The following is a 72,089-nucleotide window of genomic DNA, read 5'->3' as shown; positions in this document are numbered from 1 at the left end:
AATGTTAATGTATGAATGATTAAGGCATTCCTATGACACTGCTTTGTCTACTGTTTTAATGGAGCTATTAACCCATTAATTTCAAGAACTACACTGATAAAAGTGCTCATTGTGGGGAAAATACATTCTAGATAATGGGAATGATGTGATAATATTTTGTCAGAAGAAACCGATAACACACACGCTCATATCCATCTATTAAAAGCATTGCAGTAGCAGATGTCATTTAGCTTACAATGCAGTTGGTGTGTGGGTATACTATTAGTCATACAGCATATGTGAGTCTGACCACATCATATTCTGCACCAGTGGCACAGTTCCAGTTCTATTTGATCATGTGTTTATGTCAACGGCAATCTCTCAGTTGAAAGTCTGCTGAGTAATGTTACAATGGAGGTTTTCACTGAAAAGAGGCACTGTTCATCAACATTGCTGGACAGTATTTCAGTGATATCAACAACAACTTGCATTTATATAGTGCCTTTAACACAGTAAAACATCCTAAGGCACTTCACGTGAACGTTATCAAACAAAATTTGACACCGAGCCACATAAAGAGATATTAGGGCAGGTGATCAAAAGCTTGGTCAAAGAGGTAGGTTTTAAGGAGCATCTTAAAGGAGGAGAGAGAGGTAAAGAGGTGGAGAGGTTTAGGGACATCATTCCAGAGCTTAGGGTCTAGGCAGCTGAAGGCCAGCAAGTCTTACCCCATACGCACTACACCAACGTGGCATTTCCTATACCAGTCATACTCTTGAACCCTCAGTATAAGAAACATAAGAAATAGGAGCAGGAGTAGGCCATACAGCCCCGCGAGCCTGTTCCGCCATTCAATAAGATCATGGCGGATCTTTGACCTCAACTCCACTTTCCCGCTTGATCCCCATATCCCTTGATTCCCCTAGAGTCCAAAAATCTATCGATCTCAGCCTTGAATATACTCAACAACTGAGCATCCACAGCCCACTGGGGTAGAGAATTCCAAAGATTCACGACCCTCTGAGTGAAGAAATTCCTCCTCATCTCAGTCCTAAATGGCCGACCCCTTATCCTGAGTCTATGCCCCCTTATTCTAGACTCTCCAGCCAGGGGGAACAGCCTCTCAGCATCTACCCTGTCAAGCCCTCTTAGAATCTTATATGTTTCAATGAGGTCACCTCTCATCCTTCTAAACTCCAGAGAGTATAGGCCAAGTAGAGAGTATAATATGAGAATGCCAAGTTAGGAGGAGCTTTATATTGTGGGTTCACGCCTGTGAGGAACCTGGGTAGAGATTGTCCCCAATTTTATTTCACCTACGACCCTCACAGTCAAACTTTCATCCCATCAAACTGGGCTGGTTTCAAACCCAGGCCCCAAAGGTGAAAGGGCAGTCTGCCAGACAACAGTGGCACCAATTTTTCACAAGTCACTTTAAGAACACATTCTTGTTAGATCAATCTCACCATGTTGCCGCCCTTTCCATTTTTGGGTTTACCAGTTTACAGCTTTAGGAAACATCACATGTCACGTCACCTGAAGCTCCACATCTAACCGGATAAAAGTAGATACTGGAGCATTACATAGTGAGATCCAATAATTCACGCAACAATGACATCAACATCAAAGACGAATATAACACCCGTCCTTTATAAAGGACTAAATACCAATAGCACTACCTGGGTCAGTAAGTACTTTGGCGATGTGTCTTTAATGCAGAAGAGTGCTTACAGCACAGCAAAAGTACAATAAAGCCAGACTGAAACGGTGTCCTCCAAAACTGACATCAGAGGGAAACGGTGTTGTGCTGATTCTGTTTGTTCTCTGTTTGCAATCGTGGTGTCATATTTGACCCTGAGCTGAACTTCCGACCCCAAGATCTTTACTGATCTTGACTATAAACTTGCAGTGCCATCAAAGATGGAGAATGTAGTGAACTTTGCCCATCTTTCTAAATGCACAGGCATGTTCCTGGACTTCCAAGATAACGTGTATAGCCATTTGAAAGTGTTGACCATGTCACCCATCACATATGGACGAACTTCCTTTTATATGGCGCCTTTCACAATCTCAGGACATCCCAAAGCGCTTTACAGACAATGCAGTACTTTTTGGAGTGTAGTCACTGTTGTAATGTAGGGAAATGCATCAGTCAATTTGCACACAGCAAGATCCCACAAACAACAATGAGATAAATGACCGCCTTATCTTTTTTTTTTTAAGTAATACTGTTGGCTAGGGCACCTTTTCAAAAAGTGACATGGGATCCTTTACATCCACTTGAGAGGGCAGATGGGGCCTCAGTTTAATGGTTCATCCGAAAAATGGCACCTCCAAACGTGCAGCACTCCCTCTACTTCACTGAAGATTATGTGATCAAGCCTCTGGAGAAGGGCTTGAACCCACGACTTTCTGACTCACAGGTAAAAGTGCTACCAGTGAGCCACGCTGACACCTTAAACAGTTACCTTAACAGCCGCTGATCAGGCTATTCCGGTCATGAAGTGGTTTCCAGTTCTAGCTGCAGGCCCACGCCCATCTCTGTGACGACTTCCTTAAGGAACCATCGTCTCCGCATACATTGTCTTGAAGCATTTTCTGGTATGACAGTCTGGTTCTGTACAGAAAGACATAGGGGCAGATCCTAAATAAGTGCAGAAGACATGTGCCTGTCTGCCATGATTCTTCTGATCCTCCTTCACCTCAAAACCTACAAACACAGAACAATGCCATTTAGCCAGCACTGTAAAAAAAAAAAATCCCTGAATAAAGAAGCTGAGGGAGCAGAAAGTGTGCAGCTTTAAGAAGCTCACTGGAAGGGTCAGAGTGCCCCATTCGCACCACTCCCAATTTTCCGTTGACCTCCTCATCTGATTCGTGCTGCTGTCAAATAAGACTGAGAGAGAGATCCGGTACTGGAATTTCCAAAATCTACCCCAGCATTTTCAGAATGCTTTCACCAAGATGAATTAGTGCTCCTGCAGAGCATCCTATAAAAACAAGCAATGAGCTTATATTTTGAGCAGCCAGGCATAGATGTGAGACAACAAAAACACATTTGGAACAGACATCCTCATCATTAAGTTGATGAGATAACAGTTTGATGAATTTAATAGACAGACAGCTGAACTGAACATTTAACACTAAATCTTGCTAATCGCTCTCACTGTGATAAAGGCATGTTGGCATCAGCCAAGTGGATTAGCAATAAACAAACTTACTCTGCTATAGAACAAAGGAAATTTCATTCAGGACATCCCAAAGGCACAACTGGCTGAAGCATTTTTAATATTGATTTATTCTAACTATTTAAAACCATATAAAACCAAAGACAAACAGAATCTCAATTTTGACACGCCAGTGCCCTCTAGTTCCACATTCACAGTCCAAGGTAAGTAGTATTCTTACATCTGCATCATCTATGTTTCAGACAGAAATGGTCTGTTGTGGGAAGATACGCAGAAAATGGAAAAGGAGACTTAGAAAAAAAAACGCAAAATACAAATTAAAAAATGCGCTTTCCCCATAGCCCTGCAAATTTTTCCTTTTCAAGAATACAGATTTCCCTGTATTAAAACATTTCTATTTAATAACTGCTGTTCATTTTCATACTGATTCTGGCCAAGTGCCCAAACGACAGCAGCTTTCTCCCCCTTAGAAGCAGAGATTATTTGGACTTTGGTGATTTAAAGTTTCTTAATGACCACTTACTAACATCCTTCAGAAAGAAAGAATTTGCATTTATATAGTGCCTTTCACTACTTCAGGACGTCCCAAAGCGCTTTACAGCCAATCAGGTACTTTTGAAGTGCAGTCACTGTTATAATGTAGGAAGCACGGCAGCCAATTTTCAGACAGCAAGGTCCCACACACAGAAGTGTGATAATGACCAGATAATGTTTTAGTGATGTTGGTTGAGGGATAAATATTAGCCGGGACACGGGGAGAGCTCCCCTGCTCTTCTTCGAATAGTGCCATGGGATCTTTTACATCCATCTGAGAGGGCAGGTGGGGCCTCGGTTTTACGTCTCATCCGAAAGATGGCACCTCTGACAGTGCAGCACTCCCTCGGTATTGCACTGAAGTGTCAGCCTGGATTTTATGCTCATAATCATGACGGGAATGCCTCCATTTTAAAATTCACTTCCTTGTTTTCAAATCCCTCTATGGCCTCGCCCCTCCCTATCTCTGTAATCTCCTCCAGCCTTACAACCCCCCGAGATCTCTGCACTCCTCCAATTCTTGCCTCTTGCGCGTCCCCGATTTTAATCGCTCCACCATTAGCGGCCGTGCCTTCAGCTGCCTAGGCCCTAAGCTCTGGAATTCCCTCTCTAAACCTCTCCGCCTCTCTACCTCTCTCTCCTCCTTTAAGACGCTCCTTAAAACCTACCTCTTTGAACAAGCTTTTGGTCATCTGTCCTAATACCTCCTTATGTGGCTCGGTGTGAAATTTTGTTTGATAACACTGCTGTGAAGCACCTTGGGACGTTTTACTACATTAAAGGTGCTATATAAATGCAAGTTGTTGCATCTGTTGTTGTTGTTCTGCTTGTACCCCTTTCTCGTCTACATCAATCTTTTCTACAGCACCTATTCACTGTTTTACCAATATTGCCAATCCATCTCCTTTCTTATCTTTTCTAACCCTCTTAAATATATTGTATCCCGATATGTTAATTTCCTATTTTTCTTCAGTTTGCAGCCCGGTTTCTGTTAATGCTATTAAGTCTAGTCTGTGGAACTCCCTTCCCCAGTGAACGGTGGAGGCAGGGTCATTGAATATTTTTAAGGCTGAGTTAGATAGATTCCTGATTAACAAGTGAGTCAAAGGTAGACGGGAAAGTAGGGTTGAGGTCACAATCAGATCAGCCATGATCTTATCAAATGGCAGAGCAGGCTCGAGGGGCCGAATGGCCTACTCCAGCTCTTAATTCGTATGTTCATATCTTGTTTTGCTAAGACATTAAACTGAGGGCCTGCCAGCCCTCTCAGATGGACGTAAAATATCCCATGGCACTATTTCGAAGAGGAGCAGGGGAGTTCTCCCCATTATCCGGGCCAATGTTTCTCCCTCAACCAACACCACAAAGAACAGATTATCTGGTCATTATCACATTGCTGTTTGTGGGACCTTGCTGAGTGCAAAATGCCTGCCGCGTTTCCTACATTACAACAGTGACTACACTTCAAAAGTACTTCATTGGTTGTAAAATGCTTTGGGATGTCCTGAGGTCATGAAAGGCACTATATAAATGCAATACTTTCTTTCTTGTAAAATAATTGTTCCCAGTTCCTCTAGTTTATTTCCCACACTCTGCCTACTGCAATCCACGCAATTTAACCTTTAAAAAATTCTTTTTTAACACTATCAAGATTTTTTGCCTAAGTTACCCCTTTCTTTACTTCCGTCTTTTCCCTGGTAATAACTAGTCCATTTGATTTTATTCCTCGGCTCCATATCTGTCTTGCTAAATTGTTTTCTGCATGAATGTTATCCTCATTTATTTCTCCCTTCACTATTTTCTCATCCTCATTGCTTTTATTTCCCCAGCCTCTCCCCCCTTCCCAGTTTAAATACTTTGTCACTTCCCCCTATTTAACCATTTTGCCAGTACGTTAGCATCCCACCACCCCCAACCCCCCACCCCTCGTTCAGATGTAATCCATCCTTCTGGAATAATTCCCATCTGTCCCGGAACTGGTGCCAGTGCCTAACAAAGTGGAATCCCTCTTCCTGACGCCAACCTTTAGCCATGCATTGATTAACCTCATCTTCCTGTCCTTCCCTATTCTAGTGCATGGCTGCGGAAGTAATCCTGAGATTACCACCCACGTAGTCCTGTTCCAAAACTTGTTTCCATATTTCCTAAATTAATTTCAGGCAATTCTTTATCTATATCATTGGTTCCCACTTAGAACACGACAACTGGTTGCGCAATCTTTTCCAGTCTATGTGATATGTCCCTTACCTGGGAGACATCAAAGCATCTGGGACTGTCATCCGGACTGCAAAATATTGGGGGTAATTTTGACTTTGGGTGATAGTGTAAAACAGGTGATATCAGATCAGCCGCCCATTATACATCTCTCCCGATTTTTATTTCCATTGAAGTCAAAATTCCCCCTATTGTGTCAGCCCCTCTAACCATTGAATCCCCTATTACTACTGCATTTCTAGCTGTGTTGCTTTCTTGAGCCATCTCTTATTTGTTGTTGCCATTGAGATTTATTTCAAGGTCCTGCCCAGTGTCCTCATTTTCCCCACAGGGAGCTAGAGCTTAAATCTGAGAGCCTAAATTGGTCAGGGCGTTCCTTAAATGATAAACAAATGCCATCCTGTGGCAGTATGATGTAATTACAAGTTTGTTAACTTTGCAAGATTACAATCTAAACGCAAGAAAGACTTGCATTTATATAGCTCTTTTTACGACCTCAGGACGTCCCAAAGCGCTTTACAGCCAAAGAAGTACTTTTGAAGTGTAGTCACTGTTGTAATGTAGGAAAAGCGGCGGCCAATTTACGCACAGCAAGCTCCCAAATACAGCAATGTATTGTGCAGGGGCAGACTCGGTCACCTGAAGAGGGGGCAGCATTGCGGGTACTGGTTGAGAGGGGGGCAACGGGTGAGATGTGGGAGCGCTTTGAGTGGTATCCCCACTTCCATGTCCTCTTTCACGGCCCAGGCCCACGTCACTCCTTCCACCCTGCTGGACGGCAGTTTGGAGGACTTGTGTGAGGCCTTGGAAGGCCACCTGTAAAGTATCTGTCAGCCTGTTGCTCACCCTGAATCCAAACGGCCGTTGTCAGGGCCTGAATGGACTCATTGTTGAGCCGTGCTTGACGCTCAAGGGAGGCTAGCCTGTCCTCCACCGCAGACATTCCCGCACCTACCTGCGACACTATCTCAGAGATGCCTTCACATCCCTGCGACACTATCTCAGAGATACCCTCCTGTACCTGTGCCACCATTCCCCTCATGCAGGAGTTGGACTCCTCCATCCTCTGCGCGATTGTGGAGAGTGCGCGTGGCACCTGTTCCAGTACCTCGACAATATGCTGCTGCCCCTCGATGACTCTCCTTTTCATGGCTGGCCCCCAGGGTTCAGCATCTGGGTCCAGCTGAGCAGAGCCTGGAGAAGAGTGCTCCCACCGACGCGGACCTTCCACGGCTGCCCCTGGCACCAGGGTCTGCTCGTGCTCACATGTGTGTGGTGACTCACCATGTGCAAGCCCAACTAAGTGAGGATGGGTGTATGTATCTGCGCTGGTGGATGCATGGCTCAGATCTTCTGGCAGGTCCTCTGAGGAATCACCCTCCACGGTCACAGCGCTCGCAGATGGCCCTGCAAGAGAACAGAAAGCAATATTAGGCATGTGGACAGATTTTGAGGTGCTGCAGATGCCAAGTGATGCTAAGATCATTCGCTATCATGAGTGCTGAGTGTTAGCTTTCTGTCACCGGCCGTTTGTGCAATCCCAGCCTCGGCATCCGCCACGGACAGGCACTCCAGCGTGCGACTGATGTCCAATGCCTGCTGCTCCGCATCCGTTAGGACCACCTGGTATGGCGGGCCCCCTCCAGTCCGTGCCCTCTCCCGGGCGTTCTGGCATCTCTTCTCCTATTAAGGCAAAACACAGAGGCCGTGATTGAGTGATGGTTGCATGGTGAGCCGCTGCATGCATTGGTGTTGGTGGGGTTGAGCGTGAGGGAGATGCGTGGGAGGGTGCGTGTGCAACATAGCCATGATATTGTATGAGGATTGGGTTGCGTGGTCGTGTTCGAATGGGGACAGGGGCGGTGAGTACGTGCAGGCAAGGTGAGGATGATAGTTGAGTGGATGTGAGGAGTGATGCGAGAGTGTTGTGGTGGCAGTGCAGAAGGGGTTGTGCGGTGGTGGAGATGATGTGGAATACGGAGTGTGGGAGAATGCGTAAGTATACTCACTTTGCCTAACCTGGTTAGATCATTAAATCTCTTCCTGCACTGGACCCAGGTTCGTGCCACATCGCTGCAGCTGGTGACCTCCTCGGCCACCTCCAGCCAGGCCTTCTTCGTGGTGGAGGGAGGGCACTTCCTCCCATCAGACGGGAAATATATTTCCCTCCTCCTCCTCACCCCATCCAGCAGAAGCTGGAGTGAGGAGCCTGAAAATCTTGGGGCAGCCTTCCCTCTGGCGTGCTCCATGGTTTAGCATTGATTGTTTGCTGCAGGAGGAGCATTGGTGGACTGCCCCTTTAAATAGGGCTCCTTCAGCTGACAGACCTTACTGCTCATGCGCAGTCCGTCTGCCGCGCAGCTTACCAGCGGGAAACCCAGAAGCAAAGGTAAGTGGCTCCAATTAGCCTGTAATTGCGTGTAGAGCACACTGATTTCACCGGGCGCGTTACCCACGCGCCCAGTTGACCCCCCCGCTGAGAACCCGCCGCCCTGCTAATATCGAGCCCTAGTACTTGATCTGTACAAACCAGCTGTGGTTACAGACCCTCCCACTTCTCCTTCCTTAATCACCTCAGCTAAGTGGGATATTAAAGCCATGGAGAGCATACAGCATAGATTCACCAGGATTCACAAGGGTACGGAAGTGAAGTGGTTATGTTACTGGACTAATAACCCAGAGGCCTGGACTAAATGTGGAGCTCAAATCCCACCATGGCATTTTGAGAATTTGAATTCAGTTAGAACAAAATCTGGAAATAAAAATGTATCAGTAAAAATGACCATGCAGCTGTCAGTTTGTTGTTTAAAAAACATAACTGATTCACTAATGTCCTTTAGGGGAGGAAACCTGCCATCTTTACCTGGTCTGACCTATATGTGACTCCAATCCCACAACAACGTGGTTGATTCCTAACTGTCCTCTGAAGTGGTCTAGCAAGCCATTCAGTTGTATCAGGACGACAAATGCTGGCCTTGCCAGTGATACCGACACCCTGAGCAAAATGAACAAAAAAGAACAATGCCAGGGATCGGAAACTATAATTATGAGGAGAGACTGGAGATACTGGGACCATTTTCACTGGAACAGAGAAGGCTCAGAGGAGATTCAATCAAGGTTTTTAAAATTATTAAGAGTTTTGATAAGAGTGAATAGGGAAAGACTATTTCTTGTGGTTAGGAAGTCAGTGATGAGGGGGGTCATCAAAATATAATTGTCAAGAGAGTGAGGAAAGAGGTTAGGAGAAATGTCTTTATGCAGCGGGTTATTGGACTATGGAATGCATTGCCATAGGGAGTGATTCAGACAGAGACCATTGCATCTATTAAAGGAAAATTGGACAAATATTTGAAGCAGAGGAAGATACATTGCTATCGGGAGGGAGCGGGGCAGTGGGATTATTTTTGGATTACTCTAGCAAAGAATCAAATGGTCTCCTTCTGTGCTGTAAACATTTATGGTTCTAAGTGACTCATGTGAGGTAGCAGACAGTTCAAAAGTTTATACATTGGAACATTTTTCATCCTTTTTGGGGACAAACGCATCTATAACTGACTCTCAGAAACCAATGGCTTATTTAAATTGTTTTCTAACTCGTTTGCGTACAACAGATAATGGGAGAAAGTATTATCCAATTGGTTCTAAAATTTCCAGCTCCACCTCCCAAATGATCTGAATGGTTGATACCGATAACCTCCAATCCTGGTGAAAAAAAGCTGATTAGAGCACTGTCTGTCAACATAAGAAGCTGATAGAAGGCCTGTTCGAGACATTGTTGATTGTTGAACGGATCCCATTTGTATCTGGGTTCAGAGGCCCTTCAGGAGACACCTAGCACCAGCATCCAAACCCAGCCTTCTGGAAACATTTTCAAAGTGCAACCAGTCCCAGGGCCCTGCAGAGAGGATTTAGGAAAACACCTTTTGTTTATTGCTACACAGGATGTCATGTATTCACCAACTGGCAGCCTTTAGCCCTGTAATGTAGCCTATTTTCCCTACGGCAAGGTTGTACCTTTGCTAGGGAGGGCTGCCTCTGGCCATTGTATTGAAGAACAACTGCTTTACCCACTTTGCCATAATTCCTGGTGCTATGGGCATTGATCTACCATTTATTTGATTCCTCAGTAAAAATATACTGGCACCTATGACCCAATTATTAGAGGTGCAAAGTACGCCCAACCAAGCCTGTATAGCCATATTTAGAATCGTAGAATGTCTGAGGCTGAATCGGACCGTTCGTAACCTTGGCATCCTATTTGACACTGAGATGAGCTTCTGACCACATATCCGCTCCATCACCAAGACTGCCTACTTCCACCTCCGTAACATCGCCCGTGTTCACCCCGTGCCTCAGCTCATCTGCTGCTGAAACCCTCATCCATGCCTTAGATACCTCCAGACTGGACTATTCCAATGCTCTTCTGGCTGGCCTCACATCTTCCACCCTCCATAAACATGAATTCATCCAAATGCCTATATCCTAACTCGCACCAAGTCCCGTTCACCCATTACCCCGGTGTTCACTGACCTGCGTTGGCTCCCGGTCGGGGTACACCTCGATTTTAAAATTCTCATCCTTGTTTTCAAATCCCTCCATGGCCTCACCACTCCCTAGCTCTGTAATCTCCTCCAGCCCTACAATCCTCCGAGAACCCTGCGCTCCTCCAATTCTTGCCTCTATGGAGCGTATCCCCGATTTTAATCGCTCCACCAGTGCCTTCAGCTACCTAGGTCCTAAGCTCTGAAATTCCCTCCCTAAACCTCTCTGCCTCTCTCTCCTCCTTTAAGACGCTCTTTAAAACCTACCCCTTTGACCAAGCTTTTGGTCATCTGTCCTAATACCTCCTTATGTGGCATGGTGTCAAATTTTGTTTGATAACGCTCCTGTGAAGCGCCTTGGGACGTTTTACTCATTTAAGATGCTATATAAATGTAAGTTGTTGTCATTGTTGTTATAACACAGAAAAGGGCCATTCAGCCCATCATGCTCCATTCCTTCCCCCCTCACCGTGGAGATTTTTGACATTTTATTTTTGCATTATCCAGCATTTTGCAGTTTGCAAAGAATACGGGCTTTGAATTTTTTTTAATCTAAAAAGGAAAAGAAGTTTTCTCAATTCGATTGTAAACCATTTGCCACTTAGAAATTAATTATTTCTCTCTACATTTTAAAACTTCTTTCTCCCAGTAGCAGCAGTTAAAAAAGCTCAATTTAAACTAATTTAATTACTTTATTTTTTTTAAGCCCTGTCTGGGTTAAAGTTGTCTCATTTCCCCCTTCAGCCTTTTTGGATGCGGAGATAAGTCCAGTAAGAAGCAAGATGAGTGCGTATGGGCCTTATCTTGAGTACATAACAATAGCTAAACATCAAAACCATGCTCCAGAACCCATACTGTCGTAAGCAATGGCACAGGGAATGATCATTGTATAAACACACATATGAGTTCTGATGAAAAGTCATCGACCTGAAACGTTGGGGTAGAGTTTCCGCTTTGGGCTCAATCGGGAAATTGCGCCCAAAATGCTCTCAAAATTGGGCTGGTTAGGTTACAGTTCAAGTTTCTGCTAAAATTCATAACCACGAATGTAAAATCTTCCATGAACCAGTGTAATTGAGCAGCGTAATAGAACGTAATTGTTTCTTTTTTTCCATTAAAAAATATTCCTTGATGTATTAACAGTGGTAACATAGGAACGGAAGTAGGCCATTTAGCCCCTCGAGCCTGCTCCGCCATTCAATGAGATCATGGCTGATCTGTGACCGAATTCCATATACCTGCCTTAGTCCCATATCCCTTAATACCTTTGGTTAACAAAAATCTATCAATCCCAGATTTAAATTAACAATTGTGCTAACATCAACTGTCGTTTGCAGAAGAGAGTTCCAAACTTCTACCACCCTTTGCATGTAGAAATGTTTCCTAACTTCACTCCTGAAAGTCCTGGCTCTAATTTTTGGGCTATGTCCCCTAGTCCTAGACTCCCCAACCAGCAGAAATAGGTAGATAGAGAGAAACTATCAGTTCAACTTAATATCTTGAAACCTTGGACCAAATCACCCCTTAATATTCTAAATTCCAGGGAATACAACCCTAGTTTATGTAATCTCTCCTCGTAATTTAACCCTTGGAGTCCAGGTAAATCGACGCTGCCCTCCCTGCAAGGCCAATATATCCTTCCTAAGGTGCGGTGTCCAGAACTGAACACAGTAATCCAGGTGTGGTCTAACCAGGGCTTTGTATAGCAGTAGCATAACTTCTACCCCCTTGTATTCTAGTCCTCTAGATATAAAGACCAACATTCCATTAGCCATTGTCCAGGAAAGATTAAGGGGATTAGTATCTTTGAAAGTAGATTAATCACCAGGCCCAGATGAAATGTATCCCAGGCTGTTGAGATAAGCAAGGAAGGAAATAGCGGAGGCTCTGACCATCATTTTCCAATCATCCCTGGCTACAGGCATGGTGCCAGAGGATTGGAGGACTGCTAATGTTGTACAGTTGTTTAAAAATGGAGAAAAGGATAGATCGAGTAATTACAGGCCAGTCAGCCTTAGCTCGGTGGTGGGCAAATTATTGGAAACAATTCTGAGGGACAGGATAAATCGTCAGTTAGAAAGGCACAGATTTACAAAGGACAGTCAGCATGGATTTGTTAAGGAAAGGTCGTGTCTGACTAACTTGATTGAATTTTTTGAGGAGGTAACAAGGAGAGTCGATGAGGGTAGCGCATTTGATGTAGTCTACATGGATTTTAGCAAGGCTTTTGACAAGGACCCACCTGGCAGACTGGTTAGAAAAGTAAAAGTCCAAGGGAAAGTGGCAAGTTGGATCCAAAATTGGCTCAGTGGCTGGAAGCAAAGGGTAATGGTCGATGGGTGTTTGTGTGACTGGAAGGCTGCTTCCAGTGGGGTTCCACAGGGCTCAGTACTAGGTCCCTTGCTTTTTGTGGTATAAATGTAAGGGGCATGATTAAGAAGTTTGCAGATGATATGAAAATTGGCCGTGTGGTTGATAGTGAGGAGGAAAGCTGTAAACTGCAGGAAGATATCAATGGACTGGTCAGGTGGGCAGAAAAGTGGCAAATGGAATTTAATCCGGAGAAGTGTGAGGTAATGCATTTGGGGAGGGCAAACAAGGCAAGGGAATACACAATAAATGGGAGGATACTGAGAGATGTAGAGGAACAGAGGGACCTTGGAGTACATGTCCACAGAACCCTGATGGTAGCAGGACAGGTAGATAGGTTGTTAAAAAGGCATACGGGATAATTTCCTTTATTAGCCAAGACATAGAATATAAGAGCAGGGAGGCTATTCTAGAACTGTAAATAAAACTAGTTAGACCACAGCTAGCGTACTGCGCACAGTTCTGGTCATCACATTACAGGAAAGATGTAATTGCACTAGAGAGGGTATAGAGGAGATTTACGAGAATGTTGCCAGGACTGGAGAATTTTAGCTATGAGGAAAGATTGGATAGGCTGGGGTTGTTTTCATTGGAACAGAGGAGGCTGAGGGGTGATTTAATTGAGGTGTATAAAATTATGAGGGGCCTAGAGTGGATAGGAAGGACCTATTTCCCTTAGCACAGGGGTCAGTGACCAGGAGGCATGCAGCTGAGGAGAAATCTTTTCACCCAGAGGGTGGTAGGGGTCTGGATCTCACTGCCTGAAAGGGTGGTAGAGGCAGAAACCCTCAACTCATTTAAAAAGTGCTTGGATGTGCACTTGAAGCGTAACCTACGGGGCTACAGACCAAGTGCTGGAAAGTGGGATTAAGCTGGATAGCTCTTTTTCGGCTGGCAAAGACACGATGGGCCGAATGGCCTCCTTCTGTGCCATAACTTTCTATGATTTTATGATTTTAATGATCTATGTGCATGGACCCCTAAATCTCTTTGGACCTCCAGTTTTGAGCTTTTCACCATTTAGAAAGTACTCCGATCTATCCTTTATAGGTCCAAAGTGGATGACCTCACACTTGCCCACATTGAAATCCATTTGCCACAGTTTTTCCCATTCACTTAATCTATTAATATCGCTCTGTACTTTTATGCTTCCATCTACACTGCTTACAATGCTGTCTATCTTTGTGTCATCGGCAAACTTGGATATGTGGCCCTCTATTCCGTCATCTAAGTCGTTAATAAATACAGTGAATAGTTGAGGCCCCAACACAGATGGGGCATCACTAGTTCACATCCTGCCAATTTGAATACCTGCCCATTATCCCTACTCTCTGTCTCCTGCCGCTCAGTCAATTTCCTAACCAGGTCAATAATTTGTTCTCAATTCCATGAGCTTCAACTTTAGCTAGCCAGGTGCAGTTTTATTAATACAGTTGAAAATGGGTTTATCAGCAAAAAGAAGCACTTTTACTACAAGCGTCCAGGCCTCCACCTGTGAGTAATCTGATTTATAATCACTGAAAATGACTTTAAAAACTATATTGAACCATTTAATAGTTTCATTAGTGTACACTAGTCAGTTTCTTAATAAATATTTTTTGGATGGAAAAAAAACTTTTAAAACACGTCTACTGGTGCCTGTGCGCCTAAGAAAACGAGCGCAATTTGAAAAGCCTTCCCGAACCAGCGCGATCGGCGGAATCTCGCACTTTTGCCGAGGGCGGGGCCTGTTCCGGACAAATTGAATCTTCAACCAGTGTAAAAGATTGCGGAAAACACGAACGTAAGTGGTTTGGGGCGTAACTCTCGTTTAAAATTCCCCGATCTTTTGCGTCGGTTCGGCCGATTACACCCGGATTGCGCTGATATTACTGGCGTAAAACAAGCAGGAACTGGACCCCATCAACTCTTTTTTTTTATTATCTCTCTCCACAGGTGCTGCCTGACTTGCTGAGTGTTTCCAGCATTTTCTATTTATGAAAACATCTCACTGGAATCACACATTAACAAAACTTCGATTACAATTTGTGTTTAAAAAGCATTTATTTTCTGTGCAAATGCACTGAATATGGTTTCTGCGTGGTAACCTAAAACCTTGCGCTATCATTGAAAGAAAAGCACACCTCATCTTGCCTGTCTCATTCCTGGAGTGGCTGTTTTGAACTCCGATTGCGCTTTTTTTTTTGTCCTCCCAGCCGTTCCGTTTTGATCGCACCGCCTTTTCCTCGGTGGTTGCTCCGGGCGGAGAAAGTGAGCGGCGGACCGACCTCTGGAGAACGGTGGTTGCCGGCGAGAAGTGAAGCGGGTAAGTGAGGTGAGGTGAGACCGGCGACCAGCGACCAGGTGGTTCGCAGGATGCGGCCGGGCCCGTCAGGTTACCCCGGTAACCGCAGCTCGCTCCTCCTGGCGGGGAGAGGCAGCTGTGCGCATGTGCGGGAGGCACTGGCCGGCTCACAAAGGCCAACAAGGCCCATAGAATCTTACCGCTCAGGAGGAGGCCGTTTGGCCCATCGTGCCTGTGCCTGCTCTTCGTAAGAGCTGTCCAATTAGTCCCATGCCCCCTGCTCTTTCCCCATAACCCTGCAAATTTGTTCTCCTTCCAAGTATTTATCCAAGTTACTGTTGAATCTGCTTCTATCGCCTTTTCAGGCAGTGCATTCCAGATCATAACAACTCGCTGCGTAAAATGATGTTTCCTCATGTCCGCCTCTGGTTCTTTTGCCAATTACCTTGGTTCAACCCTGGAGCACGGAGGACATTAGTAGCTTCCCCTGCCCCCCGAGATCGACTGACTCGGGACAGCCTCGAGAATGGTGGACCCAGGCTTCCTGCTTCTAATTCATCTGTGTGGATATTAGGGGAAAGGCAAGGAAGACATGTATGATGCTCCATATAGTTGAATAGCCTGCTGGTTTGGGACTGAATGGATGGATTACCCAGGTTTTTCTAAATATCCATTCATTGGGGTGTGAGCATCGCTAGCAAGGCTGGCATTTATTACCCATACCAAGTTGCCTTTGAGAAGGTGGTGGTTAGCCTTTTTGAACCGCTGCAGTCCCTATGGTGAAGGTGCTCCCACAATGATGTTAGGTAGGGGATTCCAGGATATTGACCTAGTGATGATGAAGAAACGGTGATATATGTCCAAGATAAGATGGTGTGTGACTTGCAGGTGATCGTGTTTCCATGATCTTGTGGCTCTTGTACTTCTGGGTGGTACAAGTCACGGAGCTGGGAAGTGTTGTTGATGTAACCTTGGTGAGTTGCTGCAGTGTATCCTGTAGATTGGACATACTTCTGCAACAATGTGCTGTTGGTGGGTATTGAGTGGAGTGGCAGTTGTGCTAATCAAGTGGATGGCCCCTCCCTGGATGGTGTTAAGTTCTTGCAACAGCACCCATCCAAGTGAATGGTGAGTATTCCATCACATTTTTAAATGATGGAGAGGCTTTGAGGAGTCAGGATATGAGCCACTTAATGCAGACTACCCAGCCTCTGGCCTGCTCTTGTAGACATGGTGTTGATATGGCTGATCCTGTTAAGCTTCTGGTCAATGGTGACCTCCCTGGATGTTGATGGTGGGGGAGTCAGTGATGAATGAGTCATCAATTTAACATTGTTACTGAGAGGAGCGATTTAGGAGAAATTATTTATTCAGTGAATTGTTGGAGCATGCAGTGCTTTGTCAGGCTAGTTGAAGGAGAGACCACTCAATCTATAGAACAGACTCCTTAGGGAGACGGTGGAAGCAGTTAGTATTGATTCATTCAAATGCAAATTAGATAGATTCTTTCAAAAAATAACACTTTACAGTATATGAGTAATTTGAGGCATGACTTGGTAAGTAGCATGCTTGGGGAGGATCAGGTGACTTTGGACCTACGGTTTCCAAAGCTCTCCATCGCTGGCGTTTTCCTCGTACTAGATTGATTCCTGGGATGAGAGGACTGTTCTCTGAGGAGAGATTGAGTAGAATGGGCCTATTCTCTCGAATTTAGAAGAATGAGAGGTGATCTCGTTGAAACATATAAGATTCTAAGAGGGCTCGATAGGGTAGGTGCTGAGAGGATGTTTCTCCTGGCTGGAGAGTCTAGAACTAAGGGGCATAGTCTTAGGATAAGAAGTTGGCCATTTAGGACTGGGATGAGGAAGAATTTCTTCACTCAGAGCGTCGTGAATATTTCAAATTCCCTACCCCAGAGGGCTGTGGATGCTCAGTCGTTGAGTATATTCAAGACTGAGATTGATAGATTTTTGGGCTGTAAGGGAATCAAGGGATATGGGGATTGGGTGGGAAAGTGGAGTTGAGGTCAAACATCAGCCACAATCTTATTGAATGGTGGAGCAGGCCCGTATGGTCTACTTGTGCTCCTGATTCTTATGTTCTTATGTCTGGGTCTGTTGTCGAGTAATTGATAGAAATTGAATGCTATGATTAGTCAATAACTCCATTATTGCTGTATCATGCAACTACCAGGGTGGTAGAAGGTGAACTAGATGGACCTTGGTCTGTAACACATGTCTTGTCTCGCTACGGTGCCTCAGACTTTATGGAGCTTGAAATATCCCTCATCACATTTTTCTAACATACACTCACAGGGACTCTGGAAAAAGACTAAGAATCTCAATAACCAATTAATGCACCATTGAAGGTTAAGTAATGTGTTATCTAATCTATTGATTTATTCTTGCCTCTGTATAATTTTACTTATAATAAACTTGCTTAGTAGTTTCCAGCCTGTGTTACATAATCTATTTGAGTGGTGTTTCCGACGATTCTGAGGTCAGGAATGTATGGTAATATACTGTGCTGCTTTTGGGTGTATATCCTAATGGTATATGGGTTTACTGCTCATCCCAAATACTTTTATGATCACGGTCAAGTTTCAGTTCGTAAGAAATGAGGGCTTGCCTGTAGAAACCAACTATTGTGGGGAATACAAATAAATATATTGGGAAAGTAGTCTGAACTGTGACCAATTTGACTTCCCTAGGGTAAAAATGAAGCAGTCATTTTAAGATTTTGCCCCCTTGTTCTGGATTCCCCCACCAGAGGAAATAATTCTTCTGTATCTACCCTATCAAATCCCTTAATCATTTTAAAGACTATATCATCCCCTCAACTTTTAAACTCAAGAAAATACAAGCCAAGTTTATGCAACCTGTCCTGATAATTTAGGCCTTCAAGCCTGGTGGTATTCTGGTGAATCTGCGCTAGCCCCTCAAGGCTAATGTATATACTTCCTGAGGTGCAGTGCCGAAAACTGAACGCAATGTTTCAGATGGGGTCCGCCCAAGGCTCTGTACAACTGAAGCAGAACTTCCTCCCCTTTGTATTCCAGCCCCCTTGAGGCTGGAGTCATACCTAGCACAAAGGAAGATGTGGAGATCAGGAAGACCTGACGAAGGAGGAAAGCTCCGAAAGATTGTGATTTCAAATAAAGCTGTTGGACTATAACCTGGTGTTGTAAGACTCCTTACAAAGGAAGATGGTAGTGGTTGTTGGAGGCCAATCATCTCAGCCCCAGGACATTGCTGCAGGAGTTCCTCAGGGCAGTGTCCTAGGCCCAACCATCTTCAGCTGCTTCATCAATGACCTTCCCTCCATCATAAGGTCAGAAATGGGGATGCTTGCTGATGATTGCACAGTGTTCAGTTCCATTCGCATCCCCTCAAATAATGAAGCAGTCCGAGCCCGCATGCAGCAAGACCTGGACAACATCCAGGCTTGGGCTCATAAGTGGCAAGTAACATTCGTGCCAGATAAGTGCCAGGCAATGACCATCTCCAACAAGAGAGTCTAACCACCTCCCCATGATATTCAACGGCATTACCATCGCCGAATCGCCCACCATCAACATCCTGGGGTCACCATTGACCAGAAACTTAACTGGACCAGCCACATGAATGCTGTGGCTGCAAGAGCAGGTCAGAGACTGGGTATTCTGCGGTGAGTGACTCACCTCCTGACTCCCCAAAGCCTTTCCACCATCTACAAGGCACAAGTCAGGAGTGTGATGGAATACTCTCCACTTGCCTGGATGAGTGCAGCTCCAACAACACTCAAAAAGCTTGACACCATCCAGGACAAAGCAGCCTGCTTGATTGGCACCTCATCCACCACCCTAAACATTCACTCCCTTCATCAACTGCATACAGTGGCTGCAGTGTGTACCATCCACAGGATGCACTGCAGCAACTCGCCAAGGCTTCTTCGACAGCTCCTCCCAAACCTGTGACCTCTACCACCTAGAAGGACAAGAGCAGCAGGCACATGGGAACAACACCACCTGCACGTTCCCCTCCAAGTCACACACCATCCCGACTTGGAAATATATCGCCGTTCCTTTATCGTTGCTGGGTCAAAATCCTGGAACTCCCTTCCTAACAGCACTGTGGGAGAACCGTCACCACACGGACTGCAGCGATTCAAGAAGGCTGCTCACCACCACCTTCTCAAGGGCAATTAGGGATGGGCAATAAATGCCGGCCTCCCAGAAACACCCACATCCCATGAACGAATATATAAAAAAAAGATAAAGGCAGAATTCCATCAGCCATTTTGATTATTTTTTGTAGTACTAGTGTTTAGTGATTTGTGTACATGGACATTCAAATCGCTTTGCTCCTCCACGGTTCCTAGTTTCTAATTGTTGCTGAGCTGATATTGGAACTTGTTCAATCTGTTTAGCTGGTAAATTTACTTTCTGTATCACAGGACAATTTTTATTTTGACAAAACGCAGTCATAATTCACTGACATTTGAATTTTGTTCCTATTGCCAGAACACTGCTCTATCCCTATCAATGGCATATCGTATGCATGATCATAGGAGGGAGCTGAATGAAGTTCACTAGTTACAGTAATGAATACAAGATGCTTCAGTAACAGCAGCTAAAGCTGTACACTGGGCTTCTTCACCCTGTCGAGGCTCAGTAACTGCAACAGACTAGTTTTTTTTTCCCTTGGGATTCCTCTTCCAACAGAATGCAGAGACATTATGCACACTTGCTGTTCAAACAGATGAGAAACCATTGGAAAAAGCAAAGGATGGTTTTACAGTTTTTTGTTTGAATCATAGAAAATTTACGGCATAGAAGGAGACCGTTCAGCTCATCGTGTCCGCGCCAGCCGAAAATGAGCCAATCCAACCTGATCACACTTTCCAGCACTTCTTCCCTAGCCTTGTAGGTCACGGCACTTCAGGTGCATATCCAGGTACTTTTTAAATGAGTTGAGGGCTTCTGCCTCTACCACCCTTACAGGCAGTGAGTTCCAGACACCCACCACTCTCTGGATGAAAACACTTTTCCCTCAGCTCCCCTCTAACCCTTCTACCAATCACTTTAAATCTGTGGCCCTTGGTTATTGACCTCTCTGCTAAGGGAAGTAGGTCCTCTCTATCTAGGCCCCTCATAATTTTGTACACCTCAATTAAATCACCCCTCAGCCTCCTCTGTTCCAAAGAGAACAACCCCAACCTATCCAATCTTTCCTCATAGCTAAAATTCTCCTGTCCTGGCAATGTCCTCGTAAATCTCCTCTGTACCCTCTCTAGTGCAATTACATCCTTCCTGTAATGTGGTGACTAGAACTGTACACCGTACACGAGCTGTGGCCTAACCAGTGTTTTATACAGTTCCAGCATAACCTCCCTGCTCTTGTATTCTATGCCTCGGCTAATAAAGGAAAGTTTTCCATATGCCTTCTTAGCCACCTTATCTACCTGTCCTGCTAACTTCAGGGATCTGTGGACGTGCACTCCAAGGTCCCTCACTTCCTCTACACATCTCAGTATCCACCCATTTATTGTGCATTCCTTTGCTTTGTTTGCCCTCCCCAAATGCATTACTTCACACTTCTTTCAGATTGAACTCCATTTGCCACTTTTCTGCCCACCTGACCATTCCATTGATATCTTCCTGCAGTCTACAGCTTTCCTCCTCACTATCAACCATACGGCTAATTTTTGTATCATCTGCAAACTTCTTAATCATGCCCTCACATTTAAGTCCAAATCATTAATATATATCACCAAAAAGCAAGAGACCTAGTACTGAGCCCAGCGGAACCCCACTGGAAACAGTTTTCCAGTCACAAAAACACCCGTCGACCATTACCCTTTGCTTCCAGCCACTGAGTCAATTTTGGATCCAACTTGCCACTCTCCCTTGGATCCCATGGGCTTGTACTTTTTTGACCGGTCTGCCATGTGGGACCTTGTCAAAAACCTTGCTAAAATCCTTGTAGACTACATCAAATGCACTACCCTCATCAACCCTCCTTGTTACCTCCTCAAAAAATTCAATCAAGTTAGTCAGACACAACCTTCCTTTAACAAATCCATGCTGACTGTCCTTGATTATTTCGTGCCTTTCTAAATGATGGTTTATCCTGTCCCTCAGAATTGATTCCAATAATTTGCCCATCACTGAGGTTAGACTGACTGGCCTGTAATTACTCGGTCTATCCCTCGCTCCCTTTTTAAACAATGGTACAACGTTAGCAGTCCTCCAATCCTCTGGCACCGCACCTATGTCTAGTGAGGCTTGGAAAATGATGGTCAGAGCCTCCGCTATTTCCTCACTGGCTTCTTTTAATAGACTGGGATACATTTCATCCGGGCCTGGTGATTTATCCACTTTCAAAGATGATAATCACCTTAATACTTCCTTTCTCACTAAGTTTATCCCATCCAATATTTCACACTCCTCCTTAACTACAATGTCTGCATCGTCCCTCTCTTTTGTGAAGACAGACGCAAAATATTCATTCAGAACCATACCAACATCTTCAGCCTCCACATATAGGTTACCTTTTTGGTCTCTAATAGGCCCTACTCTTTCCTTAGTTATCCTTTTGCTCTTCAGGGGTACTGAAGTTAAGGCTCTGTTCAATCAAATTACTGTGCCCATGATTTTCTGCATGTTGGTGTCCCAAGTCTCTTCAGTGTTGTCAGAAGCTGCCAAGTGGAGGCCAGTAACTCTCTCCCACAGAGATGGAGGAAATGAAACTAACAGGGCGAGCCAGCCCTGGATATTCGTGGGCAGCTCCTAATAGCTCCTTCATGGTGGTATTGGCGCCATTTTGCTGCCCACCATTTTGGCCTCAGGCTATGGTGTACACCATGGAAGTATTAAAATAAAAACTTCATTGTTTTCATTGTTACAATGAAAGGTTCTTTGTAGACTTTTCTGATGCTTCTGGAGATGACAATCAAACTTATCAGTAGCTCGTGTAATGTTGTATCTGTTCCTTCGGAATGGCAATTATGAATAGGACAGCCCAGGTACACTGTATTTTCTTTTCGTAAATTAAACTGTCAAAGCAATTTTCTGTGAATGTTCTGTAAACTTTCTGTTTATTATAATGCCCTTGAGTGCTAGCTTCGAGATAATTCTGTATTTGTCTTTCATAGTGGATTACTGTAACTAATACTACTGCTTCTGTGGCTGATGTGCTATAGTAAGTGCAGTTGGTACGGTACAGTTTATTGAGACATTGTTACTGTTAATGGTGCTGTGCATTTTGTCCAGTGGAAGAGCAGGTTGTGCTATGCATTTGTTTAAATCAATTCTGGACTTTGCTTGATAGACCTGCAAATAATTAGCTTGTTTTGATTCTTCCAGAGTGCCACAATAATAGACTGTACTGTTTATTACGTTAGACGCATGCAAGAGACTGAAGTGTATTAGTTGTCTTCCAGTGTACAGTTGTCAGCTCTCAAGGTCATCCAAACCGAGGAAGGTTAATCTTCTGTAACATTTGTTTGAAGATGGACTATTTTGTGCACTGTCAACGACTTCATTTTCGTATCTTCACACACTTCCCTTGGAGAACAATGTGAAGCAGTGGAAGGACTCACAGGCTGATTAACAGTCTGACTGGCCGCGATATGAACGTTCCTTCCATGGCCTTAACCACCTTTATACCAGCCGATAGGGTGGTTAGTCCTATACAGCGGGAGGGTTTTATGGGCTCCCACAACCCATTCGATGAAGGAGGGGCCACCCACACCTTTGTACTGTAGGCTTGGTGAATGGATTTACTCTACAGAAACCATTTCCTTGTGTGTATTACAGGAGTAGTTGGATGTTAATGGTAGTAGCAAATCTACCAGTAGCTTCCCGTTAAATTATAAATGTAGGTGATCTTGGAAACTTCCAAAGCATCAAAGCGACTTACTCTTCTACCTTTTTTCAGTACTGGAGACAAACTGAGCCTCACTCTTCACGAACATGGCTGCAGTCATCTGCCGGAAGCTTCCCAGAAGGGTCTGCAATGGGCGAATGTTTTCAAAAACGACTGGGTGCACTAAAGGGACAAAACCTGCACGAAAGGACGAGGATGTTAATAACAAGCGAGACGAAAGGGTTGGCAGGACTGTCCTCTGCATGCCTACCGAAGTCTCAGCTCTGTTAGACTATCAAGTATATTCCAACCCGGCAGCATACAGCAGCACTAAAAGACGGGCACGGCCGAGTGTTTCCAATGAGACTGATGATTACGGTGACGATGCTCCCTCACTTTTATTGGAACATGTTCCACCCAATTTGGGAATCAAACAAGTGCGCAACACCTACATGGTGACCTGTTCTCGGCGGCTGTCCAGTACCAGAAACACTCTGCTCGATCTGGTTTATAATAAGTCCAACGGGGAGCAACGAAGCGGCGCCCGGTGGTCTGCTGCGTCAAAGCAAAAGTTAGAGTTGGATACCGTAGAGGTCTACGATACGAAAGAAGACCCTCGGGGCTTTCAGAAACTAGGCGATGCCTACCGGGCTCTTTGTTTCTACGGCTCCAAGCAGAGCGAGCCGCTCTCTGTGGAAGAAGGGCACAAGATTCTGCGCAATGTTTCATTCCTGAAAAGCAGCCTGACCCCAGAGAAGCTCTCGGATTATTTTTGTCAGCTCAGCCGGCTGCCAGCCGACCAGCACGCCGTGGTGAAGGCCGATTCCCATTTTGCCATGCTCTGCCGGTACAGCGTGGACAACTGCAGGGCGTTTACTTTGCCGCAGCTCATTGGGATTTTTACGGCCGTCGTGCGCCTGCGGATTCTGTCTTCCCACGTGTTCCTGAACGTTTACGAGGCGGAATTCTGCCGCCGCGTGTGGGATATGGAGTTTGACCAGCTGTTGTTAGTTGCCGACTTGTGGCGCTATCTTGGGCGCAGCGTGCCGCAGTACATGGAGATTGTTTTGAGCTACGTTGGCTTGCGATGGAAGGACCTTACCTTGCCCCAGCTGGTTCAGCTCCTCTACGTCATCGGGGAAAGTCGACGAGCGCCTCCAGAGCTGATGCAAAAACTCGAAATGCTGGTTTCCGCGCACCTGGACCAGATGAACATGGAGGAAGTTGGAGCCGCCTGCCTGGGTTTCTTTAAGTCCAAAAATGGGTTTTCTGAGCATCTGATGAAAAGAATTGGAGACAAGGTTGCTGCAAGAATGGAAGATGTTAGCAATTATAGCTTGGTGAACGTGATGAAAATGTTCCGTTATACCCACGTGGACCACTTGCCTTTCTTAAAGCGACTAGGAGAGGTGGCGCCGGAAAGGATTCCTAATATCGGCACTCAGGGAGTCATGCATATAGTGCTGGCGTGCGCCTCATTGCGTTACCGAGATGAGCGTCTCTTGGATGCCGTCTCTGCCAAGGTCCCTTCAAAGGTGCAGTACTGTAGGAGCAAAGACGTGGCCAAATACCTCTGGTCTTTTTCGGCTTTGAACTACGAGCCTGCAAACGGCGAGGAGTTTTTCTCCAGCTTAACAGAGCAGCTGCACCGTAAAATGCACGAGTTTCAGCGATTCCCCGAGCACTTGCTCACCGCCTTGCTAGCGTTGGTGTTTATGGAGCGCTTCCCTCACGATCTCATCGATGTCGCTTTGAGTCCGCAGTTCGTAAAGCTAGCAACCGAAAGTAGTCCATTCGAACTGAAGAAAGATCTTTTCACACTTGACGGAACGGTGGCGATTGAGTGCCCCGATTATGAAGGCCATCGCCTCCCGCTGCAGTTGTGTCAAGAAGTTACGGAAATGCTCTGGAATTTTGCCAGGCAGGACATTTGTGTGAAGCCAGAGATGGTCGAAGCAGCCACTTTGCTGCAGATCATGCTGGGTGGCCCTCAGTTTGTCAAAAATCACCTGATTTTGCCGCACACCCGATCAGCCGACCTCGAGGTGCACTTTGACCGCACTGGAAAGCCGCTGCCTTTCAACACTGAAGTGTCAAATGAAAAGGTGCAGAAACTTGAATTCAAGTTCGGTGGGGTCCAAGTCACGGACGAGTTAATCTTGCAAATCGCGAAATGCAAAACTGGTGGGTCCATTTTAAAAAGTGAGTCCGACAGCTTGCCTGTGGGAGAACGTGTTGAAAATGTGCACCAAACCGAAGTTGACATTAAAGATAGGGGCCATACAGGGTTGAATCTAAAGGTATTTCGAAATGAAGTGGCCCTAACAGACAGTCTCTTAAACTCATTAACTAACTCCAAGATTCCAGTTAAAAAAACTGTTAACCAACCCATGCAGCTCTCGGAGATCCGAAAACTCGCCATTCAGGTATCCAACCGCAATCATTACTGCTACAGTTCCCCTATCCTCTTGGGCTTGCACAGTATGAAAAGGAGGCAGCTAGTTCAAGCTGGCTATGTGGTCGTAGAGCTGCCCTACTGGGAGTGGTTTCCGTTACTCAAACGAACTCGCTCCGAGAAACTCTCCTATCTGCATCAGAAGCTCTACAGCTCACTGGATTGAAAAGAGAGGGCATCTTCCGGAAAGTGAATTCTGACAAGTGGATGATATATTTTTCAGACCAGAATTAATACATTCTGAAGCTAAGCACAGTTTCTGAGTTTAATTCAATTAAAAAAGAATTTGGACCACTTGTTTTATGTCAAACTCACTGCACTGTTTTATGATGAAATGTTTGATTTCTGGGAATCTACTGGTGCCAGAAGCTCTGTACTGATGGGGACAATTGGATGTGGCTAGTCTGCTAATTATGTTATAGACATAAATAATTAGCTGTTTGGGGTTTTCTATGAAAACCAAGTTTTAAAACTTTTTGTTTAGTTTTCTTTTCCCCTTCCTGGTTCAATTGTTTTGTTACCCCAATGGCGCTGATGCTTGTTGGGGTACCCTGCACGAATACTGGTACATTGCTTAAGTATCCATTCGTCCTATGCAAAATTTAGACTTTTGAATGCTGGTAGGCTACCCTCCCATGGTGAAATCCTGTTCTCGCCTAGCGTCCACAAACACCAACACAAACACACGCACGTGACCCTGTGAGCCACTGGATAGCAATCAGGAGCAGGAACCCCGGTTGCTTTCTTTTCTCTCCCCAGCTAAGGGGCAGTGAGGTGAATTGTACCCTCCTGTTGTTGCCGGACTGCAATTATTAATCTGGCGGTACATTTACCCACTTAATTCTCAAAATTGTTATCTCCAGAATTAAATCAGCACACTTGAAGAAGGCAGCATCATGAAGATAGCCTTGTGCAAGAAACAGATAGACAGTATATTGTCTTTGATGCCAACAATCTTTGTAAATCAAGACTAATAAAAGGCAAATTGTGAGGATTTTGTATGCGCCCTTTTAAATCATCGACACCTGAATTGATGAGGCGTTCTTTTGAAAGTGCGCTGAGAATCTAAAAATCAATGTTGCGGCTTTGTGCGTGGCTGTAGTGCAATACCTAATGTTAGTAAAAATTGTCAATGGGTTTTATCTTCATTCTGTGTCTTTTGTTAAATTGTGCTATCACTGCTAAATTGTGCTAAATCTCTAAGATTGCAGCAAGTGAATAAGATGGAACATTTTAAGACTTCAGTAAGTTTTCGTTATAATTTGAAAGCCAGGAAAATTGGGCATCGGCTGACACAATGTGCTAGAACTGTCATTTTCACCTCTTGGGTCTGGGTTTGAGCCCAGCCTGCAATGATGGGATGAAGTCCCCTTGTTCTGCTGTGAGTTTCCTACATGAAATCAGTTTATGCCCGGACTCAACCAGTCACCTATTGGACATGGTACAAAATTGGGAATCTGGCTCTAAACTAGGAAATGAATGATGTCCTTCATGGAAGGGAATCTGCCACCCCTACCTGGTCGGGACTAAAGTGACTCCAGTCCCACATTGCATGATTGGCTCTTAATGCCGTCAGGGCAACTAAGCATGAGCAATAAATATTGCCTTGCTGGTGTCACACTCATTCCAAGAACAATTTTTTTTTAAATGTACACTAATACGATAGGAGATGCTCTTCTGAGGCAAATTGGATCAATGTAGATTTGTAGGATGAGTACTGCAGCATGTCCCTACAGATTTCCTGCACACTGACCTTATTATAGTTAGGTGCCGTTCAGCACTCCCAGGTTATTTATTTGCAAGTAAAGCCTCCTGTGATCAGGTAAATATCTGTAATAAAAAATTTTTATCACAAAGTTTGGTAAAGGGGATTGTATCATATGAAAGCAACCTTTATCAGACGATTAACCATTATACTCGAGCACATAGTAATCACACTGTATCCCACTGGAGCAAAAGAAAAAAGGAACTGCACATTGTTTAGTGCCCTTGGAATTGATATAATATAGTGGGGAAAACTCCCTGAAATGTGCTGTCATAAGATTCGATCTGATTTGGAGTAGTCTGTATATTTTACACTCTAACTATAATCTTCTATCTGTAATCTTCCTTACTGCATTACTGATATAAAAATGCAGGGTTTTGTATGGCGGAGAGATTAACAAGTTGGGAGATTCTGAACCATGCTTTGCAATGTTTTCCTGAGGTACTGAAATCTCACCAGTAACCAGCAGGAACTGTAACATATTTAAAGTTTTTCTGTTTTTTTTTAAATGTACAACAGTGTGTTCTATGTATATTAAAACATGCTCTAAATGGATGTGCTAGGATTGTGCTCAAGGGGCCAATCATCTTTTCAGATGCCTGAGGGGGAAATTGTGGCTCCATATCCAAGGAGAAAGGAGAATTTTTCTGTGTCGGTACATGCCAACCTAGAAAAGTAGCAAAAACTGATAAGTGGCTTCAAAAAGATAATTGGCAAAAAAGCCAGAGGTTAGATGATGAGAATTTTTTCACACAGCGAATTATGATAATCTGGAAAGCACTGCCTGAAGGGGTAATGGAACCAGATTCAGTAGTAACTTTCAAAAGGGAATTAGATAAATTAAATGCTTGAAGGAGAGAAAATTGCAGGGCTATCGGGAAAGAGCAGGGAAGAGGGACTAATTGGATAGCTCTTTCAAAGAGCTGGCACAGGCACGATGGGCCGAATTGCCTCCCATGCTATGAGATTCTTTGAAAAAGGCTAACACCACCCCCTCCGCCCCCAGAAAAATGACAACTCAACATTCCTAGTTATGAAGTGTGAAAAGAAGTAGTTACAGGGGCTTATAATTTAGGTTGAAGGTATACACAACATTCCTTCACTCTTATTGGAGGGGGGAAAATATTACATGAAAACCTGGAGGGGAAACACAAATGTTGAGGGCACAAAAATTATTTTTGAGAGGGGGCATTTAGGGACTGCCAGGGAATTTTGATTTTTAATTGCTACATTCTTCAGTAATGAACATGGGTATCGCATTTTATAAAATCTAAAAGCAAATTTGCAGAATTTAATTAAAATCTACTCTTCCTTTGCCTTTTGGAAATTAATTATTTTTCTTTATAAAACTTCTTTCTCCCAGTAGCAGCAAAGTAATCTATAACTGAGAGAAAAGTTTTAATTAATTTTCTCTTTTTAAAAAAAATTTGGCTAATTCACAAGATTCTCATAAGAATTCCCACCTGCATTCAGCATCAGCAGGAACCACTTCAGATAGTAGCAGGACTCTGGTAGGAGTGACGTTGTCGGGCGAGGGGACAGGGAGACTTAGAGAAACTGAGGTCGGCAGTGTGAGACATATTGTGAGAGAGAGAGAGAGGCAGAGTTGAAGACCAAGGACAATAGGACAAAGTGTGAGAGCTGTTGAGGCTGAGAGTCAGTTGAAAATTTCAGAACTGAAATTGATAGATTTTGTTCGGCAAGGGTATTAAGGGTTACAGAACCAAGACATGGATGGAGTTAAGATCAGCCATGATTTAACTGAATGGTGGAACAGGTTCGAGGGGCTATATGGCCTACTCCTGTTCCTATAAGAGGGAGAACTCAGACCAGAGGGGGAGATGGTAAAAAAACAGGCACTGAAAGATGAGCAAAGACAGTTACTGTAAGACGTGCATATCTTATTTTAGTTATTGTCCGTGAGCAATGCACAAAAAAACTAGTATAGATCAAAATTTGTGTCCTGAATTGGAGGTGTTGTTAGATTATGCAGATGTGTGCTAAAAGTGTAACAGGATCCAAGAGGGTGGAGCCGTGAGGACCGCGAGAGGTCAAGGCTCGAGCTCTACCCAGAGTGGAAGTGGGTAATATATTTCCAGTTTCCATTCTGTAAACTGCTGCTTAAATACTCAGTGTATTAAATTGTTCTTCATAATAAAGTACGTGCCACTGTACCAATTGGGGTCGACTCGAATCTTTCGGAACTGGGAAGTGAGTAGCGGAGCAGGGGGCTCCCTAAGACCAAATACCTATTCCCAATAAATTGGCGAGCCAGCCAGGAGTTGGACCTGGAATCTTATTGGGAATATATACACGATCTGAGGGAGTCCCTGCTCCGCTACTCACTTCCCAGTTCTGAAACATTCGAGTCGGCCCCAATTGGTATGGGTGGCACATGCTTTATTACGAAGAACATTTTAATACACTCAGTACTTAAGCAGCAGTTTACAGGACGGAAACTGGAAATATATTACCCGCTTCCATTCTGGGTAGAGTTCGTGCCTTGGCCTCTCACGGTCCTCATGGCCCCACCCTCTTGGATCCCATGGATCCTGCCTTCTGCAGACTTCTTTCCTGCTTCCGACACGTGCGTTGAGCTCCTGCCAGCATGTTCGCCTTAGCAAACCTAGTCTGCTGTCTCTGGAGGGATCCTCGACGCTGAACTTTTGTTTGAGCTATGTTTCTATACACTTTTAGCAGGAAGTCCTATGGTGGACTGATTAAACATCCTCAGCACAGTTGATGAGGCCAGACGTGGTCCATCAGCCTGCTTAAAGGGATCCCGATTGGTCCGGCACCTGACCTGACAACAACGACTTGCTGAGACAATGGCAAGACATTTAATCTCATCAAGAGGAGATGGCTAGTGATGCTAACTTGCTGAGGACTTAATCTCTCTGGGAGAAGGTGGCCCACCCGTTTCCAGTTGCCTCAAACAAAGAGTGAGCTATGGGTCTACAACACACATCCCCCAAGCTAATCACCTTAACATACTGAGTGTGGCTATCTCTAATAAAAGTCCCAGATACAGACTTATAATTTGTACAATATGTATGGTTACATACTAAATGTATTTCATGACACATGCATTGTGTAAAAACAATTCTTTGATATTTGTTACACGTCTAGTACACACCTGCATAATCTAACAGTATCCAAGATGAGACCAGTGGGCGAGATTTGGCCCATAAGCTTCTCTCCTTTCACCCAACCCACAAAGCCCATCAGTTTTTTTTTGTTCTTCCTTGCGTGCGATGGCAACTTTTACTTCCACAGTAGTAACATTGGGAACTAAGGATGGCCCGCGGTTTATTTCCTTTTTCAAATCCTTTTTGTATTAGATATTCTGGAATTTGTAACAGCCTAAATTGACGGGTGTGTGGATTGCAGTGCCACTAGCTCAGCTCACCCCTGCGACGGCCTATCCTCTCTCTGATTGAATGTGCTGCAATCTGCCACTTACTGCATTTCCCCTGTCCACCATATCTGTCACCTCAAAGAACTTTCATCAAGTTTGTTAAGCTGATCTTCCTTTCTGAAATTCGTGTTGGCTGTGCTGATTATTCTCTCTCCATCCAGATACTTAGTGATTTTGTTTGGTGATGCCATCCTCTCCTGGGGCATTTTCTGGTGTGCTTCTTGGCCTCAACTGGAGTTCTGCAGCAGTAATTGCCATTTGCATTGTTCTTTGGTGTATTGTCTTCTCTATTGTGCAAAGTGGTGAGCTTTGTAGTTGGAACAGTTCTGGTTGGGTGTGTATGCAATGGTCCACTTACCGGTATGGTCGAATTCCTTGTGATTCGGTGTGGTGTGGACAGTGCAGAGGTGATTTAATGTAAAAGATAATATAAGGGGCAAAGTGGGGGAGGAATATTTGAAATGTGTTCAAGATAATTTTCTTAACCAGTACGTTTCCGGCCCAATGAGGATGGAGGCATTGCTGGACTTGGTTCTAGGGAATGAGGCGGGCCAAGTGGAGCAAGTGTCAGTGGGGAGCATTTAGGCAGCAGTGATCATAGTATCATAAGGTTAGAATAGCTATGGAAAAGGACACTGACTACTCTATAAAGTAAAAATACTCAAATAGAGGAGGGCCAATTTCAATGGGATGAGAACAGATCTGGCCCGGGTAAATTGGAATCAAAGATTGGCAGGCAAAACTGTAATTGAACAATGGCGGCCTTTAAAGAGGAGATGGTTTGGGTACAATCTAGGCATATTCCCACAAGGCAGAAAGGTAGGGCAACTAAAGCCAGAGCTCCCTGGATGACAAAAGAGATAGTGAGTAACATGAAACGGAAAAAAGTGTATGACAGATGTCGGGTTGATAACACAAGTATAAGCCAGGCAGAATATAGAAAGTTCAGAGGGGAAGTGAAAAAGGAAATAAAAGGGGCAAAGAGAGAGTATGATAATAGACTGGCGGCCAATATAAAAGGAAATCCAAAAGTCTTCTACAGGCATGTAAACAGTAAACGGGTAGTAAGAAGAAGGGTGGGGCCAATTAGGGACTATAAAGGAAATCTACTCATGGAGGCTGAGGGCATGGCCGCAGTACTAAATAAGTACTTTGCGTCAGTCTTTACAAAGGAAGAAGATGCTGCCAGAGTCTCATTAAAGGAAGATATAGTTGAGATACTGGATGGGCTAAAAGTTGATAAAGAGGAGGTATTAGAAAGGCTAGCTGTACTTAAAGTAGATAAGTCACCCAGTCCGTATGGGATGCATCCTAGGCTGCTGAGGGAAGTAAGGGTGGAAATTGGGAAGGTACTGGCCATAATCTTCCAAACATCCGTAGATATGGGGGTGATGCCAGAGGACTGGGGAATTGCAAACGTTACACCGTTGTTCAAAAAATGGTATAAGGATAAACCCAGCAACTATAGGCCAGTCAGTTTAACCTCAGTGGTGGGGAAACTTTTAGAAACAATAATCCAGGATAGAATTAACAGTCACTTGGACGATGGTGGATTGATCAGGGAAAGCCAGCACAGATTTGTTAAAGGCAAATCGTGTTTAACTAACCTGATAGAGTTTTTTGATGAGGTAACAGAGAGGGTAGATGAGGGCAATGCAGTTGATGTGTATATGGATTTTCAAAAAACATTTGATAAAGTGCCGCATGGTAGGCTTATCATCAAGATTGCGGCCTATGGAATAATGGGGGCAGTAGCAACATTAATACAGAATTGGCTAAGGGATAGGAAACAGAGTAGTGGTGAACGGTTGTTTTTCGGACTGGAGGGAGGTGTACAGTGGTGTTCCCCAGGGATCGGTGCTGGGACCACGGCTTTACTTGATATGTATTAATGACTTGGACTTGGGTGTACAGGGCACAATTTCAAAATTTGCAGATGACACAAAACTTGTAAACAGTAAGTAGGATAGTGATAGACTTTAAGAGGATATAGATAGGCTGGTGGCATGGGCGGACACCTGGCAGATGAAATTTAATGCACAAAAATGTGAAGTGATACATTTTGGTAAGAAGAATGAGGAGAGGCAATATAAACTAGAGGGCACAATTCTAAAAGGGAGACAGGAACAGAGAGATCTAGGGGTATATGTGCACAAATCGTTGAAGGTGGCAAGGTAGGTTTGGAAAGCGGTTAAAAAAGCATACGGGTTCCTGATCTTTATAAACTGGTTCAGCCACAACTGGAGTATTGTGTCCAGTTCTGGGCACCGCACTTTAGGAAAGATATGAAAGCCTTGGGGAGAGTGAAGAAGAGATTTACTAGAATGATTCCAGGGATGAGGGACTTTAGTTACGTGGATAGACTGGAGAAGCTGGGGTTGTTCTCCTTGGAACAGAGACGGTTGCGAGGAGATTTGATAGAGGTATTCAAAATCATGAAGGGTCTAGACAGAGTAGATAGAGAGAAACAGTTCTCATTGGTGGAAGGGTCAAGAACCAGAGGAAATCGATTTAAGGTGATTGGCAAAAGAACCAAAGGTGACATGAGGAAAAGCTTTTTACACAACGAGTGGTTAGGATCTGGAATGCGCTGCCCGAGGGGATGGTGGAGGCAGATTCAATCATGGCCTTCAAAAGGGAACTGGATAAGTACTTGAAAGGAAAAAATTTGCAGGGCTACGCGGAAAGGGTGGGGGAGTAGGACCAGCTGGATTGCTCTTGCTTAGAGCCGGCGCGGACTCGATGGGCCGAATGGCCTCCTTCCGGCTGTAACCTTTCTACTATTTTTGAAGAACTCCACTTTCTCCGTCTCTGCACTGTAGCCCAGAGTATGCAGCATACTTGTGTTTTTGCTCTGGCTCTGCCCTGTAGCATTGCAGGACTGACGCTTTAATCGTTTGGCATCTTGCACTCATTCAAACTTTCTGCCTTTTTGCTAGAGCAGTCCAAAACTAATCCCACTGCCCTGGTCTCCCCCCGTAGCCCTGTATCTTCCTCTACTTCAAATATTTTTCCAATTTTCCCTTGAAGGATGCAATAGTTTCTGTCTCAACTACTTCATGTGGCAAAGCATTCCTTGCTCCTACACCTCTTCCAAAATAATTTTTCCTAACCTCTCTTCTCACTCTCTTAGTGACAATTTAAATTGATCACTGATTCCCAGCCAGAGGAATTGGTCTTTCCCTATTCACCCAGAACTTTATTTGTTGACCACATTGTTTGCCTCTCTTGTTACACTTCTTTCCAAGTGCACTATAGTTACTTGTATCTTTGAATGTATCCCATTTTCCTCCTGTACTGCCTCTTCTGATAATGTGTTCCAGTCCAACACTCTTTTAATCCCCTCAAAAGCCACCTGAAGTTGAGTGTTGTACTTTCCCCTTTCTTTCTTGTAAGCCTAATAAACATGTTGCCTGCTGGCTACATGTTTGAATTAATCTGTCTCAACCAATTAGATGTGATGTAAATACAGTCGTGTTGCAACCAAGTCCTAAGTGGTTCCGTATAGTGATTGAAAAGAAACATGTCCGTTTTAGCCTGTCTTGTGATCTGGCACGGCACAACATCCCAATACAAATCTCTCAAACTTCTATGCTTAACAAGTGCTGCAATTTTGTATAAGGTGTCACGGGAAGCACTGAAATGCCACTTTCTGCACAGATCTGAGCGATAGCCAATCTCTGCTGCAGCCGATCACTTGCCCTTCTTTATTGTACGGAGAATTGCTGCAAGTTTAGCAATGTATTACAAGGCTGTAATACATTTGCGGGGTTAAGATGACAAACAGTGTGAGCTTACTTGTGAAAACCACCAGATACCAAGATTGTGATCTAGCCCAGGACTGACTGTACCTCAGCATTCAGTGTACTGCTGGTCCAAGTTTACAATTGATGGTCTTCTGAAGGTCAGAGCAGTTGTCACATCAACAACTCATTGCAGCTGTGCACAGATTTAGAATCCAATTATGATTGTGGTTAACTGTTGACTTACTGACTTTTTTCCCCCCCCCCTCTTGCAGAAGAAACTTCTGTCAGTATTAGCCCTTGATTCAACTACAGAGAATGACATTAAACCTTTGCCTCCCACACTTCAGACCAAGGATTGAGTGCAATAAGGTAACAGGTCATTTAATACTGTATTTTGGTGAATTTGCAAAGAGATCCAAAGTCCACCTTCCTATCAGTTTGTAAAACTTTGCTTATGCAAGGGTTTTTTTTAAGTTAGGTTGGGGGATGAGAATGGGGGTTGAGAACGAGCCCGTTTCCCTGCTCTTGCCCTTCTCAGCGGTAGATGTCACAGGGGATGGAGCAAAAAAAAAATCAAAACCATTCACTATCAAGAGCAGCAAAGTCATGGGAATGCCATCACCTCCAACATCCTTTGAAAGTCATACACCATCCTGATCTGGACATAGATCAGCATTCCTTCATCGTTACTGGGTCAATATCCTCGCATAGCCTACCTAACACCATTGCGGGCGACCATCACCACAAGGACTGCAGCGGATCATGGAGTAGGCTTGACAGCCTCTTACTCAGTGCAACTAAGGATGTGGATGATGCCTTGCCAGCATCAGTCAAATGCCGAGAACAAATTTAAGAAAATAGTCTAGGGGTAGCCTGCTAGTCCCCTAACCAGAAAGTTGAACTAGAATCATAGTGTTTTACAGCACAGAAGGAGACTTCTCTCTCTGCCAGAGCTCTCCACTTAGTCCTGTTCTCCTGCCCTGACCCAATATTTTTAATTTTTATCTTTTTGAAATACTCATCCACTTCCCTTTCAAAGCCATTATGGATTCTGCTTCCATCACTGTTCCTGGGAGGGTATTCCCCATCCTAACAACTCTCTACATTTTATAGAAAAACTTCTCCCTTCATTCTCTTTAATTTTATGCCCTCCAGTCACCGATTCACTGACCAGTAGAAATTGTTTTTCCCGTTTTACTTTATCAAAATCTCTTGCAATTTTGAACACTTCTACATGACCGCCTCCTAACCTTCTTTGTTCACCACTAGATGGGGAATTTAGAGCATTCTTTTTCAACTGGAGGAGAAATTCAAAGATCAGCTCACCACTTGTGCGATTCAGTAGTAACTTTCAAAAGGGAATTGGATAAATACTTGAAAAGGAAAAATTTGCAGGGCTATTGGGAAAGAGTAGGGGAATGGGACTAATTGGATAGCTCTTTCAAAGAGCTCGCACAGGCTCCATGGGCCGAATGGCCTCCCTCTGTGCTGAATGACTCTATGATTCTTTGTCTGGCAGCAAGAATGGTGAAGCTCTCCTTCCCCTCCTCTCCCCTTACAGAGATGTCACAGACTTTGCCCAGTCCCTCCCTGCTCAGCACTGCTGTAGTTGGGAACTGACTGGAGTGGGAGATCAGGCCTGCCCCTTCCTGCCCCATGGCCCAACAGCGCTATGCTGATTAATTAACGGATGAAAGTTTTTTATCAAATACATACAAAGGGACAAAAGATTTCAATATTTTATCATCTTGTTGCATTTTGCCTAGGTCTGTGCTGACGGCTATGAAGTGAGCAATCTGATATCTGCGGACCCTGTGAAAAGAGAGTGCGGATTCCGTGCTGAATGCTTCGTCAAACCTCCTATATATGCTACCATTTCATTCCCGTTTAATGTGGAAATATGTAGGATTGACATCGTTGTCTCAACTGGATTTCAAAGCTCTTTTGGACTGGCCATTCATACATGCACCACAGGGAAGAAAAACATGACATGGAATGAAATTTCCACACAAAACTCTCAGCTGGCGGGCCAGGCATATTCCGATAACGATGTATTTACATTGGTAGGGAAGGCCAAACTGAAAAAACAAAATAAAGTGTCCTTCAGGCACAAAGCCTTTCAGCCCAAGCCTCCTTTTAATGAGTTGCAGCCTGCTGCTGTAGATGACAATACTTTAGTGCAAGATATGTGGAACAAGAGGCATTTTTCACTCAAAAATATAAATCACCTCAGGATCTCTATCACTCACGTGTTGGGAGGCACTTTGCCTTGTTTAAGAAGGGTGGACATCTGGGGACAACCGGCTTGGTCCTGCCCTCGGAAAGTTATTGAAAGTGTCTTCAAAGTTCATCAGCAATACAAGGCTGGACGATCGATTCCAACAGTCAAACAAGAAAATGTTTCTTTCGCTCCATCAAGCAGTGCACCGAGTGACAGCCTACAGCCGGGTTCTAGTGGACCTCCGATGACCACGGCGAACATTCCAGAAGAATTCCTGGACCCCATCACTTCCGAGATCATGGTCCTTCCTATGTTGCTTCCTTGCGGTAAAGTGATTGATCAGAGCACGCTAGACAAATACAGTCAGAGCGAGGCCGTGTGGGGCAGAGTGCCAAATGATCCCTTCACAAGTGTCCCCTTCAGCCGACATTCCAAGCCAGTCCCTCACCCAACTCTTAAAGCAAGGCTGGACCATTTCCTGCTGCACACCACAATACCAGACCGCACCGTTGTGGGAAGAACTCGAGTTGGATTTGTCGCCTCATCTGCAGTAAAGAGAAAATCGGATTCCATACAGGACGTAACGTTGAATCCTGCCTCGGAACTAATAAGTAGTTACACTAGTTGGAATTCTACTGCTGTGTCAGATTGCGGTGAAAAGAGATTCAAAGCAGAAACGAAAGAACTGCAAGAGCCTGGGCAAGATTTGGGTATTACCGTCTTTCATTTTTTTCTTTTTATTAGTTTAAGGTATTACTTTTGCCGATATTATCTTCTCCTCAAGGTATCACTTATCCTCCAGCAAGTGACCATTCCTCATGTGTGAGCCTAGGTGGTAAATGTTGAGAGATTATAGGAACATAGGAGTTGCTAGATGAAAAAAGTTCAGGGTCCATCTAGTTCGCCTTCTACCATCCTGGTGATCGCATGATGCAACGGTAATGGAGTTGTTGACTAATTATAGCAATCAGTCTCTATCAATTAGTCTAGAACAGACCCAAACAAGACATGAGGACCCAATATGCAGCTCCAGGATTTCCAAGGCCTCCCCAAATGGACAGAGCTGGGCCTGTGGCTGCAGGAGAAATTATAATGGGAATAAGGAAATGGCAGAGACATTGAAGACAGATAGAAAATATTTCTTTAAAGTAGAAGACATAAAAAGCATACCAAAAATAGTGGGGAAACAAGGGGATAATAAGAGTGAGGAACTTAAAGCAATTAATATCCGTAGAGAAAAATTACTGGAGAAACTAATGGGACTAAAAGCCGACAAATCCCCTGGACCGAATGGCCTACATCCTAGGGTTCTAAAAGAGGTGGCTGCAGAGATAGTGGGTGCATTGGTTGTGATCTTCCAAAATTCCCTGGATTCTAGAATGGTCCCCGTGGATTGGAAGGCAGCAAATGTAACCCCGCTATTCAAGAAAGGAGGGAGAGAGAAAACAGGGAACTACAGGCCAGTTAGCCTGATATCAGCTGTCAGGAAAATGCTGGAATTCATTATTAAGGAAGTGGTAACAGGGCACTTAGAAAATCATAATATGATTAGGCAGAGTCAACATGGTTTTATGAAAGGGAAATCGTGTTTAACAAATTTATTAGAGTTCTTTTGAGGATGTGACTAGCAGGGTAGATAAAGGGGAACCAGTGGATGTAGTATATTTAGATTTCCAAAAGGCATTCGATAAGGTGCTACGTAAAAGGTGCTCATGGGGTTGGGGGTAATATGTTAGCATGGATACAATCTATATTAATGACTTAGATGAAGGGACAGAGTGTAAAGTATTCAAGTTTGCTGACGATACAAAGCTAGGTGGGAAAGTAACCTGTCGGGGACACAAGGGGCCCGATTTTACCAGGGGTGCGGGTTCTCGGCGGGTGGTCCTTCGGGCGCGTAAAAAACGCAGTGTGCGAATTGAGTGCGTCCCGCGCGCGATCGCAGGATAATTGAGGTAATTAGCCGGCAGTTACGGGTTCTCCGCTTCTCAGCTGCGCGCCGGCGGGCTGCGCATGCGCAGTGACGTCTGAGCGATGGTGGAACTCTATTTAAAGGGGCAGTCCACCAAAGCCCCTCCAGCCACAACCAAGAGGTATCGCAATATGGATCAACCCAGTGGTAAGGCTGCTCCACGCTTCACAGACCACGCCCTCCAGGTGCTGCTGGAAGGGTCAGGATGAGGAGGGAGACGCTGTTCCCGAGTGACGGAAGGAGGTGCCCTGGCTTCGCCACCAAGAAGGCATGGGAGGAGGTGGCGTCGGAGGTCAGCAGCAGGGGCAACACCACCCGAACTTGGATACAGTGTCGCAAGAGATTCAATGACCTCACCAGGTCCGGGAAAGTGAGTACACTAACGCACTCTGCCACACTCCATCTTCCACATCACCTCAAACACCTCACAACCCCTTCTGCACTGTCACCACAGCGCTCCCGCAACAATCCTCACAGCCACTCAACTATCATCCTCACCGTGCCTGCACGTACCCACCGTCCCTGTCCCCACTCGACCACTACCACACACCCCAATCCCCATACAATGGGATGGCCATGTAGCACACGCATCCTCCCATCCATCTGCCACACGCTCAACCCACCCACACCAATGCTTGAAGCGTCTCACAATGCAATCATCACTCAATTACGCTTTTGTGTTTTGCCATCACAGGAGAAGAGATGCAAGAACGCCCGGGAAAGTGCACGCTCCGGAGGGGGCCCGCCACACGAGGTGGCTCTGACGGACGCTGAGGTGGAGGCGTTGGAGATTAGCCACACGCTACATTGCCTGTCCATGGCGGATGGCGAGGCTGGGTCTGCAGAAACGTTCGGTAAGGGAAAGCTGACACTCAGCACTCATGATCGCGAATGATCTTAGCATCACATGGCATCTGCCACACCGCCACATTTGGCCACATGCCTGATATTGCCCTCTGTTGTCTTACAGGGCCGTCTGCGAGCGCCGTGTCCGTTGAGGGCGATTCCTCAGACGACATGCCGGTCTCTGAGGGTGCATCGTCACATATGAGCCAAGCATCCACCAGCGCAGATACACACACCTCGGTGGGTCCCCCCCTCAATTAGTTGGGATTACACATGGTGAGTCACCGCGCACATGTGAGCATGAGCAGACCCTGGTGGCAGGGTCAGCCGCGGAGGGTCCGCGTCGGTGGGAGCACTCTTCTCCAGGCTCTACTCAGCCGAACCCAGATGCTGAACCCAGGGGGCCACCAGTCAAAAGGAGAGTCGTCGAGGGGCACCAGCACATTGCCGAGGTACTGGGAGAGGTGCCACGCGCACTCTCCACAATCGCACGGAGGATGGAGGAGTCCAACTCCTGCATGAGGGGAATGGTGGCACAGGTGCAGGAGGGTATCGCCGAGATAGTGTCGCAGGGACATGAAGGCATCTCTGAGATAGTGTCGCGGGTAGGTGCGGGAATGTCTGCGGTGGAGGACAGGCTAGCCTCCCTCGAGCTTCACGCACAGCTCAACATTGAGTCCATGCAGGCCCTCACAACGGCTGTTCGGATTCAGGGTGAGCAACATTCTGCCGCCATAAACAGGTTGACAGATACATTGGAGGTGGCCTTGCAAGGTCTCACACACGTCATCCAAACTGCCGTCCAGCAGGGTGGAAGGGGTGATGTGGGCCTAGGCCATGAGAGGGAAGATGGTGAACGGGGACATGGAAGTGGGGACGCTACTCAAGGTGCCCCCACGTCTCACCCCCTCCCAACCAGTGCCCGCAATGGTGCCTCCTCTCCAGGTGGCCGAGTCTGCCCCTGCACAGGTGCAGGAGGAGCAGTCTGTGGAGGTGCCCTCACGGGCACCGAAACCCAGGGGGCGTCGGCCCAAAGCATCCACCCGGTCAGGGCACGAACAGGAGCAACCTGCCACTACCTCTGCTGGAGCCACAGGGGTAGCACCACGTAGGGGTGCCCGAAAACGTAAAGCCAAGGTTTTGTGAACACACAGGGAATGCACCAGGGTGTCTGACGAATTGTTATCTTTTTATTTCTAGTCCTTGAATGGACATACACAATAAACACAATTTTTCTCACCACTACTGCCACCTCTTGTCCATTCTTCTGCGGCTTGTGCAATAGGTCCCTTCCGTGCGCCTCATCATGACGACCAACACCTGGTCCCACCCATTGGGCATAATACAGTGGGTGCAGGAGTACAGGCACCACTCTTCTGTGGAGGGGGCTTGTATGGACCCTCGTCTGTGCACGTGATGATATGTGAACGCCTCACACAGTGTGATGTTAGGAGAACCGTTGGCATATGAGTGCCTCCCTGGCCTGACGAGCACGCAGGTGAGCCGGTGTTCGGCCCATGGGTCGTTCCTCCTCCTCTCGCTCGTAGTCCTCCTCGTCCTCCTCCTCCTCCTCCTCATCGTCGTCCTCAATGTGGGTGGCGGGTGTGCATGGGGCCTCCTCCAGCGGCACCCCTCTCTGTTGTGCCATGTTGTGCAGGGCACAGCAGACAACTATAATTCGTCCCACTCTGAATGGTGTGTATTGGAGCGCTCCCCCAGAACAATCAAGGCACCTGAAGCGCATCTTGAGCAGCCCTATAGCCTGCTCAATTGTAGACCTGGTAGCAATGTGGCTGTCATTATATTGACGCTGCGGCTCGGTGATGGGGTTTCTCAGAGGTGTCATAAGCCACATGTGCAGGGGATATCCCTTGTCGCCGAGGAGCCAGCTGTTGCCGGTGTTGGGTGCGTGGAAGAGGGGCGGGACGGTGGACTCCCTAAGGACGAAGGCATCGTGGCAGCTGCCAGGGTATCTGGCGCACACGTGTAGGAATCTCTGGCGGTGGTCACAAATGAGCTGGGCGTTCATGGAGTGATACCCCTTCCTGTTGATGAACAGCCCTGGCTCATGTGGAGGTGCCCGTATTGCTATGTGGGTGCAATCGATTACACCCTGCACCCGTGAGAAGCCAGCCACAGCATGGAATCCAACCGCCCTCTCCGTCTGGCTGCGCTCATCCATGGCGAAGTTGATGTAGTTCGAGGCCCTGTGGAACAATCCATCGGTGACCTGCCTTATGCACTTGTGTGCAGACGACTGAGAGACCCCGGTGATGTCCCCCGTGGCACCCTGGAAGGATCCGGAGGCAAAGAAGTTGAGGGCAGTGGTGACTTTGACGGCGACGGGTAAGAAGATGCTGCTTGGTCCATCCGGGAGCAGCTCGTCATTAAGGAGGCTGCAGATGTCGGCGACTACCTGGCGAGTGACTCTGAGCCTCCGTATGCACTGCTGCTCAGAGAGGTCCATGAAGCTGAGCCTCGGTCTGTAGACCCTGTGCGGAGGATAGTGCCTCCTGCGACGCATCTCTCTCTGCCCTCCCTCCTGCTGTGCAGGTGGATGTGCCACAGCACCGTGTTGTGGGGATCCACGTCTCTGAGGCGGACGGCGTGGACTGCGAGGCTGCTGAGGCTGGTCATGCTGTTCGTCCTCCGAGGATGTCAACGCAGCCCCCATCTGGCAGGTGTAGGTCTGAGGGGTTGTGCACGGTAGAAAAGTGTGTCCTCGCACTGGGGTTGCGGTTCCATGTCGGTGAATCTTCTTGCTTGGAGGAGGGTGGTGGAGGGCAAGCGTTGCCCAATGTTACGGAGTGTCCTCCTGCATTGGTGAAGGCTCTCCCCCCCCCCCCCCCCCCCCCCCCCCCACCTGTGGAATGCACCTTGGCAGCTGCCACAGGCTGCTGGCTGCAACACGTCCGTTTGGAGTGAGAGTGTTTCCCCCAGTATGGGAAACAGTCTCAGTTCAATGTAAAATCCCACACTTCCTAAAAAAAATCTCAATCAGGTCAGTTAATGACCTGAAATAGCTACATAAATACTCTCAAGTGGAACCCCGCTGGCTTTAATTGCCTGCGGGATTCCCACCAGCGGGGGCTGCGCGCGCACGCCGGCGCGTCAGCGGGGAACCCGGAAGTGGGCAGGATCGAGGCGGGATCCGGTCGGGGTCCTCCATTTCGCGATTTTCGAGGCCTCCCCGCCGAGAACGCACCCGAGAGCGGGTGCTAAAATCGGCCCAAGGAGTCTGCAAAGGGATACAGATAGATTAAGTGAGTGGGCAAGAAGGTGGCAGATGGAGTATAATGTGGGGAAATGTGAGGTTATTCGCTTTGGTAGGAAGAATAGAAAAACAAAATATTTTTTTAAATGGTGAGAAACTATTTAATGTTGGTGTACAGAGAGATTTGGGTGTCCTCAAACACAGAAAGTTAGCATGCAGGTACAGCAAGCAATTAAGACGGCAAATGGCATGTTGGTCTTTATTGCAAGGGGGTTGGAGTACAAGAGTAAGAAAGTCTTGCTGCAATTATACAGGTCTTTGGTGAGACCACTCCTGGAGTACTGTGCAGAATTTTGGTCTCCTTATCTAAGGAAGGATATAGTTGCCTTAGAGACAATGCAAAGAAGGTTCACTAGATTGATTCCTGGGATGAGAGAGTAAAATGGGCCTATATTCTCTGGAGTTTAGAAGAATGAGAGATGATCTCATTGAAACATATAAGATTATGAGGGGGCTTGACAGGGTAGATGCTGAGAGGTCGTTTCCCCTGGCTGGAGAGTCTAGAACTGGGGGGCATAGTCTCAGGATAAGGGGTCAGCCATTTAAGACTGAGATGAGGAGGAATTTCTTCACTCAGAGGGATGTGAATCTTTGGAATTCTCTACCCCTGAGGGCTGTGGATGCTGAGTTGTTGAGAATATTCAAGGCTGCGATAGATAGAGTTTTGGACTCTAGGGGAATCGAAGGATATGGGGATTGGACGGGAAAGTGGAATTGAGATCAAAGATCAGCCATGATCTTATTCAATGGCAGAGCAGGCTCGAGGGGCCATATGGCCTACTCCTGCTCCTGCTCCTATTTCTTATGTTCCCAAATGGGGAGCAATGCTAAATGGTGAAAACAAAAGGGAAATGGGGCAAAACCTACTGGCCAGAAAGTATTGGAGTTAAATCTTTTTCACCCGTTCAGTTTAGGTGTTGCGAAATAACGATTGTTTATCGTGACTTCGGTCAGTTTGGTTAGAGCATTTTTACGTAGATTTTACAGCACAGAAACAGGCTATTCGGCCCAACAGGTTCCTACCAATATTTATGCTCCACACGAGCCTCCTCTCTCCCTACTTCATCTAACCCATCTAACTACTTACTATTTTGTAAGCAGTAGACTCCGATACATCTCCTTTTATTCTTATCCAATCTGTCCAGTGAAGTACAGGCAGGTTTTTTTAAAATTCGTTCATGGGATGTGGGCGTTGCTGGCGAGGCCAGCATTTATTGCCCATTCCTAATTGCCCTTGAGAAGGTGGTGGTGAGCTGCCTTCTTGAACCGCTGCAGTCCGTGTGGTGAAGGTTCTCCCAAAGTGCTGTTAGGAAGGGAGTTCCAGGATTTTGACCCAGCGACGATGAAGGAACGGCGATATATTTCCAAGTCGGGATGGTGTGTGACTTGGAGGGGCAGTTGGTGTTGTTCCCATGTACCTGCTGCTCTTGTCCTTCTAGGAGGTAGAGGTCGCGGGTTTGGGAGGTGCTGTCGAAGAAACCTTGGCGAGTTGCTGCAGTGCATCCTGTGGATGGTACACACTACAGCCACAGTGCGCTGGTGGTGAAGGGAGTGAATGTTTAGGGTGGTGGATGGGGTGCCAATCAAGCGGGTTGCTTTGTCCTGGATGGTGTCGAGCTTCTTGAGTGTTGTTGGAGCTGCACTCATCCAGGCAAGTGGAGAGTATTCCATCACACTCCTGACTTGTGCCTTGTAGATGGTGGAAAGGCTTTGGGGAGTCAAGAGGTGAGTCACTCGCCGCAGAATACTCAGCCTCTGACCTGCTCTTGTAGCCACAGTATTTATATGGCTGGTCCAGTTAAGTTTCTGGTCAATGGTGACCCCCCGGGATGTTGATGGTGGGGGATTCGGCGATGGTAATGCCGTTGAATGTCAAGGGGAGGTGGTTAGACTCTCTCTTGTTGGAGATGGTCATTGCCTGGCACTTGTCTGGTGCGAATGTTACTTGCCACTTATCAGCCCAAGCCTGGATGTTGTCCAGGTCTTGCTGCATGCGGGCTCGGACTGCTTCATTATTTGAGAGGTTGCGAATGGAACTGAACACTGTGCAATCATCAGCAAACATCCCCATTTCTGACTTTAGGATGGAGGGAAGGTCATTGATGAAGCAGCTGAAGATGGTTGGGCCTAGGACATTGCCCTGAGGAACTCCTGCAGCAATGTCCTGGGGCTGAGATGATTGGCCTCCAACAACCACTACCATCTTCCCTTGTGTTAGGTATGACTCCAGCCACTGGAGAGTTTTCCCCCTGATCCCCATTAACTTCAATTTTACTAGGGCTCCTTGGTGCCACACTCGGTCAAATGCTGCCTTGATGTCAAGGGCAGTCACTCTCACCTCACCTCTGGAATTCAGCTCTTTTGTCTATGTTTGGACCAAGGCTGTAATGAGGTTACAGCACACTTAGCAAATCAAGCTGTTATCATTATGATTTTAATGATCTTGCCCAGGAATGCAGGGCCCAATTGTTGAAGACCTACTACCATCACCCCGACTAACATCAACTAACTTTGCACAGACCGAGGAATTGAATCTGGGAAACTTCCTAAACTGTAAATCTCAGTACCACGTGGTGGGTGCATTTGGCCACTGAGCCATTGGGAAGGTAGAGAAACTGACTTTTAAAACACGGGGGAGATAATGTATTTGTGTTTATGAGAGTATAATTTAAATAAAGAGAGATTTCCCCTACACAGCAACTGAAGCTAAATCCAATTTTACTCCTCTTTCCTGGCCTCTTCATGTCACTGCCATGCCGAATGAACTTTGATTATTCCGCAATCCCAGCCAATCTGCCTTTGGAAATGGCAGCTGGGACATGCACAGAGCATCCAGGGGTGATGCTATAAATTTCTCCCTCTGTGTTCATGCTCGCTCATGGAAGAGATCCACTATAATGAGAGACATTGGTTATGAGGATAGATGAGAGAAACTGGACTCTAGACTAGAATAGAGAAGACATACAAGGAGATGTGAAAGCGGCATTCAAAATTATGAGAGGTTTTGCGGGAAAAAAAACTATTTGCACTGGTTAGTAAGTCAGATAGAATTTTAAATCATCACCAAAAGAACTAAAGGGGAGGTTAGGAGAATATTTTTCTCGCACAGTGTTGTTGAGATAGTGAACACCCTTCCAGAAACCATGGTAATAGCTTTGAGAAGGAGAGTGGGGTAAATAGTTGAAAAAATATTAAAGGGGTATGGGGAAGAGACAGGTGAATAAGTGTATAGTTCTTTCAGAGTGCAGGTGTGATGGGCCAAATGGCCTCCTCCTGTACTATTAAATTCTGTGATTTATAAGATCAGAATCAAAGGTATAAAACCCACGTCTGATCCCCTGATGCCATAGGAGCACTTCCGGCTTCAAACTTCAAAGACAGGTCTATCGGTAAGGCTGTTAGTGACTGAACTTAAGAGATGATGTGGAGATGCCGGTGATGGACTGGGGTTGACAATTGTAAACAATTTTACAACACCAAGTTATAGTCCAGCAATTTTATTTTAAATTCACAAGCTTTCGGAGGCTTCCTCCTTCCTCAGGTGAACGTTTGTTGGAAATGAAATCCTCGAAATGAAGTCGCATTTATAAATCACAGAACAATGCTTGGTGATTACAGACAGTTTTTTCAACTGCCCGTTGCCAAGGCAATCAATGTGCAGACAGACAGGTGTTACCTGCAAGGTCTCCGAATATTCAAATCACCAAAAAAAAACAAACAAAAAAAAACAGAGATAGAGAGGTAGAAACATAGAAAAGACAGCAACTGACCCGTTATATTAAAAACAGATAACATTTGTTCGCTGGTGGGGTAACGTGTAGCGTGACATGAACCCAAGATCCCGGTTGAGGCCGTCCTCCTGGGTGCGGAACTTGGCTATCAATTTCTGCTCGACGATTTTGCGTTGTCGTGTGTCTCAAAGGCCACCTTGGAGTACGCTTACCCGAAGGTCGGTGGATGAATGTCCATGACTGCTGAAGTGTTCCCCGACTGGGAGGGAACCCTCCTGTCGCAACAATCGCCAGAGTACGCTTACCCGAAGGTCGGTGGCTGAATGTCCTTGACTGCTGAAGTGTTCCCCGACTGGGAGGGAACCCTCCTGTCGCAACAATCGCCAGACAGGAGGGTTCCCTCCCAGTCGGGGAACACTTCAGCAGTCAAGGACATTCAGCCACCGACCTTCGGGTAAGCGTACTCCAAGGCGGCCTTCGAGACACACGACAACGCAAAATCGTCGAGCAGAAATTGATAGCCAAGTTCCGCACCCATGAGGACAGCCTCAACCGGGATCTTGGGTTCATGTCACGCTACACGTTACCCCACCAGCGAACAAATGTTATCTGTTTTTAATATAACGGGTCAGTTGCTGTCTTTTCTATGTTTCTACCTCTTTATCTCTTTTTTTGTTTGTTTTTTTGTTGGTGATTTGTATATTCGGAGACCTTGCAGGTAACACCTGTCTGTCTGCACACTGATTGCCTTGGCAACGGGCAGTTGAAAAAACTGTCTGTAATCACCAAGCATTGTTCTGTGATTTATAAATGCGATTTAATTTTGAGGATTTCATTTCCAACAAACGTTCACCTGAGGAAGGAGGAAGCCTCCGAAAGCTTGTAAATTTAAAATAAAATTGCTGGACTATAACTTGGTGTTGTAAAATTGTTTAGAACTTAAGAGAATGATTTTCTGTAAGTTGTAAAACCTACTAATTTCATTAAATGATCTTTTACACATCACTGTCAAATGGAAAGAATCTGTTTAAGTGGCTCAGCATACAATCCAGTGTCGATCCCTGGTCTACAATTTTTAAAAAATTATTCATGTTTGGGCTGTGGCCATCGCTGGCAAGGCTGGCATCTATTGCCATCCCTAGTTGCCCTGCAAAGGTGGCGGTCGAACTTCTGGAGTTTGATACTGCTAGGCCACTTCAAAGGGTAGTTAATAGTCAACCACGGTGGTGTGAGACTGGAGTCGCATAAAGGCCAGACCGGGTAAGGGCGACAGGTTTCCTTCCCTAAAGGCTATTAGTGAACTAGTCGGGTTTTTACATCAATCCGACAACTTCATGTTCACTTTTTTTTTTACTGGTATCAGTATTTTATTTCAAGATTTTTTTTTAAAACTGAATTCAAATTCTATAATCTGGGATTTTAACTTGTGCTCTCTAAATTATTAATCCAGGCCTCTGAATTATTAGTCCAGTAAAAATAACCACTACGCTACCGTACAATGAGCTGGCAAAACTCAGCTCTGCATCTGGCCTCAGTGGTCCCTGCTGGAAAGTACATCTGTGGATGTCAGGTGACGGCAGGATCAGACTCGGCCGTGGCACTGTCCATGTTCACAGGCCGGCCAGCAGTCGCTGTCTGGACCCACTGGTGAAGAATGGCCTTTGGGGTGAGGTGTCAGAGGATTGGCCAGAATCGTGAAACCCCACAGGAATGGGGTAATTTGGACTGTGTAGAACGGGAGATAGCGAATCGGCAGTCCATTTTACATCACTCCCAGTTTTCATCTACACTGAAGTCAACAGAAATAGAAATCAGGAGAGATGTATAACAGACTGCTGATTCGCTGTCGCCCATTTTATACTATGGCACAAAGTCAAAATTACCCCATGATGAGTTAGAAAAGAGATTTGATGGTTGGGGGGGAAGACAAAAATGTAAAAAGAAATGCCTATAATGCAGGTAAAGGCTGATGATGTAAATTTTTCCAGATTATTTTTATTTAAGTATAGTGGGGGGGTTTTCGGTATTGATTAATCTTGCGTTCATCTTTTGCAAATACATTCCACAATTAATTCCAGGATGATGACTGGGATAAATAATCATTTTAATCCCAATAACACAACCTCGTGTGTAATCTCTGCATTGTAAACTGAACGGAGATTGTGCCATTAAGTCTAAAATTTTAAAAAGTGAGAAAAAGACTGATTTTTATTGTTGTCTGTCTTTGGCTGACTACATTACTATCCAAGTGCTGTCTCATATATCAAGCAGCATAGGCTGCTGATTTCCAGTATCCCACCCAGTGCAATACCTGATATGCTGGTAGACATTGAAATTCATTGTGTATAAGTGGGATTTGATATTTGTTTGTGTCTGACAGGTACAGTTTCCCATGAGCAGAGGTTATCACAAAGTCTGGACAGCGCCTTAGCTTCTGCCCTAAGTACTTTCCCATCATTCACTGCAAGGCAAAGACAAGACAAACCACAGCCAGCAGGTGGCAGCAACGTCAACTCCATTCCAGGTACTGAGCGTGTGAACATTGGCTTTGAGCTAGTTTGTAATGCTGTGACAATAACAACAGCTTATACACTTATGTAGCACCTTTTAATGTACCAGTTTAATGTGGCAAAATGTCCCATGGCAATGTCAGCTGGCTTAGTCAGCAGCACTGTGTCATCTCCAAGCCAGAAGGTTGTAGGTTCATAATCATATAATCTAGATTAACAGTACGATACTGAGGTGCCATCTTTTGGATGAGATGTTAAACCAAGGCCCTATCTGCCTGCTCATGTGAGTGTTCTTCCTTGAATTGTGCCAGCGAATACTCCTGGAGTTCTGGCCAACATTCCTCCCTCAAATAGCACCACCATATACAGAATACGTGGGCATTTAATTGTGGGGCCTCATATGCAAATTGGCTTCCGCGTTTGCCTGTATAACAATAATGACTGCACTTCAAAAGTACTTCATCAATTGTAGTGCTTTGGTCATCCTGAGGACTTGATAAGGCTCCAATTACTTTGAATAAAATGGTATATTGTTTAGCAATTTGTCTACAATTAATTTGAAGGGCAGTTTTTAAAAGAGGAATTTTATCAACTAAATGAATAAACTCTGAGCTGCAGAAGTGCTTTAGAAAAATATGGATTGATCTGAATAATGAATTCAGTTGTGATTATTACAGCAAATAATTTAGTACAGATTGTATTCTGCAGAGCAAAATTGGGAATAGATTTCCTTTCAGTGGAATGATCTATAGTTTAAATATTCCTGTTGGATCTTATTGTGGCTTTTTATTGAAATTTTCAGAAGATAATAATGTTTAACTTTCCCTACTTGTTGAAAAATCCTCCTGCTAAACCAGCCTCAGTATAAAGATATCATTCACTAATCGAATTTTGATTTGCCAGAGAGACCAGAATCGAATGTGAAAGGAATGCTAACTTCTTAAACTATTCGGTGCAATGTAATCTTCGAATGCTTTAAAAATAATGTGTCGCCTCTTTCTCCGCAGAGCGGGACCCAATCAGTTCTGAAGAAGCGTGCAGCGCCTGCAGCCAGGCATTCTCTGCGTACTCTAAGAACGTGGTCATGTACAGATTGTTGTGTGAACACCTGATCTGCAGGCCCTGTTTATCAGAGAAGCAAAAATCTTCAGCACTCTCCTGTTTGAAATGCAACAGGATAGTCTGCACTCGTGATGTGGTGCGGGTTCATCTTTAAACTCCTGACACTTGACCATTGGGGAAAGGTTGGAAATCCTGTTCTCTTTCATTTAAAAAAGAACCCAATCTGTACTCCACTAGAGCTGGCAAAATCAAAGAGCAGGTAAAGGCATTTAAATATAAATCTGATATTTGAAATTCATTATTTACAGTGTTAATACACTGTAGCAGATTTCAGCAGCAGTGTTGACTGGGAGCACACTTGAGAATTCATTAATGTTGTAACTTAGTGGTTAAGGTGCTAACTTCACAATGCAGGTCTGAATTTGCTTCCTGGCTGGATTATCCAATGCAATGCTTTGAGAAGAGCAAAGTATCTCTCAGAAGAATGAAAATCTCAAACAGTAAGAGGGAATTAAAAAGCAGCAAAACATTATAAAAACTACAAGCAAAGGTTGAGGAATTAATTAACACAATCTAAGCCCTGATATTGTATTAGTGCTTTTATATTCCAACAGCCTAACAGTATTCAGAGCTGCCTCATGTCTGTCTGGTTGGCCTGCCTCCTTTAGTAAATGACTGGTCCCATCCAAAACCTGTTCTCCAGCTAGAAGCAAAACCAGTCATGGTGTCTCATGGTTGTTCTGGGTACTGAGCCAAAATGTATTTGGTATTTTGAAGATTGGTTCCTCATTATCTCTAGTAGAACTTAAAAGTGAAACATATTTATTAATAGGTTCCAGTAAGAAGAAACATTTTTTTTAAATACTGTAACTTGAACCAGTGACAGTAAAGTAGTGATATGTTTGCTTACGATGCCTTCCACTTACTGAGTACTTTAGGGGGATACTAGGTTTTACTTTTGGTGAAATAAATTATGCCTGGCTGAAATCCATTAGTGACGATTGACTTGTTGCCATCTGAATACCAAATGTTAAAAAGAGCAAATGTGTTAACCACCCTTTTGTGTTATAATTCCTCTAAATAAATACATGAGCTTTCTCAGTACATACTATACTTACAGTATGATCTTTGTTATTTGCCCAAAATTTGTCATGGGTCAGAAACGTCTGTTTTTCTTTTGAATGTTACAAATTGCATTAAGCCATGAAATAAAACTCTCAGCTTCAAGTCCATGTTTGTAAATTACTTTGTCGGGTATATTATTACTAGCATCTGTGGAACATTGATTTTAATTTTTTATTATTATTATTATTATGAGACCTTGGTGTAGGGCCAAGGCCCATAATGCATGACAACACCAAGATGGAGAAGAAGGAATATAGATAGAAACCTAGAAAATAGGAGCAGGAGTCGGCCATTCGGCCCTTCGAGCCATTCAGTATGATCATGGCTGATCCTCTATCTCAATACCATATTCCCACTCTATCCCCATACCCCTTGATGCCTTTTGTGTCTAGAAATCTATCTATCTCCTTCTTAAATATATTCAGTGAATTGGCCTTCACAGCTTTCTGTGCTATCTGAGGTTGTAGTGATTAGTTGACTGCAAATTTTGGTTTTAAAAGCCTGTACATTGGAGGAAGATGTGAAGATTGTGGGAGATGAGGAATTTTACACTTTTTTAGATCTTGGAAAAGAAGAGGGTAGAGTAGGAAACAGTATAACCGTTTGCATTTCAACACAGTGAGGATTGCAAGGAGAATGAGTAATTAGAATTTTATATTTTTATATTTGGAAAACAGCAAAATTCATAGAAACAGCAACGATAGTAGGATTAATTAAAATAGAGAGGACCAAGAAAAGGCTGTGATGGAGAGAGAGGTTAGAGGTTGAGAGAGGGATTGTGTATTGGACAGCAAGCTTTTCGTTAAATTCATTCTCTGGATGTGAGCATCGCTGGCAAGGCCGGCATTTATTGCCCATCCCTAGTTCTCCTTGAGAAAGTGGTAGTGGAACTTCTTCTTGAATCACTGCAGTCCTTTTGGTAAAGGTGCTCCCACAGTGCTGTTAGGTTGGGAGTTCCAGGATATTGACACAGTGATGATGAAGGAACAACGGTAAATGTCCAGGTCGGGATGGTGTGTGACTTGGAGAGGAACCTAGAGGTAATGGTGATCCCATGCACCTTCTGCCCTTGTCCTTTTAGATGTTGGAGGTCAAGGATCTGGGAGGTGTTGCCGAAGAAGCCTTGACAAGTTGCTGCAGCGCATTGGTCGGGGTCAGAAGAGGCCCAGATAAGTTCAATTTTTCCTCCTCCTGGTCCTACAAGGAAACCTTCAACCTCCCCTGCCCTGGGCTTCCCCATGCCCCTGACTGCAGTCGGCTTGGACCCCCTCTCCACACTTAGAATCATAGAAAGGTTACAGCACGGAAAGAAACCATTCGGCCCATCAAGAGCAATCCAGCTAGTCCCGCTCCCCCACCTTTTCCCCATAGCCCTGCAAATTTTTCCTTTCAAGTACTTATCCAGTTCCCTTCCACTCAACTTGCTCCTGCCTGCCAGCCTCCACGTCATTTTCGACAAGTTCAGGCGGGAGTCAATGTGGACCAATTTAAATGAGGCCGGGGAGTTAAGATGGCCCAGGCTTGACGCCGGTGCGGCGCTGTGAGCCTGTTGCTCACTTCAGCTCCCGCACACCTGCTACCCCATGTTAAAATCAGGGCTTTAGTCAGGAAACTGATGGGGGGGTTTGTTAGGATAGGCCAGATGGTCCAATGGCCTGCCCTTGTTCGAAATGTTAATGGCCCAGAGTTTGCTGGTGTGGGGCATCTCGTGAGTGTTGGACTTTTTCCTGCACCCTTCAGCTCGAAAATTTTTGTGCAGCAAATTGCTGCAAGTGCGAGCTGATAACGGGGAGGGTATCTGGGACCATGGTGAACGACTGGTCCAGCAGTCTCCTTAACCAATGCGATTTAAGGATTGAGAAAGAAATAGGAATGACCGACAAGAAAATGGAGTGAATTAGCGTCAAATCATGCACAGAAAGAGAAATAAAGAGGGAGAGAGAGAAAAAAGAGACACAAAGGGAAAGTAAGAAAAAATTTTAAAATTTAAATTTTTAAAAACCTCAAAACAATTTACTACCTGCAGGAATGAGACTCTACAGTTTCAACTGTTTTCCTTCTGGGCCGGAGAGGTTGATCGGCATTGCAGGAACATAAATCTCATCATTAAAAGGGTCCTTACCTCGTTAACTACCGGCCCTAACTTTCTGCGGAGAGTTTAATTCGTTTCAACAGCGCAAATGCAGCAATTTCTTTTAACTCACAGGGAGGTTGAGGGCGAGCTGCCATTTTCGCGAGCTGCCGGAGGAGTGGCACGAATCATCCAGCAACTTGTGGCGATTTGCATTAAACGCGCCGTTATTTTGCCAGCAAATTCTGGCCCAAAATATGTTACTACTAAATCAAAAGCAAAATACTGCAGACTCTGGAAATCTGAAATAAAAACAGAAATGCTGGAAAAGCTCAGCAAGTCAGGCAGCATCTGTGGAGAAAGAAACAGAGTTAACGTTTCAGGTCGAAGACCTTTCGTCATTCAAGCAACCTGGCTGAAAGACCCGACATGGCATATTTAGATTGATTTGGATTTAGGTCAATCTTGGACTCAAAACTTGTAGCCATTTTGCTGGCACACAGGTGCTTGGTTGCTCCTAAATCATACTAATTTCGATTTCAATTGCTAACAATGAATCATTTTTTAATAGGAAAAGTACTGTAGGTGCCTTTTAAATGCGCACAATAAACATTTCACAAGGACGGGGTTGTGGCTACATTTAAAATCATGGGTCGACTCCCTGTTCCCAGCGCACGTTCCATAATCGGATATTTTCATGGCCCAGGTGTCTCCACAAAATGTTTTTACTGCAAAAATAGACAGTCGTACACAGTACAATAAAATGTAAGCGTGGCTCATTTCCGCCAGTGTTCTCCCAATTGTGCGGCGTAACATCAGCGGAATTTCCGGCAGACGATCAGGAGAACCCCTGCGGAAATACAACCCCACGGTATCGGCTGAAGATTTCAAGTGCTTAAAGTAAAGTTCACTTTCAGTGTATCAAATGAAACCTGAACTTCGTCATTATTTTAGTTTTCAGAGAAATGTGCTTCTAACTCTGCTGTCGCCTGCTGTTGCCTCGTCTGCCTTCAATTTGCACTGTGCATTCCAACTAATTGGAGCAGTGGGAGTGGGGGATTGACTGTCATTGATTTATAGGACGGAGCCTGGTCTGTAATAACCCACTGCAGTTTCAAATCCATTTATAATCCATGTCACCCAATGCCTGATTCACCGTGTTAAGAACATAAGACATTTTTAGGTACAGGCAACAGCCACTGGGTCCAAAAACCCTGCCCTGATTTATAGTTATTGGCTTTTTATTAGAAAATAAACAAATGCAGGAAAACTGTCTGACCTGTCATTCTTACCATTCACCTTTCACTATGAATATATCAGGAAATTTCCATTGCCTTTCTACAAAGCCCAAAATCCGGAATTCAAAAGAAAAGAAAGAACTAGCATTTATATAGCGCCTTTCACAACCTCAGGACGTCCAAAAGCACTTTACAACCAATGAAGTATTTTTGAAGTGTAGTCACCATTACACTGTAGGAATCGTGGTAGCTAATTTGCGCACAGCCAGGTTGCATAAACAGCAACACGATAATGACCAGATAATCTGTTTTAGTGATGTTGGTTGAGGGATAAATATTGGCCAAGACACCGTGGAGAACTCCCCTGCTCCTCTTCGAAATAGTGCCATGGGATCTTTTACGTCCACCTGAGAGGGCAGACAAGGCCTCGCTTTAACATCTCATCCAAAAGACGGCATTTCCGACAGCACTGCCTCAGTACTGCCATCCTACGTTTTGTGCTCAAGTCCCTGGAGTGGGGCTTGAACCCACAATCTTCTAACTCAGAGGACAGCGTGCTACCCACTAAGCCATGGCTGACACCACCTGAGTATAATTCCTTTTGTACTTTGGCATACGATACTCAATTGGAGAAGGGGCAAGAGATCATGGCCTAGAAATTTGACCAAACACCCTCCTAAGCCTCCAATATGACAGGCAGGAGAGGCACACTCATTACGAGTCATAAGTGCACCGTCCGCCATATTGGTGTACGCTAAAAGCATCGGTGTCCAGGGCTCATCCCTGAAACCTTTGCATATTCAAATAAGGAGCCTAAAACCAATTTGAAGCCCCCTTTGCAATATTGGCTTGCACTAAAGCAGTCGGCACCAGCTGCACTCAGGAAAACCAGGTCTACATTTGGCGTACCAGGCGGTCCTTAAAGGGGCCGCTGCAGGCCGCAACCAACAAGGTAAGGGTTTAACATATACTTACCTGAATGTAGAGCCAGGAGGAACAAGAGTGCCCCATCTGATCCCATATTCAAACTACGCGGGCCCCTGATGTCCACTGCTTCCCTCCCCCTGACTCGACCTCGACCCCCCTCTGGTCCCCACCACTACTCTCCACCCGATCCCGCCCTCTGCCCGCTACCAACCCCCTCCCGGCCACCATTACCCTCCTGGCCCAATCGTCCTCCCTCCCAGCCGGTCACCCCCCCCCTTCCTGATCTCCCTCCCTTCCTTATCTCCTTTAACTTTATATTAATGATTTGGATGAGAATTTAGGAGGCATGGTTAGTAAGTTTGCAGATGACACGTTGTGGACAGTGAAGAAGGTTATCTAGGATTGCAACGGGATCTTGATAAATTGGGCCAGTGGGCCGATGAATGGCAGATGGAGTTTAATTTAGATAAATGTGAGGTGATGCATTTTGGAAGATCAAATCGGGCCAGGACCTACTCTGTTAATGGTAGGGCGTTGGGGAGAGTTATAGAACAAAGAGATCTAGGAGTACAGGTTCATAGCTCCTTGAAAGTGGAGTTACAGGTGGATAGGGTGGTGAAGAAGGCATTCAGCATGCTTGGTTTCATTGGTCAGAACATTGAATACAGGAGTTGGGATGTCTTGTTGAAGTTGTACAAGACATTAGTTAGGCCACACTTGGAATACTGTGTACAGTTCTGGTCACCCTATTATAGAAAGGATATTATTAAACTAGAAAGAGTGCAGAAAAGATTTACTAGGATGCTACCGGGACTTGATGGTTTGACTTATAGGGAGAGGTTGGATAGGCTGAGACTTTTTTCCCTGGAGAGTAGGAGGTTTCGGGGTGATCTTATAGAAGTCTATAAAATAATGAGGGGCATAGATAAGGTAGATAGTCAAAATCTTTTCCCAAAGGTAGGGGAGTCTATAACGAGGGGGCATAGATTTAAGGTGAGGGGGGAGAGATACAAAAGGGTCCAGAGGGGCAATTTTTTCACGCAAAGGGTGGTGAGTGTCTGGAACGAGCTGCCAGAGGCAGTAGTAGAGGCGGGTACAATTTTGTCTTTTAAAAAGCATTTGGACAGTTACATGGGTAAGATGGGTATAGAGGGATATGGGCCAAGTGCAGGCAATTGGGACTAGCTTAGTGGTATAAACTGGGCGACATGGACATGTTGGGCCGAAGGGCCTGTTTCCATGTTGTAAACTTCTATGATTCTATTCTATGATTCTAACTATATATTTGGAGGCTGCTGCAAGTGTCACAGCAGCCCAATCTTCAACTCCTCTTCTAATAGATGTTCCCAGGCAGCTCACCAGCTCTAGAATAATGAGGCTTGAGGCCCAATATCACGTGCACCTCCATTCAGACTCGCTGAAATCTCTAGGCCCATGTTTAAAACATGCTAATTAATTGTGGATTACAGCAGTATTCATGTACCAACATTATAACTTAAAATATTAAGCCCATTCAAAGAATATTGTGAACTAGTGCTCTAGTTTCCCCCCAAAAATGTTACTCTGAATGAGAAATAAAAAATTAAAGCTTTAACATTACCAGTATTAGTCTTTTTGAGCGATTCTAATGTCTAAAATGCTCCTGTATGTGGCATGTATACTCTGTCAGGAGTATAAAAATGAGAAAGTGCTGATGATAAGAAACTTGCATTTGTATAGCCCCATTCACATCCTCAGGTTGTCGCAAGCTGCTTCACAGTCAATGAATTACTTCTGAAGTGCAACCGTTGTTATATTGGCAAACACAGCATCCAATTATCACACAATGAGATGAATGACCAGTTAATCTATTCTTGGTGATGTGGTTATGGTATGAATGTGGCCTAGGACACCAGAAGAACTCCCTACATTTTTTCAAATAATGCCATAGACTCTTTTGCCTCCATCTGAACAGAGCCTCGGCTTAACATCTCATCTGGTAAATGGCACCTCCAGCAATGCAGCACTCCCTCATCATTGCGCTAAAGTGTCAGCTTAGATATGTGCTCAAGTCCTGGAGTGTACTTTGAATGTGTGCCCTTCTGATTTTGAGGCTGGAGTACACCCATCTGAATCAATCTAACAAGGTGTTCACCAATGGTGGTCTATTATTTATGAACACAGTTTATATCAGCCTCACCCCATCATGCTTGCTGTGTACTTGCCCATGGTTTTACCCATATCCTAGAGGAACTTACCCAAATAAGAGTTCTGTACACAAATGCATGTAGCATAAGAAATAAAACAAGTACAGATGCACCTTAAAGGGTATGATGTAGTCACCATTACAGAGACCTGGCTGCAAGCTGTGCATGATTGGGAGCTAAATATCCCAGGCTGTGGGATCTTTACAAAAGACAGGGAAATTGGAAAAGGAGGGACAGTAACAGTATTGATAAAAGACACAATTACTGCAGTAGAAAGAAAGGATTTCAGTAAAGGTGATCAGGCAGTGGGAACAATATGGGTAGAGTTAAGGAACAGCAAATGCAAAACTCTGGTAGGAGTTGTCAGCTGATCTCCTGATAGTGCTGATGTAGTGGGGACAATGTTTAAATACGGAGATCAGGGAAGCATGTAGCAGAAACAATGTGGTTATGGGAGAGTTTAATTTTCACATAGACTGGGAGCAGCAGAACAGCTTGAGTACATAAGAACATAAGAACATAAGAAATTGGAGCAGGAGTAGGCCAATCGGCCCCTCGAGCCTGCTCCGCCATTCAATAAGATCATGGCTGATCTGATCCCAACCACAAATCTAAAGAACACAAGAAGTCGGAGCAGGACCCAGCCACATAGCCCCTGGGCCCTCTCCGCCACCCACAGGGCATTGACCGATCCGAACTCAGCTTCATGTCCAATTTCCTGCCTGCTCCCCATAACCCCTAATTCCCTTTACTTCTAGGAAACTGTCTATTTCTGTTTTAAATTTATCTAATGATGTAGCTTCCACAGCTTCCTGGGGCAGCAAATTCCACAGTCCTACCACCCTCTGAGTGAAGAAGTTTCTCCTCATCTCAGTTTTGAAAGAGCAGCCCCTTATTCTAAGATTATGCCCCCTAGTTCTAGTTTCACCCATCTTTGGGAACATCCTTACTGCATCCACCCGATCAAGACCCTTCACAATCTTATATGTTTCAATAAGATCGCCTCTCATTCTTCTGAACTCCAATGAGTAGAGTCCCAATCTACTCAACCTCTCCTCATATGTCCGCCCCCTCATCCCCGGGATTAACCGAGTGAACCTTCTTTGTACTGCCTCGAGAGCAAGTATGTCTTTTCTTAAGTATGGAGACCAAAACTGTATGCAGTATTCCAGGTGCGGTCTCACCAATACCTTATATAACTGCAGCAATACCTCCTTGTTTTTATATTCTATCCCCCTAGCAATAAAAGCCAACATTCCGTTGGCTTTCTTGATCACCTGCTGCACCTGCATACCAACTTTTTGATTTTCTTGCACTAGGACCCCCAGATCCCTTTGTACTGCAGTAAAGGTAATGAGTAGTAAAGGTAATGAATTTTTAGAATGTATTTGGGACACTTTTCTAGAACAATATGTTTTAGACCCCAAGGGACCAGGCCATACTGGATTTAGTGATGAGTAAAGAACCAGAATTAGTTAACAATTTGGCGGTAAGAGAACATCTTGCAAATAGTTATCATAATGTGATCAAATTTGATATTCGGTTTAAGAGGGAGAAGGGAGAGTCACAAAGTAATGTTTTAAATTAATACGGCAAACTTCGAAGGGATGAGAAATGAATTGACCACAGTAAACTGGGCTGAACTGTTAATGGGTAAACCTACAGACAAAAAGTGCCAAGTATTCAAAGAGGTATTTGGTATGATACAAGACCAGTACATACCCCTAACTGACTTCATTTGTGCAGTTAAGCAACCGTGGTCAATAAATGAGGGAAGAGACAGTATCAAACTAATAGAAAAGGCTTACACAAATGCAAGGAAAAGTAGAAATCCAGTGGACTGGGAGAGCTATAAAATGCTACAAAGAGATACAAAGAAAGTAACAAGAGGTGCAAAAGGGGAATATGAAAAAAAAGTTTCAAAGGATATCAAGCAGTTAGAGAAGGGTTAATCCAGATGGGACTGCTATCGATTTCTCTTTATATTAATTTCTTTATGTTAACTGTGTCCAGTAACATTTCAATTATAGCTGATCTCACTAGCAGTTTGATTATCCCTTTGACATGGACAGATCCTGTAACAAGATCTTGAGAGGTTTATGGCCGCGAGTGGGTGTGTAGGCGACAGGGCATCTTATAGGTTATTCGTCTTTAAACTTCACAGGGACGCAGGAGAGGTCTGACATTTTTATGATGGTTAGGTGTCTGTAAAGTTGAAGGTGGCAGGGAAGGGTTGTATTGATACATAAATAGCTTTATGCGAAGGTCACCTTGGAAGGTGACATGTGTCGAAAGAAATATGGCCTAGGGTGATGGAAAAGTAACACCCACACAGGCGTGTTAGAAGACCTTCAGCCTAAGGATTTGATTGACAGATCAATCAGAATGTATAAAACTGAAGTCATTGATAAGGAACATGAAAGAAAGATTAGGTAATGCTGAAGCATAAAAAAAATATAAAAGGGTGATTGCTAGACGAGATAGGTCAGAATTCGATGAGGCACGATATGCGTTGAACCTACAACTTCGCTGTTAACGTGTGTGAATTCGCCAGTGAACTCACAAGGTTTTGCTGTAAGTGATGCTGTTAAGTGTATGTTTAATTATTGTCAATAATAGTTATGCTTAATAAATCCGTAAATATCTACCTGTAATGCTACGTACCCTATTGTTTTGGGGAATAACTTATAAGTTAGAACATCCATCCTCTAACAAAACAGTAAAACTTTTATAAATATAAATACATAAAGAACAGGACTGGCAACTAAATATTGCAGGTTATAACATAATCAGAAAGAATAGAGAAGGAAGAAGGGGTTGGAGTAGCTGTACTAACTAGAGATAATAAAATGGCTATAGAAAAAAGGGACATAACCAACAGAAGGACAGAAACAGATCCATATGGATTGAGATAAAAGGTAAGGGATCGATTACGCTAATAGGGGTATACTACAGACCATCTAATAGTGGAAAGGAGGTGGAGGAAGAAATATACAAGCAAATATGTGAAATGAGTAAAGGACATAGAATAATAATCATGGGAGATTTTAACTATCCCCAAATAAACTGGCAAGAAGTAAAGGGGTACAGGGAATGGAGTTTTTACAATGTGTACAGGATTCCTTTCTTACCCAGTATGTAAAAAGCCCAACGAGAGAGGAAGCACTGCTGGATCTAGTAATGGGAAATGAACCAGAACAGATAAGAGAAGTAAGCGTAGGGGAACTTCTAGACAATAGTGATCACAACATAATAAGGTTTACGATAAAGATTGAGAAAGACATAAGTAAAACAAAGACCAAAGTAACAGATTAGAAAAAAACTAATTTTGAGGGGATCAGAGTGGAACTAGAGAAAATAAACTGGAAAAATTTACTGATGAACAAAGAAATAGAACAGCAGTGGGAAACGTTTAAAACGGTGATTAATAGAGTCCAGGAGAAATATATCCCACTAAAAAGCAAGAACAAACTAGCCGGTAATGAAACACTATGCATGAATAAAGAAATAAGGGCAAAATTGAAACTAAATAAAAAGATATACACCAAGTACATAGACAACAAAGGAGAGGATGACGAAAGGGAATAGGGGAAGGTTAGGAAGGCAAAGAGAAACTACAAAATTAAATTATCAAGGAATATAAAAAGAAATAGTAAAGGATTCTACAGACACGTAAATAACTAAAGAAAAATCAGGATGGGGTAGGGCCACTAAGGGATACATACGATAAAGTCATCAGCGAAATGGCAGAAATATAAAATAATTACTTTGCCAGCGAGACTAACATGGTGGGCATGACATTAGAAGAAGAGATCAAAAAAGATATAAAGACATTTAAGATAGAAAGGGGGGAGATAATTGCTAAGCGAATCAAATTTAGAGAGGATAAGACCCCTGGTCCAGATGGATTGCATCCGTGCATATTGAAAGAAGTTAGGGAAGAGATAGCAGAGGCACTATTACGTACATATAAAAATTCATTAGAAAAGGGAATAGTGCCAGAGGACTGGCAGACAGCTAATGTGATTACTTTATTTAAAAAGGGAGAAAGAAAAAAGTCCAGGGAACTATAGAACAATTAGCTTAACATCAGTGGAGGAAAGATAATGGTATCCTTACTCAAAGATATAATAAAGAAAATCTAGAAACTGAAAATATAATAAAGAATAGTCAGCACGGATTTCAAAAGGGAAGGTCATGCTTGACCAACCTTATTGAATTCTTTGAAGAAGTAACAGAAAGGGTAGACAAGGGTAATGTAATATATTTGGATTTTCAAAAAGCCTTCGATAACGCAGATAGCAGATTCATAACTAAGATCAGAGCATATGAAGTCAGGGAACACATAGCAAAACGGATAGCAAACTGGCTACAAAACAGAGAGTAGGGGTTAAAGGTAGTTACTCAGACTGGCAAAAGGTTGGAAGTGGTGTTCCACAAGGATCGGTGCTGGGACCACTGTTGTTCACCATTTACATAAACGATTTGGACTCGGGAATTGGAAGTACAATTTCAAAATTTGCAGATGACACCAAATTGGGGGGTATAGTTAATACTGCGACAAAATACAGGAAGACATTAATAATGTTTTCTCATTTCGCCTCTGGCCTTTTTGCCAATCACCTTAAATCCGTATCCTCTAATTACTGACCATTCTGTCACTGGAAACAGGTTCTCCTTATTTACACTACTAAAACTGTTCATGATTTTGAACACCTCTATCAAATCTCCCCTTACCCTTCTCTGCTCCAAAGGGAACAACCCCAGCTTCTCCAGTTTCTCCATTACTGAAGACCCTCATCCCTGATACCATTCTAGTAAATCTCTTCTGCTCCCTCTCTAAGGCCTTGACATCCTTCCTAAAGTGTGGTGCCCAGAATTGAACACAATACTCCAGCTGAGGCCTAATCAGTGTTTTATAAAGGTTTAGCATAACTTCCTTGCTTTGTAATCTATGCCTGTATTAATAAAGCCCAGGATCCCATATGCTTTTTTAACAGCCCTCTCAACTTGTCCTGCTGCCTTCAAAGATTTATGTATGTGCACCCCCAGGTCTCTCTGTTGCTGCACCCCCTTTAAAATTGTACCATTTAGTTTATATTGCCTCTCCTCATTCTTCCTACCAAAATGTATCACTTCACACTTCTCCATGTTAAATTTCATCTTCCATGTGTCTGCTCATTTCACCAGTCTGTCTATGTTCTCCTGAAGTCTGTTACTATCCTCCAAATTGTTTACTGCATTTCCAAGTTTCGTGTCATCTGCAAACTTTGAAATTATACCCTTTATCCCCAAGTCCAGGTCATTAATATATATCAAAAAGAGCAATGGTCCTAATACTGACCCCTGGGGTACACCCTGTATATTTCCCTCCATTCTGAAAAACAACCGTCCACCACTAGTCTCTGCTTTCTGTCCCTTAGCCAATTTTGTATCCACACTGCCACTGTCCCTTTGATCCCTTGGGCTTTAATTTTGCTTACAAGTCTATTGTGTGGTACTTTATCAAACGCCTTTTGAAAGTCCATATACACAACATCAACTGCATTACCCTCATCATCCCTCTCTGTTATTTCATCAAAAGGAGTGTAACATTTGCAATCCTCCAGGCTTCCGGCACATCCCCTTATCTAAGGAGGATTGGAAGATTGTGGCCAGAGTCTCTGCAATTTCCACCCTTACTTCCCTCAGTTAGCTAGGATGCATCCCATCTGACTTTTCTACTTTGAGTACTGCCAACCTTTTAAGTACCTCCTCTTTGTCTATTTTTATCGTATCCAATATCGCTACTACCTCCTCCTTTACTGCTACACTGGCCTCTCCTCTAGTGAAGACGGATGCAAAGCATTCTTTTAGTTCCTCAGCTATGCCCTCTGCCTCCACAAGAAGATCTTTGCCCCTAATCAGTCTCACCCTTCTTTTGACTACCCTTTTACTATTTATATGTTTATAAAAGACTTTTGGGTTCCCTTTTACATTAGCCGCTAATCTATTCTCATACTCACTCTTCTCCCCTCTTATTCCCTTTTATAGATCGCCTCTGTACTTTCTGTATTCAGCCTGGTTCTCTACTGTATTATGAACTTAACATTCATCATAAGCCTCCTTTTTCTGTTTCATTTTAATCTCTGTATCTTTAGTCATCTAGGAAGCTCTAGCTTTGGATGCCCTTCCTTTCCCCCTCCTTGAAGGCCTCCCATTGTTCAATTACTGTTTTGCCTGCCGATTTTTGATTCCAATCATAAGAACATAAGAAATAGGAGCAAGGATAGGCCATACAGCCCCTCGAGTCTGCTCTGCCATTCGATAAGATCATGGCACCACTTTCCTGCCCAATCCCCATATCCCTTGATTCCCCTAGAGTCGAAAAATCTATCTATCTCAACCTTGAATATACTCAATGACTGAGCATCCACAGCCCTCTGGGGTAGAGAATTCCAAAGATTCACAAACCTCTGAGCAAGATTAGAAAACATTTCTACACACAAAGGGTGGTCGAAATTTGGAACTCTCTTCCGCAAATGGCAATTGATACTAGCTCAATTGCTAAATTTAAATCTGAGATAGATAGCTTTTTGGCAACCAAAGGTATTAAGGGATATGGGCCAAAGGCAGGTATATGGAGTTAGATCACAGATCAGCTATGATCTTATCAAATGGCGGAGCAGGCACGAGGGGCTGAATGGCCTACTCCTGTTCCTATGTTCCTATAAGACATTCCTCCTCATCTCAGTCCTAAATAGCCGACCCCTTATCCTGAGACTATGCCCCTTAGTTCTAGACTCTGCAGCCAGGGGAAACAACCTCTCAGCATCTACCTTATCAAGCCCCTTAGAATCTTATTTGTTTCAATTAGATCACCTCTCATTCTTCTAAACAGTATAGGCCCTTTCTACTCAATCTCTCCTCATAGGACAACCGTCTCATCCCAGGAATCAATCCCCTTTTAACACTCTGAAATTAGCCCTCCTCCAGTTAAGCATTTTCACATTTAATTGTTCTTTATCCTTTTCCAAAAATATTCTAAACCTAATGATATTATGATCACAGTGCCCCAAATGTTCCCCCCACTGCACCTGCCCCACTTCATTCCCCAGAACTAGATCCAGCACTGCTTCCTTCCTGATTGGGCTGGAAACACACTGTTCCAGAAAGTTTTCTTGAACACATTTCAGGAATTCCTCCCCCTCTTTGTCCTTTACACTGTTACCATCCCAGTCTATATTGGGATGATTGAAGTCCCCCACTATCACAACTCTATAGTTCCTGTATCTTTCTGTAATTTACCTGCAAATTCGCTCCTCTATCTCCTTCCCATTATTTGATGGCCTATAGTATGCACCCAGTAGCATAAATGCTCCTTTATTGTTCCTTAATTCTAACCAAATAGATTCCGTCTTTGACCCGCCAACTACATCATCCCTTTCCAGTGCTATAATAGTTTCTTTGATCAATACTGCCACCCCCCCCCTTCATTTCCTTCCCTATCTTTCCTGAATACCTTGTAGCCAGGAATATTAAGTACCCAATCCTCCCCTTCTTTGAGCCAGTTTTCTCTTATTGGCACTATATCATAGTCCCATGTGGCAACTTGAGCCTGCAGCTCATCAACCTTATTTACTATGTTACGTGCATTTACGCACATGGGGGTAAATTTCAACCCCACGTTAGGGGTGGGTGGGAAAATAAAAATCGTAAAATGTAAAACCCGACCCCAACCCGTCTCCAATCTGCCCATTTCTGGTTTTAACGGAGGCGGGTTGAGGGGTGAGTGACCCACTCGCTCTCAGGAGGCGGGTTGGTCAGTGAAATCTTTTAAGGATGCTGCGGGCCTCCATTTTAATAGGTTTTTTATTTTAAATCCTGGGGGCTGAGATTCCCGGGCCTTCTGCTTCACGCCACGTAAGAGGAGGTGAGAAGGCCCAGATCAACAATTAAGTGCCTTCAATGCACTGCTTATGGGCCAGGAGGAGCAGGAGTGTTTCCTCCAGGTCCGACAAGCTTACCTGCCACGATCCAACACACTCAATTGGCCAACCCCCTCCCCATGTCCGACCCCCGACCGTGATTTCCGACCCCCCCCACCGTGACCTCCGACCCCGACCATGTCCGACCCTCGATGTCTGAACCCCATGACTGAGCCCCTGATGACCCCCCTAATGACCGTCGACCCCGATGACTCCCCCCGATGACCGACCCCCCCCGACCTCCCCCCTACCGATAACCGACCTTCCTCTCCCACCAATGACCAGTGCCGCCCTCCCCCCCACCCCCGATTTAAGACTTACCTGCTGGCATCCGCTCCCTGGCTGCTCTCCCATCCGACTGACATCCAGCCTGTCAATCTGGCTGGCTTGTCGGGTGGGAAACCTACAGAAAATAAAAGAAAGACACCCTTCCGTCAAAATTGTAAGGACATCCAGGAAACCATTACTTCCGGGTTTTCTGTCAGGATTTCCCCCCCGACCCTCTTCCCATTCCCCGTTAAAATTCACCGCATGCACTCTAAATGTATTTGCCCCCTGTCTGATCCCTCCTATTACTGGATTGTCTGAAAATTTGCAAAACAAGAGCCTAGAAATGCCTGATATCAGCAGATGAATGTGTGCAATGTCATTTCGGTTAACACCACTGCTGAAATAGGAATTTCACATGAGCACATTAAAGGGGTAAGATTGCAGGGGTGAAAAAAGGGAGGTAATACACCCCACCCAATTTTCCAATCCTCTACCGCCTGTTAAGCACCCCTTCTCATTAAAATTTCAGGCGCCGTGTATTCTATTGTGCCACAGAAAGTGTGCGTCACTGCACCACCATTTTACTCCGTAAGTGCCCAGCTGCTGATATTTCGATTAGTGACTTCTAGGCTAAAGACTTTCAAAATGGTTGAAAAGTATTCAAAACTTTAACCTTCAGAGATAGATGTTGATTGACCCCATTCACCTCTGGAAATAGGTGTTTATTAATACACAAACTGAGGTTTAACATCATCAACAAGCGTAACTCAATACATTTAATTTGTCTAATTTAACGCAGGATAAATATAAACTGAGTGCTCAAAATTTACTGAGATTTTCGAAGTGCTAAGAAGAAAGATAGTTTACCTACATGCAATGGTTTTAACTTGAACTGAAGTGTAGAGCCTGAAGACATGAATGCAAACTTCATCAGATCAGATTAGAAGTAATGGATTTGTGGAAGAGATTCCCAGCAAAATCAGTTAATACTATTTTGATTAGCACCTTTTAAAAAAGAGCTGGATGAATATCTAGTCAGAAACAGAATTGGAGATTGCAATGCAGAGTGAGAAAATGGGGTTATAGATGAAGAAATTCCTGGGATAGCCTGGAAACTACCCCCGCACTCCCTCTTGATGTCGGGGTGGGAAGCAGAAGATTGCCTCTCCCCTCCAAATGGAATTTACAGTGTGTTTTGCACAGAGTGGAAACCCAAAGCTTCTGGGTACCACCCCAAACACCAGCCACCACTCCCCCCACTCTGTGGGAGGTTTGCTCTCTCTGCCCTCTCCAATGACCGGAATTTCAGTAGGTATTATACCAAAACCTTCTTTCGTGCCTTTTTGATCCTTTCTTTACCTTTCAATTTACAAAATATACACTTTAAAAAGCACCACCAAAGCTTGGTTCAGAATCCAATTGAATCAGCTAAGTTGATAAATCAGTAAACTCCTTTGCTTAGCTCTCTCCTGTTCCCTTATCACTGTCATTGTAATGATCGCAATTCTACTACACTTTAATACTCTGACTTTTGCACTTCATCATCCCATCATTAAGCCCTTTCGACTTTCCTCACCAATTGGATTTCAATATTGAATCTCTGAAGAATGTTCACTAGTAATCTATTCTAACTCAGGTGAATCTTAGCTTTATAAAATCCCATTCATTTTCTAATTGGAGGCCACAGATCTTTATTTGTATTTATTTTACTTCCATTTAAATTTCTTAATGTTTTCAGAAATGAAATTCTCTGCTGATCTTTGTCTCGTAGCCTCATGTTGATGTGCCAAGCAGTAAAGATCTCCTTACAATGAAAGTGTCTCTCTAGGAACTGTGGAGGAGCAGAAAGATTTAAGGGTCTATGTACAGAAATCAGTTAAAAACTAGTGGACAGGTACAAAAAATATTTTAAAAGGCTAATGGAATGTTGGCCTTTATCTCAAGAGGGCTGTAATACAAAGGGGTGGAAGTTAAGCTGCAGTATTATAAAGCTCTAGTTGGACCGCACCTGGAAGGCGTCCAGAGTGCATGCCGGAAGTATTTAACATGCTCATTAACATATTTAAATAAGACCCTTTTCTGAAATTGGGCTACCCCACCGCCTGATTTGCTATGTGATAAATTTGTGACGCTAACTGGCAGCAAGGACCCGACAGCAACACTATTTAAAGGGCTCATCCACTACATACAGGTTAGTTGCTGGTTTGTCCTTTTACGCTGCAGGTTAACTACGGACCGTTGCAGCCATCTCCTGGGAACTTAGCTCCTGGCACTGACCTCGTCGGCGAGCTGTTTGCACTGGCAGTGGAGGTGTTGCCTGGAGGGCTTTCTGGCCCCTGGGGGAGGAGAACATGATCTCCCACCACCTATCCACCGCCTGGATCAGGGCCTCCAGCGTGGCATCAGAGAATCTGGGTGCCCTGTCTGGATCTCCTCCCGCCATTTTATTCAATCTGGGGAGTTTCCCTCTTGTCTGCAGCCAGAGTGCACCTCCCCTTTAAGAGGCACTGGCCGCCTTTACGCGGCATCAGTGACATATGATTTCCTGCTCCTCTCCCCAAACAGACGCGCAGCCAATGAATAGCGATGGCTACACGCCTGAATCATTTTGATGAGGTCCCAACACAAATTTAATGTGGTGGGTAGGATCTCGTGAACAGGCACGTGCAGGACACACCCCACCCCTGTTTTCGGGTGAGATTGAATTTCTAGGCCCAGATGTCAAGAGAGATGTAGAGAGCAGAGATCTACTAAATAGGAAATGGGGTAGAGGAAGGGGAATTCTCACAAGAGGTTCGTTGAATACATTTTGTACAGATTTATTCACAAAGTTCCTGGAATTGGTGGAAGGTTTCAGTCTAGGCCTAAAGAATCCAGCATGATATAAAGCCGTGATCATATTAAAGAATTAATTGTAATCCAATTAAAACTATTTGGAAAAAAGCAAAATTCTGCGGTGCTGGAAATTTAAAATAAAAACAGAAAATGCTGGAAACGCTCAGCAGGTCAGGCAGCATCTGCGGAGAGAGAAACAGAGTTAACATTTCAATTCGATGACCTTTCTCAGTCATTGACCTGAAACATTAACTCTGTTTCTCTCTCCACAGTTGCTGCCTGACCTGCTGAATGTTTCCAGTATTTTCTGTTTTTATTTTATAACTATATGTAGATGGGGAATTCACTTTTACCAAATATTTTGAGTAGGAAAACAAAGAATTCTTAAGTTTTTTTCCCATGTGATATGTTGTCAGAGTCTTTTTGTTGGCTGCACACGAACCATGAAGTTGGGAGGATTAGTCACATCAAAGTTGCACTATATAAATGAAAGTATTTCTATTCAGCGTCAACTGCTAAGTTTAGTATTACTATTCATAGAATCTTAGGTAATGCATTATCTCCCCTGATAGAAGCCTTTTTACTAAATTCTGTACTTCTAAATAGTACCTCTGATGCATTGAGAACATATTCCTCCCACTCTGCATAATTTCTTAGAGTGATTCTCAAGACTGTAGGCAAGCAGGTGATTAACAATTCATTGCTTCATTTGAGCATGTTGCTAAGCTTTCCCTAACTTTGGCCAATTTGTATTTAATGAATGTCACATTTGAACCATTGATAAACATTTTAACTGATTATCAGATAATTAGAAAGCATGTTGTTTCAGCGCAATTTAAAATTCATATACAGTAGAGGAATACGAGATGATTGAAGTCATTGATTTTCTTTTGGGGGCAGTAATTCTGGGTTGTGGATGCAAAGCATGGGCTGATATTTTCCGAGAAACGCTCTGAACCGCATATAATTCTCTGACGCTTACTAAATAGTTCAATGATATAACATTCACTGAGTGAAGTGACAAGATTACAAATCTTTACTTCCTTTCAAATTTGTCACTTGAAATTAATGATCGGAGGGACTGCTGAATAATACAACAAATAAATGTAGTGAAGAGGTGCGTAGAATTTTTTTAAAAACTGATGTTTCTTTTTGTATTTATCAAGTCGCTGCTGATGAATATATTTAACCCTTTAAGCCCTCGTAAATTCTGGTGAATCTGCACTGCACTACTTCCAAATATCTTTGCTGAAGTGCGGTGCCCAAAACTGAATGCAGTACTCCAGATGGGGTCTGACCAAGGCTCTGTACAACTGAAGCATAACTTCCTCCCCTGTATTCCAGCCCCTTTGAGATAAAGGCCAACATGCCATTAGCCTTTTTGATTACTTTTTGTACCTGTGCACTAGCTTTTAGTGATTTGTGTACATGGACATCTAAATCCCTTTGCTCTTCCACAGCTCCTAGTCTCGCCATTAAGAAAATATTCTAATTTGTCTTTCTCAGATCTAAAGTGGATGATCTCACACATCCACACATTGAACTCCATCTGCCATCGTCTGTCTATGTCCCTTTGTTACTTCCTGCTCCCACCTACGCAACTTACTGTGCCTCCTAACAGTGTCATCTGTAAACCTGGATATACAGCTCTCTATTCCTTCATCCAAGTCATCAATATATATGGTATGAGGCCCCAGTACACACTCCTGGGGAACACCACTTGTCCCTTTATCCCTACTCTCTGTCTCCTACCTCCCAACCAATTACCACCGCATGCACAAGGTTACCTCCAATTCTGTACGCTTTCATTTTTGCTAATAATCTCTTTTTTGTTATTTTTTTAAGAGGGAAAGGGGCTAAAGAAGCTGAAAACTCAACAGTCAAGAAGGACAATGACCATTATTATAATACCTCAAGGCTGCGTGAGCTAACTCAAAGACAACCCTTATCAAAAACCTTGGGCATTAAAATATATATTTCTTTCTTTTGTACATTATTTTCTTATTTTCTCCCTCAGGGAGACTTTGCTAGTCAATAGACTAGATTAGGCACCTGCTTGCAGGCATGCGTCACTCTTGAGGCAATTCCTAGGCAGTACTCAAGAACACACATGAAGCCAGAAATGTCATTGAGTGAGGAACTGGGAGTGTGCTTAACCCATATCCAAGTATTCAATAGTGCAATACATTTAACCTCCAACTCACCATGCCCCCTGAAGAAAAAGGAATGAAAAATGACTGACAACTTATCCACTAAGAACCCAAACCATAAGTGAGGCAGTAATATTTGTATACATTTAAAAAGAAGTAATTGAAAATTAACTCCTTACGGCAATGGCAGGTGACTCATGGAAAATGTTTTTGAAAGTATAAAATTTTGTCACATTTTGACTCAATTTTGAAGAAAAGTCTCCTCAGCAACGGCACCTCATGTCATCAAAATTAGATGCATTGTAAGTATGTTTTACCCAACTGCAGCGCATGGTCCCTTTAAGTAGCGCTGCAAATAGCCCCCCCGATCTGTACTGCCCATGATTTGTGGGCGGGTTTAGGAAATAGCAGCGGCAGCGCTGAGTCAGTCAAAAATAGCGTTGGTGTCCTGAATATGTCATAGGACCCTCGATAATTGGGTCCCTGCCGGTTTCAAGTGGGAGCACTGGCTGCCTAAATCGAGGCCCGCCCCAAAAATTGCAGCGAGCGGGCATCCTGCGATAAGTCAGCAACTTTCTTTTTGTGTGATTTTCATCCCTCTAAACAAGGCAGCAGTAGCCAGACTAAAATCAGCCTCGATATCTTTCACTGAACAACAATTGGATCAGTTATTGGACACGACCTCCACTTAGAACTGACGCATCCTCATATTATACACAGGCAGATAAACAGTTTTACTTTTCCTTAACATCAGTTTTTATGTCAAGTTTCAGTTGTTTACAGACACATCAAAATAATGTCAGATTTTTGTGTTCATTGTGACCTGCCATCAATACTAAATGGGACCATTATTTTGCAACTTGTAATGTAAATGCACATGAAGTTAGGTCAGATCACAATTTTGGTAAATTCAGGAACACAATCAGCATTGTCAAGCTAGAAGTGTTTTTTTTTAAATAAGTTTGTAATTTTATTTGAAAATAATCATGATACCATTCAGTGAAAGCACATTCTTAATTTACTGTATGTTAAAAAATTTTAAATTTTGCAACACTTTTTATTCGACTTGTACCTAAATTGGTCGGAATAACCTGACCTTGGATCAAAGGATGCACTTTGCTTTAATGAGTCAAGGGATTTTGTCCAATTAAACTGCGTTTGGAATCATTTGTTGGATAAAAATAATTAGCGAGAGAAAAAAAAAGTTTTCAGGGAAGAAAGTCCCGGCTGATTTCTAAGTTCTTGTTCTCTCACCGCACGGTTTTGTGTTGGCAGACGGTTTATAGACTACAATAAATGATGCGATTTCGAAATATTAACAATGCTGTGACTGTACAGTTCAGTGGCCAATGTCATTACAATG

The 72,089-nt window shown here is 44.3% G+C and overlaps 2 protein-coding genes across 2 annotated transcripts; both read left to right on the top strand.

Moving 5' to 3' along the window:
- The first annotated feature begins 15,043 nt into the window (after positions 1–15,043).
- Positions 15,044–51,187, top strand: ubox5 (U-box domain containing 5). Its single transcript, XM_067982073.1, has 5 exons — positions 15,044–15,131; positions 34,614–34,710; positions 36,108–37,272; positions 48,766–48,909; positions 49,903–51,187. The coding sequence occupies exons 2-5, from the start codon at positions 34,657–34,659 to the stop codon at positions 50,109–50,111; spliced, it is 1,572 nt and encodes a 523-aa protein (XP_067838174.1). The 5' UTR covers positions 15,044–15,131; positions 34,614–34,656; the 3' UTR covers positions 50,112–51,187.
- On the top strand, positions 15,054–26,560 carry LOC137320351 (FAST kinase domain-containing protein 5, mitochondrial). Its single transcript, XM_067982070.1, has 2 exons — positions 15,054–15,131; positions 23,030–26,560. Exon 2 carries the CDS (start codon positions 23,065–23,067, stop codon positions 25,576–25,578), a length of 2,514 nt encoding a protein of 837 aa, XP_067838171.1. The 5' UTR covers positions 15,054–15,131; positions 23,030–23,064; the 3' UTR covers positions 25,579–26,560.
- Positions 51,188–72,089: the final 20,902 nt, after the last annotated feature.

The sequence above is a fragment of the Heptranchias perlo genome, chromosome 1, assembly GCF_035084215.1.
Source record: "Heptranchias perlo isolate sHepPer1 chromosome 1, sHepPer1.hap1, whole genome shotgun sequence".
In the NCBI taxonomy this organism is placed as follows: Eukaryota; Metazoa; Chordata; class Chondrichthyes; order Hexanchiformes; family Hexanchidae; genus Heptranchias; species Heptranchias perlo.
This window is presented reverse-complemented; position numbering and strand designations above follow the sequence as displayed.

Coding starts and splice junctions, on each gene's coding strand:
- LOC137320351 (XM_067982070.1), top strand. CDS start 23,065: ATGGCTGCAGTCATCTGCCGGAAGCTTCCCAGAAGGGTCTGCAATGGG.
- ubox5 (XM_067982073.1), top strand. CDS start 34,657: ATGACATTAAACCTTTGCCTCCCACACTTCAGACCAAGGATTGAGTGC. Junction 34,711..36,107: donor CAAGGATTGAGTGCAATAAG/GTAACAGGTCAT, acceptor CATTTTGCCTAG/GTCTGTGCTGACGGCTATGA. Junction 48,910..49,902: donor CAACGTCAACTCCATTCCAG/GTACTGAGCGTG, acceptor CTTTCTCCGCAG/AGCGGGACCCAATCAGTTCT.